At 48.6% G+C, this 72,089-nt stretch overlaps 3 protein-coding genes across 3 annotated transcripts in view; 1 reads left to right on the top strand and 2 right to left on the bottom strand.

The window, feature by feature from the left end:
• Nucleotides 1-10,939: 10,939 nt before the first annotated feature.
• On the bottom strand, nucleotides 10,940-17,017 carry LOC122386434. Its single transcript, XM_043375614.1, has 3 exons — nucleotides 16,585-17,017; nucleotides 13,518-14,767; nucleotides 10,940-11,005 (listed from the first exon to the last, which is right to left on the bottom strand). The coding sequence occupies exons 1-3, from the start codon at nucleotides 17,015-17,017 to the stop codon at nucleotides 10,940-10,942; spliced, it is 1,749 nt and encodes a 582-aa protein (XP_043231549.1).
• Nucleotides 17,018-19,476: 2,459 nt separating this feature from the next.
• LOC122386433 lies at nucleotides 19,477-54,063 on the bottom strand. Its single transcript, XM_043375612.1, has 8 exons — nucleotides 53,729-54,063; nucleotides 44,520-44,760; nucleotides 37,591-37,784; nucleotides 36,723-37,066; nucleotides 36,391-36,528; nucleotides 22,112-22,321; nucleotides 19,831-19,923; nucleotides 19,477-19,538 (listed from the first exon to the last, which is right to left on the bottom strand). The coding sequence occupies exons 3-8, from the start codon at nucleotides 37,782-37,784 to the stop codon at nucleotides 19,477-19,479; spliced, it is 1,041 nt and encodes a 346-aa protein (XP_043231547.1). The 5' UTR covers nucleotides 44,520-44,760; nucleotides 53,729-54,063.
• Nucleotides 54,064-61,924: 7,861 nt separating this feature from the next.
• Nucleotides 61,925-72,089, top strand: part of LOC122386445 — a 15,820-nt gene continuing 5,655 nt past the window's right edge. The window contains exon 1 of the transcript XR_006257382.1: nucleotides 61,925-62,332. The gene's annotated coding sequence lies outside the window, so the exon portion shown is untranslated. The remainder of the gene's footprint in view (nucleotides 62,333-72,089) is intronic.

Raw genomic sequence — 72,089 nt, 5'->3', positions numbered from 1 at the left:
CTCCGAAACCTGATAAGCTACGAACGTGAAACTCAAGGTAGCTTCAAATGAATACCTAGGCAATGTTTGAGCAAAATTTGGTGGTTGTAGCACTTAAGATGGCGTCAGAGTGACGTCATAAAATATTGTCGTTTTCCTATACGGACCGTTTCTGATGTCGCTGAGCATGAAACTCAACTGTAAATGAACTAGACAGCACCTGCTGTCATCTTGAAACACCTAAATACACTTCCATCTAGTTCCTGACCAATAATCGGCCCTTTATATACGGTCCCATATATCTGATACATCGTGAGGAAACTGGAGAGTCGCAAATCTATAATTTCACTTATGACGTCACTGTGACGTCATTTCAGATGAAATCGACATTAAATTTGGACACAACCTCGGCTATGTATTCAGGAAGATATGTGCAAAGTTTCGCTTCATTATCTCTTCGCGTTGCGACGATATCGTCGCAGAAGTAAAGGGGGGCAACTATATGCCCCCCCCCCAGCGGCCGGCGGGTGGCGCGGAGGCCCAGCGGCCGCCGGGTACTTTAACCCTCGCCCGTAAACGCTGTTTTGCCACCTTCGCCCATGCAGGGGGGGGGGGTTGGTGCGACCCCCCCCCTGGCGTTTGAAAACGAAGCGTCGTAGAGCTTAGCGGAAAAGACCAACGGATTGCTTTCAACGAGATCTCGCGATTGGTGGTATATTTTTTTGGTCCTAGGTCAATATTTGACCTACTTATGACCGGTCAAAGGTCAAATTTTCGAAAAAATCTAACTTTTTCAGATTTCCGCGCCGATTGCGGCAAAACGTTAAGAGATATCGACTTGAAACCTTCACTATCGTGATCCTTGATCAATTCTCTATCGTTTGGTGTGTATTTCGATGTCATAACTCTAAAAATGATGCGTTGGGAGCATCGGAAGTCTGCAAGGTCATTTTTGCATTGGGTCACGTCAGGCGTGTGACGTCACTGACCTGACCCTGACCCAAAATGAACTACAAGAAACAACCGACGATGCCTGAAATGGATAGCAAATTCGAATTCAGGGCATCAAAATACCCCGAAAAGGCATACAAGTGCAAGAAGTCATTACAGGTCAACCGAGGTCACTGACCTTACCTTGAACTTTAGTGACCTTCAAAATGTCAACGGACATTGTGCCAATGTCAAATCAGCCAGTTGTGATTCTAAAACAATCCATCAGTGCGTCAGGTCAGTCGGCATTTATACCAATGTGAAGCAATCTCCAATTTAGCGTAAATCTGGCCGGAGGTTGTTCCCTTTATGACGTCATAACTCCGTGACCTGACATGACCTTGACAAAAAAATACCAAAAGTTGCGCAAAGGATGCCCCAAAGGGTACTGAAAATTTGAGCAGGCTATCTGAAGCGGTTCGGCGTGTAGCTAAGAAAAACCTCAGGGGGGTTGCACCAACCCCCCCCCCCCTACATGGGCGAGGGTTAAACAAGGATTACACGACACTTTCATATTGTCATCCTCAGTGACCTGACCTCTGTTACCTGACCTGGTATCAGTGACCTCAAATAGCAAAATATGTGTTTCACGCTCAATTTTTGCGCGGGTTAACAAAAAGATCGGTTTTTTATTTTGTTTTACATTTTAGGGGATTATTTCAAAAGTCACTTTTTTAATTTGGGGTTCAAAATCAAAATAAATATATAACAAACAAGATAGCAGTTTTGTAGCGCTGCTCGTTTTATATCTTTTTGTTTTTCAACATTTTTCTTTATCTTTAAAACTTTGCATAGGCGTAGGAACAGGGGGGGCCAGGTGGGCAAGTGCCCACCCACTTTTCGACGTGGGGGGGCCAACCATGTGTTTTGGCCCACCCACTTTTTACTCGAGGCCCCTCTTCTCGATTTGAGAGGACGTCGTCACCTTCCAGAATAAACAAACTCGGTAAAAATAAGTTCCACGAATCCCCACGCACGGACTCCAAGGGGCCGTGATGGATCCAAGGAGGCCCTCTGTTCATACTTGTCAGTCGAAGCCCCTGAGACTGATGGCCTGAGAGGCCCTAGTGGATCTGAGGAGGCCCTAATATCCACGCTGGTCTGGGGAGGCCCCTGACACTGGCGGTCTGGGAGGCCCCTCTATCCACACTAGTCAGAGGTCTGAGACTGTGGTCTGGGAGACCCCTCCATCCACACTAGTCAGAATAAATTTAGGCCCCTGACACTGGCGGTCTAGCCGAGGCCCCCTACCCTCACTAGTCAGAGGAGGCCCCTCTATCCTCAATAGTCATAAGAGGCCCCTGAGACTGATGGTCTGGGAGGCCTATCCATCTACACAGTAGTCAGAGGAGGCCCCTGAGACTGATGACCTGAGAGGCCCTTATAATCACACCAGGCAGAAGAGGCCCATGATACTGATGGACTGAGAGGCCCTTCTATTTATACTGGCCACAGGAGACCCCCAAAACTTTCGGTCTAGGAGGTCCCTCAATCCGGCACCAGTCAGAACAGTCCCCTGAGACTGATGGCCTGGGAAGCCCTTATATTCACACTAGGCAGAGGAGGCCCCTGAGACTGATGGTATGAGAGGCCCTCATATTCACACCAGTCAGAAGAGGCCCCCGAGACTGACGGCTGTGAGGCCCTTCTGTTCATATAACTGGCCACTGGAGGCCCCTGAAACCGGTGGTCTGGGAGGGCCCTCTATCCACACTAGTCAGAAGAGGCCTCTGAGACCGATGGTCTGAGAGGCTCTTATATTCATACTGGCCACAAGAGGCCCCTGAGACTGATAGTCAGAGAGGTCCACTCCTAATGAATCTGAGGGCGCCCTCTATCCACATTTACACTTTTCTAGGGAGGCCCCCGAGACTGATGGTCTGAGAGGCCCTTTTATTTATACTGTCCACAGGAGCCCCCTGAGATTAATGGTCTGAGAGGCTCTTCTATTTATACTAACCAGAGGAGGCCCCTAGGATTGATGGTCTAACAGGCCCTTCTATTTATACTAGCCAGAGGAGGCCCATGAGACTGATGGTCTGAGAGGCCCTTCTATTCAAACTAGGCAGATGAGGCCCCTGAGAATGATAGTCCGAAGAGCCATGCGGCGGCAACTGGCCGTGGCCATATTTCGGCTCGGTAGGGCCCCACAGAGCTCATGAGAGCACCTCAAGGGCTCCTAAGTAGACACGCTTATCCCCACGTGCCACGCCGGCTTCTGAAGGCTCCTTGTAGGCATCTAAGGGCCCTTTCCGGCCTCTAACGGCTCCACCCGCCTGTGATGGCTCAACACCAGTGTTTATGAGCGCCACACAGCGGCGCCTTTGAGGGTCATACTAGTGTCTCTTAGGGCCCTATATCGGTGGCTCTGGGGGCCCCACACCGGCGCCTCTGTGGGCCACCACACCTGTGCATCTCAAGGCTCTATAGGTACATCTGAAGGACCCACACCGACACCTCTGAGGGCCCCAGACCAGTATCTCGGAGCTCGGAAGGCCCCACACCGGTGACTCTGAGGACTCACCGGCTCCTGAGAGCACCATGTTGATGTCTAACGGCTCCACAAGGCCACTGAAGGCACCACACAAGCTCTCACTGAGCTCTTATGTCCATGTACCGGCCTCTGAGGGATTTAAGCCAGCGCATTCATAGCTCCACACCAGCAATTGTAAGGGCTTCACACTGAAGTATCTGAGGGTTCCACACCGGTGTCTCTAAGGGCCACATACCGGCATCTCTGAGGGCCCCATACCGGCGTCTCCGAGGGTCCACATCTGGCGGGCACCCATCAGCGACTGAAGGTCCCACACTGTCGACTCCGAGAGCCCCATCTGTGTCTGGGAGCACCATGCCGTCTCTAAGAACCACAGCGGCTCCTCCGTACGAAAGATGGGCGTCTCCATGCCAAAGGGGAGCGGTTCTGAGACAGTAGGGCACCTACGTGCAATAGAGGGGCGCCTATGAAGCCCATAGGGACGCCTCAATGCGAAAGAGGGGCGCCTCTGAGGCCTACATATATGGGCGTCCACATGCAATAGAGGTCTGCAAATTGCAACTGATCAATGCCATGGGGGTGCATTCATAAGAAACAGGGGCGCCGGCATGGCAAAGAGAGGTAGGTGCCTTCAAGTGTCCATAAAAGAGAGACGCCTATGATAAGCGCACATTGTATGCGACAATGGGGCGACTGTGGGACATATAGTCTCTGATGACTATACATAGGGCACTTATATGCCAAAGAGGGCGCCTATGAAGCTAATGGGGGCACCTGGGAAACGAGGAGGACATTTGTGTAAGGGCTTTCAGGGGTCATGCGCGGTTTGCGGCAAATACATTCTAAAAAAAAAAATCGGAGGGGAATAAGTTTTAAAAATGGTGCGGACTTTCTGCACTGTTCGCTTAAGCGGTTACGCCCCTGGGTATATCTGCCCGATCTCAGAAGCTAGATTTGGAGGTCATACTTGAAAGCAGCCAGCAGGACGAGGCAAAAGTTGGAGGCCCCTGAAAATAGGAGGTCCCCTGGAAAAGGAGGCCCCTTGACAGGGTGGCCCACCCACTTTTCATGACGTTCCTACGCCCATGAAACTTTGGGCTTGACAGCTCCTCCCATCAAACCTCTTTTGGGTCGGAAATGCCTGAACGTGACGTCACTCTGACGTCATTTGCGGCCCACCTATCATAGACTGTGGAAGAAAAGGTAACGAGGTGTAAAACCGATTTACAAGAGGGTTCTGAAATTTTTGCGGCGATCGGCGCATTAATTTGGGAGATAGTGCGAAACGACTGGAACGGGGGGGGGCATAAAACACCCCCAACCAGGGCGCGGGTTAAAAAGTTTCCACTGGGTCCTCTAAAGTCAAGGTAACCTCAGGATTGTGGATACGCCGCTGGATGTTCTCTACGATATTAGACTAAGAACAGTGTAAACACGGGCGACAAAATATGAAAATGAAACAGGAAATTGATTGACATTCACATCGGGTTTGACAGCTTGGAGAATATTTGAAGTGCCTTATATTTACTCCTACAGGGTGGGCAAATCTCGTCACTGCAGGGGCAACTGGCAGCCACTGCGGGACATTTGCCCCCTCCCCCAGTAGCGCGGAACACCTTCAATTAACCTTGCAGGCGGGGGGAGGGCAGTTTTTGCCCCAACCCCCTTTAGATTTTTCGATATATCTTCAGAACCGCTGCGCCCATTATCACCAAACTTTTAATACCCTCCCGTGAATAGCTATTGCACATTGTGACCAATTTTTTTTCCAAAGGCTATGATAGGTCGGCCGCAAATGACGTCAGAGTGACGTCATTTCTGCCATTTTCGGCCCAAAAAAGGTTTCACGGGAAGAACTCTCAGGCCTACAGCTTTAGAGATACAGAAAAAAATGTTTCAGACATGAAAGGTGTAGAATCAAGAGAGCTACAAAACTGTTATTCCTAATGTTTGAATTTTTTGGATTTTGACCCCCAAAAATAAAAAAATAGATTTTTTGATTATAATAGCCGAAAAATTCAAAACGTTTTTTGAATTTCGAAAAAAACGGAAAATATGTAACAGTCCCTACCGCCTTCTATCTACATACCAAATTTGAGATAGATACCTTTTTTTGGCCAAGTTATAGCGAAAAACTGTTCAAAATAGATGATGTCAAATTTTCAAACTCAATCTTTAGCAATTCTAGACCTCATAGCGCAAAACAAAGACCACCATTAGACTCCCCGTGACGAGCTGCATCGAATCAATACCCATTTTATGCAAAACTAAGAACTTTGAAATTTGACCTTTTTTACCTGACCTTGACCTGACCTTGACCTGACCTTGACCTGACCTTGACCTGACCTTGACCTGACCTTGACCTGACCTTGACCTGACCTTGACCTGACCTTGACCTGACCTTGACCTGACCCCCACCAGAAAAAGACCTAAACCGTACCTGATGGTGTTATAACCAACACCATTGAGTTGGAAATAAAAAATGGCCATAAAACATGCATCGCACAACCTTAGTAAAGTTGGGTTCATGTGGTGACCCTTGGTGACCTGACCTGTCACCTGACCTTTTATGACCAGTGACCTACTAGACAACTGACGCCCTATCGCTGATTTTCTACAAAGTGGGTTTTACTCGTCGTTATGTATAGCGCTTTCCGTAGAAGACCCGTGAACGGTGAAGCATTTTATCTTTGACCTGACCTGTATGTATGTATGTATGTATGTATGTATTGACACCAAAAGCCTTCCACATATGGCGTGGCGATTACGGCTTTGACGTCATCGGTGACCCTGGGGTCAACGAAATTTGTTTTTTGTCTACAAATTTGACAGGGCTACCGAACGCCGTTTGAATTTTGCAGATCCGTTCAGTAGTTTCGGAGATGCGGGGGGAAATGCCCCCCACCCGCGCGGAAAGTGGCCGGGAGGCCCACCGCCTGCCGCGTAAAGGGGGGGGGGGATTTCCGACCTTTGGTTCCATTCTTTCCATGGAACGCCCATAAGGCTTATATTAAAATGCCGAAATCAAAGGGACAGGTTCCCCGGTGCCCCCCTCCCCCGTTCCGCCCCTTATGCCCTCCCCTTAGTTAATGCATGTTAGCCGAGGCCAGACAAGCCTACATACAGTATACAGGCAAATGAAGCGCAGACATCCAAACACTCAGACGGGTACCTAGCGCACAGAGAAGACACACAAAGACTCACAGAATCACATACACACCGTTACATAAACACCTATAGTCTGACTATAGACACAGACGCACAAAACACACTCAACAACAGACACAGGGACACACAGACCCCCTCCCCCCACACACACACACAGGTCGGCCCGGCTCACCTGATATTCGCCGCCTCCGCCGTGGTCGGCTCCGGTGGACAGAGCTCAGTACCGTCCACACACTGTTTGACCACCCGCTCTGTCCACTGACCCGGCCGGTGGACGCAGTGCAGCTCGTGCCGCTCCGGCTCCTCCGTCGGCCTTTGTCCCTGTCAGGAACTGCGCCGGACATCAACACCGCGAGTCGGTGTGTCGGCAGAATCGATCGTGTTCAGTGAGTCGGCGGCGCGGCGTTCCAGACTGATGACGTCAGTGGGGGTCACCAGGGTTACAGGGACAACACGGACCGCCGGTCGATGTGCAGTCCCCCCCACCCCTTCCCTCCCCTCCCCTTCCCTTCCCCAATCCCCGGGACAACTCATGCAACTCGGCAAAACAAAACATAGTGACGAGCAGACATGTGCAGGGATGGAAGAGGCGGGTCTATGATCTCAGTGGATATCTCGACAAAATGGAGGGTTCGGACCTACATCTCATCCCTCGCCCGGTCAGGGGTTGGGGAGGGGGAGATTGATTAACCCTCGCCCACACATGGGGGGGAGATTGATTAACCCTCGCCCGCACATGGGGGGGTGGTGGTAACCACCTCCCCCCCCCCCAGGTAGTCTTTCTGCTCTGCACTCAACATTGTTAGAGCTAGAAGTCTGATTTTTCGTATAGCTGCTCCTCTATCCTTTCTTGAAGTTTCTGTGGTTTTTGGTTTCGGAGATATGACCTTGTTTTTCAGGTCATGTCAGGTCAATTCTCAACATCTTGCGTTGGCTATGGGCCTTGTGAGCTTTTGACACCTTGCTTTCGGCCTTTTTTTGCCAGTCTTACCTCCCACCTATCATGGAACATGTTGTTCGACGATGTACTGATGTCAAGGTCAGGGTCAAGGTCAGCCTAGGCCATCTAAAATAATTGCGTTTTAGGCAGGCTGAATTTACTTTTCGTGAAGTTTTTTGACTGCATTTTTGGTAAAAGCTTCTCAGATCATGATTTCATGTAATATGGACACATAAACAATCGGTGCACACATCAGTGTACACACAGACACACACAGACATACAAACACATATAATTGACCTTGACCTAGCTTGACCTGAAATGACCTCAGCAGCAAAAATCTGGTCCGGTAGTGTGACAAAGAGGTTCTAGCTGGTTTAGCACCAGAAAACGGCATCGTTATCGGTATATGATTTGTAGCGCACTTGATATGCAACGGTGACCCAACGCACACTGGTCGGAAACGCTCCAGCGAGAGGCCAGCGGCCTTTCCGCAAAAGTTTTTTGCTTGTTATTCCACAACTAGTGAAGCAAACTTCATAAAACTTTGCATACCTTCTCTGTCATATGTAAGCTATCATTTGGATGTCAAGCACTAAATATATGACGTGAATCTGTTAAGTTATGACGTCATAATTGAGTATAATACAGGATCTAGCACCACTTTAAGTCAACAAGGGAAATTGGGAGCTGCTATTCGGGTACCGGGAATGGTTTCATGCACTCCTTGCAAGGTCCAGTGCTTCACTTTAGCATTGTTGACAGCGTGACGTCATTCATGACGTCACTAAGGCCATATAAGTTTTTCGTCAATAAATCCTGATCAGATGGAGCTAGAGAGTCGGGAAAGCCACCATTGGACTCAGGAAGACCTGCCGTATCGAATGATATGCGATATGACCTCCTTCAACCATTTTCGTGACCCGAGGGGCTCCGACCTGACCTTGACCTGAGGTTAACACCTTAAGTTGACTTCACCCGAACACCAAGTATAGCATTCAACGCGCCTGAGCTAGACAAACACGATGATGCCAAAATCGCGGCAGTGCGACCATTTTTGGTAAAGTAATTAACCTAAAACTGAGCCCGTCCCTTGTGGCACTTACCTGACCTAAGAGGCCACTGGCTGACCTAAGACCTTAAAATCGGGTAGTACCTAATTGTTGCGTCTTATAACGGCACACAAGCTCGTTTTTTCCGCGAGGCTCTAGCTCAATTAGAGGCGAAACGGCGAGGAAGTTGTACCAACCCTCCCCGGTCAATATAGAAAACCAATCGGTCCGGCCAGGGTTAAATACCGGAATTGTGATCTAATGTAAAAAGACGGCCCAAGGTAACCCGACGTCAGTGACAGGTGTCCTATATTTGCAGCGTCTTATATTCACGAAGGTTTCAATTTCCACTTTCTTCAGCCGAGTGATGGCTGTCAATAGCAAGGCTCTTTAAATGCAAACCGAAATCGCCACGCAATATGTGGAAGGCTTTTGATGTCCAATGTCCATGCATACATAAATGCATACATAAAACGCGCTTTTCACAAAATTCATAAACTCAAGCGCATCTGTTTTTAATGACCAGTCAACTACGCATGGATGCGTGCAGGCCACACAGGTCAGCGTAAGCCGGGCGCGGCGGCCGAGCCGAAACTGGGGCGGGGCGGGCGGTACTTGGGTAGGAAGAGCGGCTCCTGCAAATTTTGCGCAAATATGCGCAGTTAGCTTTTATGTTGCCCTGGTGTAAATTTAAATCCTGCTTCATCTCACAAAAAATCAGAGTGGAACTAGATGGGACTACCTGTTGTTTCCTTACCTAAACTTTGCAGTTATATTCCAAAATCACTGTAGGAGAGCCTTCATAAAAAGCTACAGTAAATCTTAGTTAAGGAAAAGTATACCAAAAATTTTGCACTGACCAGTCGGCAACTTCATAACGAACATTTTGATGCATAATATGTGGGATTTCAATTTGGTGTCTATCAGCAATAAGACTCTGAATATCCGGCTCAAGAAACCTCTTGCTCCGCGTCAGTTTCCGAGTTCTGGAATACCCCATCTTCGGGGGCTGATTGCAGTTATTTTTGGTCACCCGGATTAGTTTTTTTGGCCTAAGTATAATAATTTGATCAATTTCAAATCGATCTATATAAAAAATAATCCGAAACTCCGGAATCGCCCGTGGCCTCTCGTGAGGGCGTTTCCGACCAGTGTGCAACGGTGACAACGGTGACGAGCGTTAAGGGGGATGGGGGGGGAATGAAAAGCTTTTATACATAAATAAGTAAAAGTCTATTCTTGAATGAAATGGAAACGGTTAAAATGCACAAAATACGGGCGTCACAAATGCGGTTCACTGAATCGTTCTCGTAGGGCCACGTCGGCCGAGTCGTACGTAAGGCCACGTCGGCCACGTCGTGCACCGGGCCGTCGCGCACCGGTGGAGTCCCGTCGAAGACTGTCGGGCCCCCGTCCCGTCTCAGCCCTCGTGGTAGCACAACACGTGGGCCTGAGAACCAGGACAGGGGCCAGATGACACATATGTGCCCGGCGCGGCGGGGCGGACCGACCGCCGCGCTTCAAGCGCCGGCCGTCTTTGCGAAAATACCTAAAAATACCAACGTATTTGCTCGCTAACACCTAGGTTTACCAATGTTTATTATCTCATCCATGCCAATGTTGTACAGGAGGGACATTTTTATTGGTCCACCTATTAACTACCTACCCTTTAAATATCGTGTTTCTAGATGCCATATAAGTCATTCGCCAGGGGGTCATACACCCGCCTCCTGGCCGCTCGCATTAGAAAAAAACGCAAGCTGACACACCTACAGCGTTATGTCGGACTTACAGCGAAGTGATACTGTGTATTGCAGGACCATGACATTTTACACCCAATCATGTCATCTTGCATATCAAAACAATGTATTTCCAAACGAACAAAGAAGTAGCTGTTCAAACTACCTATGCATCAATGGGGATGTACCGGCTGAGGACAGCTGGGGACGTACCGGCTGGGACGTCAGATTTCCCGGGTGTTTCGGAGACCATCTCGTCCACGACATGTCAGATCACATCCCGGCCCCACCCCGTGCCGTGCTGCCACCACACCACCGAACGCCTCTGACCAGCCCTAAGGTGTCGGCGGGTGTGCCTCTTTTCTACGGCCATTTTCCAGCGGCCGGCCGGAGCCAGTCGCAGGCGGCGCTACTGATTGGTCTGTTCGTAACGCGCGGGCCGCAGAAGCGTCTGCTGATTGGTCTGTGCGTAACGCGCGAGCCGCAGAGACGTCTGCTGATGGTCTGTGCGTAACGCGCGAGCCGCAGAGGCGTCGGCTGATTGGTCTGTGCGTGGCACGCGTGCCACCGGCGCCGTCTACTGATTGGCCAGCTGCCTGGGCTGCGCCGTCTTCTGGCCGCCTTGGCCGGGACGCTCCACCTCCTGGTCAGTGGACGTGGCGCCGGCCGAGCGTAGCCGCAGGACCAGTGGCGGCTTCTGGTCCTATCTGTCCGTATAGTTTTGAGACACCAATCCGTGTTTTGGTAGAAAATCACACCTCTTTGTTTGTAAGAATTACTGTTTACTACAGCAATAAAGAGTAATTTTCGCATCATTCATTTTCGCTGATGATAGGTAGTCGGGGAGAAAAGTTCATGGATTTATTCTTTTCTATTTATATTCTCATAGCTATGCTCTTTGCGAGGGCGCTAAGAAGAATACCTAACTAATAAATTGGCGTTCATGAAATGCATACGGCTGTTCAGTATTGACATAGTACCTACTAATAAAAATGTATGCACCATCTAGGTGGAGAATTGTCATAATACTAGGGGGTGCTTTTCCAGCACCTGGCGAGTGGCAGCATCAAATTAACTTGCGCAGTAAAGCACATATAAGGACGCTTTCCAACAACATCACTATTCTCGCGACTAACGCAAATCAGCTTGTGTCTCAGATGAAATGCAATCAACCATTGGAGCATTATTACGTGGTAACTTTTGAATTTCAGGGGCGTGCTCGAGCACCCCCAAAACCCCTAATTTTCCACCCAGTGATATGCACAGATATGCCATTTATTCATGACTCTTCTAAGGAAAGGCGTATCTTTAGAGGCTGCATTTTATTGTTCTTGGGACCCATCCATATAACAACAAATCGAGTATTATATAAGCATAGACGTGCTTCAAATTGCAGTATAATACCATAACTGCGATGTATTTCGTTATGCCACAGGCGATACAGTGGGGATGTCAACTACGATCAGACGTAGCCCGTGAGTCCATCTCCCGCTCGCTAAGCCTGTTGTATGTGAGTGAGTGGTCAGTACGGGGAGGCCGATGGCACGCCGCCGCCGGCCCGGCCTGACCAGTGGAGCGTCTGGCTATCGTCCAGCCGTGCACGGTGTGTTCCGTTTCCGGCGGGCTGAGTCCCTCGGCCGGGCCGGGCCGGCCGTGGCGCGTCTCGCTGTGGCCGTCTGTCCGATCGGCCGCGTCCCCCTCACCGACCCCTCCGGCCGAGACGGGTCCGTCTGGCGAGACGTTCCGAGCGGTGTGTCCATGTGGAGTGAATGCACTGCTAGCCACTGCAGCTATTTGGTGTCCGGCTGCCGGAATAGAGTGTCGGAGTGGCGGCAGAGGAGTGACGGCAGCTGTTTGTGGTGGATTCTGACGGAGCTGACCACCGGCACAATAAGACTGCAGCGGCACCAGCCACGGGGAGGGGGCTGCAGCTGGGAGTGTCACCGGACCGCTCTCCGTGCCGGCAGCTGACACTGACCGGGGGCCGGTCTGACACTGTCAGGGGCTGCAGTGTCAGTGTGTCAGTTCAGCTGACAGTCGGAGCACCAGCAGCTGGACACAGCTGACACTGTATATATATATATATATATATAGACCACTGTCACTCGGACACTGACACGGACTGGGACGGCACGACGGTGTGACGTCACACTGGTCTCCAACACGGCCTCCAACAGCTGCACCCGGCTGTGGGCACGGACACACCGGCTGCAGCCAGTAACGCTCGCCGCTGTGCTGGAGCCGCCCGCTGGCCACAGCAGCGACGGGGGCCGACAATCGTCCCGCACGGCAACGGAAAGGCCACACGACGGCAACGGCGGTGACTGCTGTGGTGGGATTTTCCGATAAATACGGGAATGGTTGTGAGCTCGGCATTATTTTGTGTGTATTTGACGAGAGGTGACCGGTTTGATTTAGTGAGTGCGTTGGTTGACAGGCGAGGGTATGGTTGTGTAGTAAACTCCTTACGTCCACATTGCCGTTGTATTGCCAGCTGCCTCCGTCGCGCGCCGGCCCAGACTGGCCGGGGGTCGTACGTGACCCACCTTTTATTCAACAGGCTACGAAACGTCTAGAACACGCCCAAAGCGAGTGCGAACTTGCACAGCAGCGACGAGGTGACGGAAGGCGCCAGCTTGGCGGCCTACGTGCCTTAAATGACATATCTTAAATTTACAATTGCGCTGCGCGTGCCGCCGGCCGTCTCCTCCCGGGCCCGCCCCGCACAATGCCATATAACTCATCCCGAGCCTGGACGGGGCGGCGGCGGCGCCGCAGTGGCACGGCGGCCACAAGATTCTAATACACTCCCCCCTGATCTACAAATCATCGTACTGGGTCAGAACGGCAGGGCGTCTCTCCCGCATGCCGCGGCGTAGAACTTCAGCGTACGTCACAGGGGGCACATTTTCCCCGTGGCTTTCGTGCGCACACTCTCGCAAGATAATTGGGCCAGAGTCGTCATTGTCATTGTTCGGCGGCTCAGTCTGGCCACTCTCCGGACTGGGAACGAAAGCCAGTCTCAGATCTCTCACGTGACGGGGGACATTGTCTACTTCCACACACTGCGCCGACACTTGTCGGGTGACTGTTCCTATGGAACTTGGCACATCACACCGGCGACTAGGGTCTCTGATCCATACGTTATCGCCTACATTGAACATAGCACACTCACTCTCTTCGCACTTTTCCTCACTCTCCACGTCCGGCACTCTCAGTTTGTAGTTGAACAGTACGTTGGCAGGACTGGAGTTCAGGTCATCACTGCGCGGCATCACATTATAGCGGTAGACTGCTTCCGCCACTGAGCAGCCTTTGCGCGCTACGATTGTTTTGACCGACCTATGGTTTCTCTCAGAGACACCATTGCCGAACGGCGCATGGGCAGCTCGGTACCGGACGCTGATACCCCACCGGCTGACGAACTCGTGGAATACGGCACTGCGGAATGAGGTGAAGTTGTTCGTCAGCAGCTCCCTCGGAGCGCCGCGCTCCAGGAATACCGACTCCAGAGCGGTGATGATGCTGTCGGTGTCCTGTCGCTTTATCCGCCGCCAGATCGCGTACCGAGACGGACCGCAGTCAATCAGAGTCAGGTACAGCTGATCGCTTACGTGACAGACGTCCATGCTGATCCTGTCCCAGCATTTAGTCACGCTCAGCGAACCATGTGTCCACCGCTGGGGCGCTGGATCGATGGACTGGCACCTTTCGCACTGGCTAACGACACTGCGCACCTGGTGCCTGCTCACAGCCGGGTCGTGCTCCCTACACAGGCGCAGCGTTCTCCCGATGCCTGGGTGTCCGCTTGTTTCATGGATCCTGACCACATCCGGCGCCGAGAAGGCAGCGCCGCAGACCTCCGGATCGCTTTGTTGGTTGAGCCACTTCTTCGGCACTCTCGTCAGTGCGTCAGCCCTGTTGTCCACTGACGGAACGCACTTCACGGTCAGCTGGAGGCCGTACTCATCTCTCAGACTCTTCACGGTCTCCAGGCGCCTTCTAATCAGCATTTCACTCGCCGCCTTCGTCTTTATCCGAGCTCTGCCGGAGAGCGCATCTGTTAGCCAGTGATAGACCGTTTTCGAGTCCGTCACGACAGTCACTTTCTTCAGGTTCCATGCCAGGGACAGATTGATGCCACGCACAACGGAGTCCAGTTCTGCAAGGTTCACGTGTGTCTCGGGATTTTTCCGAAGCCAGCAGGCGTCCTCAACGATGGTGCCTTCCATCTCCAGCACGGCTCCTATGGCGAGGGAGCTGGCATCCACCCACACGACTCCCTCATCGCCGGTGACATCCCAGCGACCTCGTGCGGGATCGGCCGTTTTCACGCGCTGCAGCGTTTCCATGACCATTTTCTTGAGTTCTGGGTCGGTGATCTCGTCATCCCAGCCGTCTGTCGCTGCAGTGGCGCGTCTTTTCAGGTAGGATGCGGAGACACGCAGCCAGCCACACACCGGGACCTGACTTGTCAGACGTCCGCACAGCGAGAAGACCTCTCTCCTCGTCAGCTTTGGCGGCGGCTGTAGATCCTGGTTGTCCCGCTTCCAGAACAGTCCTTGCCGCTCCCCCCAGACTCGAATGCCCAGGACACGAGCACCTTCTGACACCTTCTCCGGGGATTTGCAGGTCAGACCGAGCGCCTCTAGATGACCCTTCACCTCCAATGCAGTAGCGATGTTTTCATTTACGAGTATATCGTCCACGTAAGGTGATGTAGCGGTGTGCACCCTCGGGTCACGTTTCAGGGCCATTTCCAGCACCTTTCTCATCACCATCGGTGCGAGACTGAGCCCAAAGCCAAGTCTGCTCAGACACCACCGTCTGCCCTGGAACACTACAGTCTGATACGGCCACAGCGATGCGTGCACGTGGATCTGCAGGCAAGCGTCTCGCAGATCTAGGAGAGACACGTTTCGTCCACACCGACGCCACTCACGGATTTTTTCACTGCAAACATCCGCGTCAGCTGTATGCGGGTCCAGGTGCGTATTTAACTCCCTGAAATCCATGACGGGACGCACTTTGTCCTTCTTCGGTTGGATGACCGCCATGAGCGGGATCGTGCCTTTGACCCTTCCGTGCACGCTCTCATCATAAGGGACGAGCCATTGATTCGCCACCCACTTGGAGAGTTCTCGCTCGTATTCGTGTCGGGCTTCTGTTGGAATCGCGTACTCCTCTGCTGTATTGTGCAGCTGCTCGGGCTCCTTTCCTCCACACCATTTCCACTCCACCAACCACTTCTTTTCTGTCTCGTCAAAGCTCACCACAAAGTCCTTCTCGTCGGCTCGATTAGCCGGTGCGGCGGCCGCCGCCGCACCCAACACCGGATCCCCCCTACTGCTGTCAGCTCGATTCACTGCTGCAGCTGCCGCCGCTGCACCTGACGCTGGGGCCGCCTCACTGCTCGCCTGATCATGACTCACCCGTGCAGTCGCTGCCACTGCACGCGACACCCCAGTCCTCTCACCATCACAGCTGACCCGGTCACCGGGTGAGGCCACTGACGCCGCTATATGAGACACCGCTGCCTCAACTCCGAATCTGACTCGGTCATCCGAACTCACTGTTGCGCCACCCAGTGCTCTGATACCATTCATCCCAAGGATGAACTCAAACCCCAGTGGCTTACGTGCTACGACGAGCACATCTACGGACACTGATTCACCGGACCGCAGCTGCACGCGTGCCACGCCTGACCCCTCACACCAATAACGCCCTCCACTCACTGTCATCACGCTCACCGGGCGTCGGTTCCACCTCCGACAAACTGACACGTGAGCTACACACTGGCTGCATCCTGTATCAACCAGCGCTTCGCAGCTCGCTCCGTCCACCGACAGCTGCGCGACTGGCAGCGCCCCGTTTACTGGTCGACAGGAGAGGAGGCTGGCGCTGATCTCTCCCCTCCCGCGTCGTTTTCCGGACACGCAGAGGCGATGTGCCCCTGCCGGTTGCAGTTGTAGCACCTCACGAGGCTCCGTCCACCACTGGGGCCTCCACGGCCCCGCTGTCCGCGGCCTGCCGTGCAGTCGCGGGCGATATGGTTCGGTTGCCCGCACGAGTAGCATTTCATTGTGGCCGGGAGTGCTCCAGTCCTTGTGCCAGCGGCGGCGGCCGCGGTGTTTGTTTCCTCGTCGGCCAGCACGGCCCGAGCGCGACCGATTAGCTGGCTAAACGGCATGTCCTCCATCCGTGATCCAGCCCGGAGCGCACGGCGTGCTGAATCTGGCAGTTTGGCCACGAAGGCACAGGCCAGGCTGTCGTCCGGCATACCTCCGAACAAGCCAGCCAGCCGGCGCAGCTCAGAGACGAACACGTCCACCGTCTCACCTGGACGCAGCCTTCTACGTTCAAATTGGTCGTAGGCTTCAAACCGATCCGAAGCAAACGCCGATGTCAGGGCCCTTTTGATGTCCTCGTACTTCTTCTTCTCATCTTCTCCGAGCTGTTGATATACCGCGAACGCACCACCAGTGAGTCTCAGCGGGACGACGACGTGCAGTCCCTTGATGCCGCGCAGCTGACACACAAGTTCGACCTTGTCCAGCCACTCGCACACGGGCTGCGACACACCGTCAAACTCCGGGATTAAGCGGAGATCAGCCGCAGCGTCCGAACCATCACAGGTCTCCTTCTCGTTCCCCATCACGGCAGTCTTCCAAGGCCGAAATAGCTTGTAGTTAACTCCTTACGTCCACATTGCCGTTGTATTGCCAGCTGCCTCCGTCGCGCGCCGGCCCAGACTGGCCGGGGGTCGTACGTGACCCACCTTTTATTCAACAGGCTACGAAACGTCTAGAACACGCCCAAAGCGAGTGCGAACTTGCACAGCAGCGACGAGGTGACGGAAGGCGCCAGCTTGGCGGCCTACGTGCCTTAAATGACATATCTTAAATTTACAATTGCGCTGCGCGTGCCGCCGGCCGTCTCCTCCCGGGCCCGCCCCGCACAATGCCATATAACTCATCCCGAGCCTGGACGGGGCGGCGGCGGCGCCGCAGTGGCACGGCGGCCACAAGATTCTAATACAGGTTGATTTTGTGAGTGCGTTGATGGACAGGCGAGGGTGATTAGTTGGTTTTGTGAGTGCGTTGATGGACAGGCGAGGGTGATTAGTTGATTTTGTGATTGCGTTGATGGACAGGTGAAGGTGATTAGTTGATTTTGACAGTTCGTTGATGGACAGGCGAGGGTGATAAGTTGATTTTGTGAGTGCGTTGATGGACAGGCGGGGGCACGTGGTTGACAGCGAGACAAGCCCGCTGCTGGATGTGCTGTGACAGTGTGTCGGTGCTTGTTGTCGGTGTCTGGTGGTGCAGCTGGCGGCGGCCCGCTGCCATACGGGAGCGGTCGGTCGGCAGGCCGCTCGGCGGCTCGTCCAGCCGGTAGTTGGTGTCAGATCTCTGAGGCCGGTGTGTCAGAGCCGGTGAGCCCGGTCAGGGCACGGCCGGAGCACGGCCACGGCCCCGGCGGCGGCACGGCGTGCTTGTCAGTGGGCCGGCCGTGACCTGGCGGTGACCGGTCGGTCTGTCTGCCGACCGGCCAAACTGTACTCAGGTCACCAGGACATTAGCACAAATGATGAGGTAAGCTCCGAAGGTAACGGTTTTCCAGGACAAAGACTGAACATGTGTAAAATGTATTAGTCAAAGCGCAGCCGATTATCAGTAGCGTGGCCAAAGTGATAACTAAAATCTAAAAAGCCGTTGCGGGGTCGGAGTCAAGGCAGCTTGATCGACACGGACTCCCACTCCGACTCCCAATCGGTCGGTAGTCCCAATTACCCCCCTGTACGAAGCAGAGGACACAAAACATGGCGGCGCACACCCGGGCCGTGACGGCGTGCTTCCGTGAACCGAGTCGGACAGACGCGAGGACACTCGTTATGACCGGTGCCGTCAGAGCTCTACACAATTCAGTAGCATCCAGCTGACTATATCCGACCGTTGAATAGCCGGCTATATCATACCCAGGGTTACATTATACACAATACCCGACCGGTAATTACCCACTACATCGCATCACTTCATCCAATTACCCACAATACCAGCACCGGTAACTAATTGCCCCAGGCTACAGATGGTACAGCTGAAGCGTCTCCTCTCGTGTATTTAATAGACATCTGACTGACCAATCTGACTGACAAATCAGCTGACTGACCAATCAGCTGACGGACCAATCAGCTGAAGGACCAATGGTCAGCTGACTGACCAATGGTCAGCTGACGGACCAATCAGCTGACGGACCAATGGTCAGCTGACTGACCAATGGTCAGCTGACTGACCAATCAGCTGACTGACCAGTGGTCAGCTGACTGACCAATGGTCAGCTGACGGACCGGTCCCCGCCCCGGGCCGGGTGACGGCCGCCGGCCGGGACCGGAGCGGGCGGGCGCGGCGCGGCCGGCCGCCGTCTGAACTGGCACCGCGTGTATACTGCCAGCTCGGACGGCAGCTAGCCAGTAGTCGAGTAGAGCTGTCCGTGTGGGACGTGTCACAACACGCTCAGCACGGCGCTCAGCACCGCCGAGCCGAGGTGCAGCCAGACCCGGGGGGAGCGGTCACGTGACCGAGCCGTCCGACTCCACCGGGGGACGGTCACGTGACCGAGGCCGGCCGTGCCGCCGGGACCAGGCGCGGTGAACCGAGTCGGACGATCAGAGACGTGTGTTCAACATACAGAATAGCGTAATGCCACGATCGGTAGTCTCTCCAGCACATCACTTTTCACTGTCCAATTACCCAAAATACCCACCCGCTAATTACCCACTACATCACATCCCTCCAGCCAATTACTGACAATACCTACCCGCCTGGTAATTACCAACTAGATCACATATCCCGTCCAATTGCCCACCATACCCGCCCGGTAATTACCCACTACATCACATATCCGTGTGCTACTACTACATCTACACTACTACTACTACAACTACATGGCTACACTAGAGCGGACACGGGGGCCGTGTGCCGGCTGACCGGCGCCGCTCTCAGTGCCGGCTGGTGCAGCACACACGGCAGCAGTCAGCTGACGGCCCCGGCCGACTGGCTCGGCCTCTCTGCAGTCAGCTCATCACTGCACGGTCGGTAGTGCAGCGCATCAATACTACCACGGCCACAGTATGACCCCATCGCCTTCCCGTCTCCCCAGCTGACGGTACAGCTCCTCTGTGGACAGAGCAGAGACACGTCTGAGGTGGACACGTCACACACAGACAGACACACAGACAGCGGTACAGCCATGACCACACACCGCCGGCCAGTGACGTCACACACAGGACAGACGGCTGACGTGACGTCACCGTCGGCCGTGGTGGCCGTGACGCGTCACGTCACCGTCCGTGACGTGGCCTGCGGCGGTGGTCGAGTGTGTGTGTCTGAGAGGCCGGTGGCGCCGTGCAGCGTCTGTTGTGAGGGACTGACTGGTCAGAGGCGCGGCGCGCGGCGCCCTCTCACCTACTGGGGACAAGGAGACAGATGGTACGGGGCTCGCCGTCACTGTCCCGGCCCAGGTCCGCCTCCTTCAGGGCGGTCAGCACGGCCCGGCCGGTGTCTGCCGTGCAGTGAAGGAACAGATGGTACAGCTCCCGACACGACTTCACCAGTCTGTAACAGATCAGAGCAGCAGAGCCGTCACACACAAACACAGCGGCACCAGCCGGCCGGACGTACGAGTCAGTGTTAATGTCAGCATTTCAGTGTCGGTGTGTTGGTGTCAGTGACAATGCGTCAGTGTCAGTGTGTCAGTGTCAATGTGTCAGTGTCAATATGTCAGTGTCAGTGTGATAGTATCAATGTGTCAACGTCAGTATCAGTGTGTCAGTGTCAGTGTTAGTGTGCCAGTGTCAGTGTCAGTGTCATTGTGTCAGTGTCAGTATGTCAGTGTCGGTGTGATGGTGTCAGTGTGTCAGTGCCAATATGTCAGTGTCAGTGAATCAGTGTCAGTGAGTTGGAGTTGGTATGTTGGTGTCAGTGTCAGTGTGTCAGTGTCAGTGTGTCAGTGTCAGTGTGTCAGTGTCAGTGTGTCAGTGTCAGTGTGTCAGTGTCAGTGTGTCAGTGTCAGTGTGTCAGTGTCAGTGTGTCAGTGTCAATGTGTCAGTGTCAGTGTGTCATTGTCAGTGTGTCACTGTGTCAGTGCCACTGTGTCATAGTGTCAGTGTCACTGTGTCAGTGTCAGTGTCTGACAGGACACCCCTCGCCAGTGTCTGCTGACTGACCTGGTGACCGCTGCTGCTGTGAAGGCCGTCTCTGCCGGCCGCTGGCGGTCCCCCAGTGTAAGTCTGTCCAGCCCGGGCCAGCCGCTGAGACTGTCCAGCACGGAGTCAGGGACGCCGCCGGACAGGGTGAGACTCTCCAGCTTAGGGCACCTGGTGAGGGGCTCCAGGCTCACGGAGTCAGGGACGCCGCCGGACAGGGTGAGACCCCGCAGCTCAGGGCACCTGGTGAGGGGCTCCAGACTGCCGGCCGTGAGATCACGACAGTCTGGAAAATACACAGACACACATACAGACAAGATCAGTCGGCAGAAATATATGTAAATTATGTAAATATATGAAAAAAACGAAACAGCTATGAATTCGCATGGTTTTATGGACACAGACGATGATATAACAATGGTAATATATGATATGCAATCAGTTCAACCAATGCATTGAGCTGCATTGAACATTGCATTACAATCATTATGTGTACGTTCAACTTAGTCTAAACGAATATGTCACCGATTCCCTTCCCTCACTGATTCACACCATGTTGGAGCTCAATTAGCTTCATTATTTCACAAATCACATTGGCTATGCATCCAGAGGCGGATCCAGCTCAGAGTTTGGGGGGGGGGGGGGGGCAAACCATAACAATTTATCGATTCTTTCCATGCATCGTCCTTAGGCGTAATGTTAAAAGTATGCCGTTGGGGGGGGGGGCAAATGGCCATTTTGCCCCCCCCCCTGGATCCGCCACTGTATGCATCACACCTGTCTCCATGAGGTTCGACAACGGCACACCGTTACTCGGTGTCCGCCATTCCCTGAGCTCGTATATCAGCAGCCTGTCCGTGCTGCCGCTGCTCACCGTATATATACAGTACTGTGACCGTCCGTCCCAGGTCAGCCAGGTGACTGATGGTGTCGGCAGCCACCCCCTGGAGCGACACTGACAGACCCCAGTACCATTCCGGCCACCTCGGCTCCGTCACCTCCGGCCCTGTCGGACAGAGCTGTGTCAGCTGACTGCAGTCGGACAGAGCTGCCGCCAGCTCCCCGGTGCACCACTGACACCAGAGTGTCAGACACTGACACAGCCAGCACTAGCACAGCAGAGCGGCTGCACAGCGATATTTTTACCAACAGCATACATACATAAATATTCAAATATGTGCAACATAAGTATTACGATTTTTGCAAGGCACATTGGCTTAGGCACTGGGCAGCCAGTCATGGTATAGTAACGGATCAGGTTGGTAGCCTACATAAATATATGGTTCGCAGTGGTTGCAATGAAACCATTTCAAATTACAATAATTGCTACAATAATATTTCATACATGCACTTGATGCTCACACTATATGCAAATGCATGCATTGCAATTTGCATCACTCTAACAATACCATATAACACAAACAAGGCTGTAAGATGTTGGCTGAATTTGATCGGTTCGTCCATTTGCCGTCTCCCTGTCCATCTGTATATCTATATGCATTGTCCATTATACCGGCATTACATGTATGATCCGTGGAATCTTACCTCTGACATTGAGGCGCTCGAGGCCCTCCGGCAGCTGCTCCCTCAGTCGCGGGAGGTCGGCGGCGGAGACTGACAGCCGCTTCACAGTCTTCCGTGAGCTCCGCAGCTCCGTCAGCTCGCTGTCACCGACTCCGGCCGGAAGGATGATAGTGTTTGGGCCCACCCTGATGATGGCACCACGAAGCTGACTTGGGATAGCAGTCATTTGTGCTGGAAAGGTGATTGAGCCAATGTCAGGCATTTGCAGGGGCGTCGCCACGGGTCCCCAACTTGTACGGACATATTCTGTCAGCCGTAATACTCGTCAGATGCGTTAACCCACGCGGACCCAGGGAAGGTGTTTTTCGTCCTCCCCCCCCCCCCCACATACCGTACACCTCGGACGAATAGTTGCGATAGCCCCCGAATGCCTAGTGGTTTTGGGGGAAAAATAGAAACACATTTTACATGCATTGTTTGCTTTTTCATATTTCGTCTCTTTTTGTCCTTATCCTACCTAACCATTGTCAGCCCTGGGTACTCAGCGGACGTCACTAGCCATGCTATCTGTCTGCTGGGTCCCCAGGGGTAACCTTTTTACTAATACCTGTGGTGGCGGGCTGTCCATAGCTAAAAAAAGAGCGGGGAGTGATGTGACCTAATGTGCTTGAATTCCCCTCGTTGAATGAAGTTCTATGGTATTTAACGTAGCCAGGTCACATGGGCATGGAAGGGCACTCCTGCATACCTGTTCCACTATGTTTCACATGGTGGACAATTCAATAGGTATGGGACAAAAAAAAAATTGATACCAACCTACATTAGGTCAAAGGGTTAGCGACATTAGGTCAAAGGTTAGGTTAGCGACCCCGAGCTGCGGCTTTTTTTGCAGATTTCTTCACCAAAAAAGGTCCTAGACCTAAAGCAGTGGTACCAACGCATTGGTCATGTCAAGATACGTCGAATGACATATAGGTTGTTTGAAAAGGTCAAGTTTTATGTTGACCTCATATGACCTCGAATGGCCTTTGGTTGACGTTTACACATGATCAGTCTCATTTGCTGTATTTGAAGTCACTGGCTACGATTTTGTCATTCCTTTTGATCTAAGCATTCATTTAGAGCCTCAGGATGACAAAAGTGACATAATTAGGGTAATATGACTGACGTATCAGTAAAATAGCCTATAGAAGGATACGGGGTGTAACAAAATTATCCGGTCACCTTTCTTCCCGCTGTGATTAAGAAACAAGACAGCCCGAGGTTTTCCTTTTGATGAAGATATCGCCAGCTTTCATAAGATTTAGAAATGCCTGTAACATTCCAGCTACTGGGTTTTCAAGAAGTGGGTTTGATGTGGAAAGACGCCGTATAAGCATGTATGTGCTCACATACAGTTGGGCGGTCCTGGTGCCAGGTGTCCCCTTATTCACTTCCCGCTGGACAAAAATCCTTAAGATCTCTATGAAATCAGGATGACAACTATTTCCAAGTCGGCGCCCGTTAGTCCAGAAGGATAAGAGCTTCTCCTGATGTCACTTCTGATTCTCCTACGGACTTAAATGTAGCGCTCCAGCCTGCACGAAGGCAGCGTGGCTTGAATCAAAATCAATGCGTTTTTAGAAATCGAGCCCTCCCGTGCCGTCCGGTTGAGCGGCTCCAATTATTTGTTTGCCAGGATGCTGCTTCGGTAATACTCGTCACAGAAGGTGGTCTGTGACACAATGCACAGCTGGAGCATCGCACATAAGCTGAACATGTCCGAGATCTGGATCTTGGCCGGATGTTTGACGCCGGTGACGGCCGGCACGTTTGAGTAATGAGTTACTGGCCAAGGCCATCTATAGAAGGTAGTCACTCCCCCGCCGACCAATCAGAGACAGATCCTGAGTGACGTCACCCCTGATGCTCGCAAGGGGTACTCCATTCCTTTACAACGTAAAAATGACTAACTTCATTTGATGATTGTTGGTGACACTCTACACATATCGCTCAATTGTTGATGTCATTGGAAAGTTCAGCTAATTTTCTAGCGATAAAAAAGAGCAGCAATATGCTAAGAAATGGCCGGTTTTGAAGATATAGACGATTTAAAAATCCTCTACAGTTGCAGGAAAGCAACGCAAAAACGCATCGAGCTTATATTTTTACTATGAATAAATCATTTTTCAGTAAGTTTCTAGATATGGTATCGATTTATTCAACAATTTTATTACAATATTTTTATTACTTGGAACTTTATTTCAAAATAATATTTTCAAAAATGGCAACTGTTGGCAAGTAGCTTTGAAGCGATTGTGGCGCACCGCACCATTATTGTCCTGAGGCCCCCTTATGATGTCATCAAAAGTGGAGTGACATGGGCCTGTTACTGGCAGCCAACACAAGCCGCTTTGACGGTTCAAAGGACAACACAGCGCGAATAGCTGCCCACTCCACCAAACGCTCATGTCTTCCCTCGACCAGTGCAGTGGATGTGTCTTGGCGTGAGGCCAAAGGTGGTGCACTAGCTATTTTCCCGTCCATTGCGTTGTCTTTTTCAGTTTGATAGGCAGAAGAACCAAGTTAACCCATTTACGCCCTTCGTTGCGTTTTCGCAACGCAAGCAAGCGTCGACGTGATCGAAGCTTGAGAAGTGTGTAAAAGAGACTAACCGATGAGACAAGTTTCAGCGTGTGTAGCATGGTTGTGCGCATGATACTACGCAGTTACAAGTCTGTGCGGCCGGTAAGTTACTGCCTAGAGCTCCCAGAGGGAAGTCGAAGGTTTTGTGAGTGATGACGTCACGAAAACCAAGATAAGTAGGCTAAGTGCTTAATAATATCGTAATGAAAATTGTGTAAACATATTCTGCAGAGTCCCTACAATAGCGTAGATATGCATTTTGTTAAGAAATAATGCTACAAAATGGGTATGTGACTATTTTCAAATATGACTACGGTCGCGTTGCGGGAACGCAACGAAGGGCACATCGGAAAGACAGCGGTGTTGCGAAAACGCAACGATGGGCACATTGGCAGGGTAGCGGAAGTATGAATATCAACAGTAGACTTCACTCGTGATACGCTGTGGGTTCTCTCTTTCTCTCCCCCATCTTCCTCCCTCTCCTCCTCGTTCCCCAACTCTCTCCCCTCTCTCTCTCTCTCTCTCTCTCTCTCTCTCTCTCTCTCTCTCTCTCTCTCTCTCTCTCATTTTGTAGCCATGAGGCTGTAGCGGCGGAACATCTTCAATTAAGGGGGGGGGAGGAGCACTGCTGACTTTTGGTCTCATTCTTTCCATTTCCATTTCCATGCAACGCCTATCGGGATAATGTTAAAATGGCAAAATCAAGGGGGCACGGTGCCCCGGTCCCCCCTCCCCCCGCTCCGCCGCCTATGCCATGAGGGACGTATATAGGATGTTTAGTGCAAGGTGCGTTCGCACGTAAAATGTTGCGAAACATTTCATATTTGCTGGCTCAAACAGCCACAAACACTCCTTTCTTTTTCTCTCGCAGATTTTCGGCCTCGGGCTGTTCGTTCACTAAGCAATGTGTTCCCATGCATCTGAAAATCGCATGGTAGGAAAAGGACCCACGCATCAAACGGTCGGCGATGCTAACGGAGCTGAGAGATAATTAGGTCCTTTGGAAATTGGATCTACTATGTACATTGTGCATACATAATGAATAACGGGGATGTATTCTGGTATCAGGCGACAGATAGGCATCGCCATTCTCTGGATAGAATCTGCTGACTACCAGCATTTACGTTAGAAAAGATAACTGAGGGTCGGCAAATAGTGGGATAGGCCCCCTCTGAGGGTAGCTGAACCCTTCGGCAGGGGTAATGAGGGCGGACCCATGGGAAAATAATAATTTTTAGGATTCATAACTCGCATAGATTCATAAGCTGCTTGATGTGGAGTATACGCCTGTTTTCTTACTTTGATAGGCTTTTTATCTAATCAGACCATTTTTAGAGCTAGCAGGATTATTGGAATTAGGGGAGACATTTGTCTGACCGGACACGGTCAATCGTAGACTGGAGACTGAGCCCAGCCAGTGGGCAGCCGCCACCCATGACCCACCCCCTTCCCCCCCCTCCCAAGCACTCACTGCACCCGGCTACAGGCGCGCTCCTATGTGAGCTGCCCGATTGCGATATACGTTACCGGTCCAACCCGGAACAGGGGGATGAGGCGTGGAGGAGGATTCAACTATCCTGAAGATGGAAAGGACGGATTGACATCGAATCACCATTCTGTCCTGGCATTGTCTCGAGAAAGAGGTTACACGTGAAGGTCGCTGAGAGTGGGGCCATGAAAATTTTGGATTAGGTGTAAACATGATAAACTGGGAGTCGATTTGTTGTGATGCGCTACGCCTTACGCAGGTAATTTGTTAGAGCCGCATCGGTCCTTTTTTTCTTTTTGCTGAGAGTGGGTACGACTAACCTGCAATGGAATTTAACTTTACTCCTAGGAGGGTGGTTAAACATGATTGCGGATATACGCGCATACGAGAGGCACTGGTTTACTCCCAATCCTCCGTTTAATTGTATTAAGTGTGCACTGTGCAGGGTCTGATAGGTGGAGGCAATGGATCTGTCTAGCTTCCAAAAAGAAAGCATCACCCTGGATACGTGTCGCTGTCGACCACAACTTTAAATGAACAGCAATGGACAACGTAAATGGTTGATAATGACCGTGTTGCCATCTCCCCGTTCGCGAATCATGAAGTTATGCTTCCTCACCAGCGTTACCGCTGGCGTCTCGCTGGTTTCCCCAGATTCTCACAAAAAGTTCCCTATTTTGAAAATCATTTCCCTAGATGCGGTTATTTTCCTGGAATTTGACGTACTTTCCTTATTTTAACCATTCGTGTTATAGTCGATGCGTCGTAAACAGCAATTAACTACATTCGTTACGTTAACGTAAGAGAGTCTAATGAAATTGCTGGCATATAGCAAATTACTGTATGTGGTAATGGTATAATATAAGTGCGTGGTATATCGTAAATTGTGGTGTGTTGCGGGACGCGGGAACCTATACCGTATAGGTATAGTGCTGGCGATAAGAGACGAGCCGATGCATTATTTCGCATGCCGTCAGTTTGACCGTAAAGAAGTGAAATGCGCTAGAAATTGTAAAAATCGCGCCAAAACAAAACGTTGATGTAAAAATTAGCCGCACCCGATATGGACAATACAAAGCATGGAAGCAGTTTGTTTTGAAATAATAGCAATTAGCAGGAATCATATATGCATGCATACATATGTAATTAACCCCCTATGTATTTAAAACGAGAGTATCAAACCTGATTTGGTGAAAATTGTTCTCATATTTATTTCATATGACATGCGGAAGAAAAATTCATGACAACAATGATTTCGATTGTTGAAAAAACAACAATTTTTCGGGTTTGTGGTATTTCCCTAGATTTCGTGTGAAATCCATATATCCCTAGATCTTCGCTGATTTCCATAGAAAAAGGAAATTTCCCTAGCAGCGGTAACCCTGTTCCTCACTGAGGCTCTTAGGCGGGTTATAGAGCATGACGGATGTGGGTTCCGCATTTTCAAGCAATAGTTGTCAACAGTTGATTGATGTTTTGTCAAAATATATTAGCATATACGGCAGTTCAGTGTACTTTATGTCCGTCTGATGTGCCCGTCGTTGCGTTTTCGCAACGCTGATGGCGCCCGGTGTGCCCTTCGTTGCGATTTCGCAACGCATGTTTTTTACGTTTTTCTCGAGAAACTTTTGCTGCAGGCAAAAATTATTTTCGATTCCATACAAGGCCCTGGTAGGAGCATAACATATTTTGATTTCATCGATTTTCATGATGGTCAATATTCCTGGGCATAAATGGGTTAAGGGGTGGATAGTGTTGGGCTGGTGGGTCATGATGTGGGCCTTCTAGTTCTTATTATCTGCCTTGCCAAGAATACAAGTCAATCTGCAGATTGATTGTTGTCGTATGCTTGTCGTTATCTTGACAACTCTCCTATAACCACTTGGCAAAGCGCGGCTTTAGCGGTCGCGGCCGGGCTGAGTTCTAATAAATAAGAAATAGATGTCCGAATAACTTCGTTACACTCTATATACCTACTCTTGCGTGACATTGACTTTGGGGCGGCCTTGGATCGTAACTTTAACCACAAATAGGGGCCTGATAAACTTTAACCTGCTTCAAACATGTGCGAAGACTGCATTTGCGGTCGACGAAACTTGTACGGACATTTCGTACAAGTTTCCGGGCCTTCCAAAACTTGTACGGACACTGTCCGTAGTGTCCGTAGTGGTGGCGACGCCCATGGGCATTTGTCTAGGTCAAACATAGTACACTTACCTACAGGTGTAGAAAACACTGAGTGAAAACTGTTTGTGGCTACAATGCTGTGATAATTCCGTGTCTGAGTAAATATGTACTTTATCAAAACCAAGGCTATAGAACTCCAGGTAAGGACATCAGCCGTTTGACCTTGAACGCCGCCGGCTGGCCGATGACGTCATTGGAGGCAAGCCGGCTCGGCGGACGCATCGGGCGAGCGTATAACGGACGAGCGTTGGGACGTTGCGGGAGCCGGGGAGAGATTTTAAAGCGTTTGCATACCACCATTGTCATGTTGATTGATCTAGACAGCATTCTTATAAAGCTCGACGCATCTTAGGCCTGGATGGTGCGTACATTCGTAGAACGGTCCGACGTCCTTGGTCGAAGCTGTCTACTCTATATGTACCAAAAGACGCCAAGACCGGTGCAATAACGGCGACCCGATCCCGTCTCTGGCGATTCTAGGACTCGTTAAGACCCAGGCCGAGTCTGACCCGTCTATTTTTAGGGAAACGGGGTGGGTGAATTGACAACCGAATACCGATGGTTAGAGTTGATCCCGTCGTCGAGCGATGGTTGATTGACAGACAACACATGTTGTATTGGGAGGATAAGCATCAGGGATAATGCCCGAACGTAGGTAAGCATAATTGGTCTGCCATATTGTTTAGGAATATAAAATCGTAACGGAGGTCTTTGAGGATATTATCTCTACATTACGAGGATTCACCGCCAGTGAAATTACTACTGTTAAACCCTCGGTCTCAGGCAACTCCGGGGAGCTGCAGTATCCGGCGGCCACCTCGTCGACTCGCAGGTCCTGTGGGCTTCCGTGATGCTTCAGTGCTTCACCCACAGAGGCACGGGTAGAGCAGTAGGATGTGAGGTGAGGTGTCTGTATGCCTCTTCATTGTAGGTACGACGTATAGGTACAGCGCCCAGTCCCGCCGAAGCTCGATAATCGACCGTGACATATTGGCGGATCCAGGAAGCGATCTTGAACACATCGGGGGCCTATACCCTAAAAAGGTTTCTGTGAAAAACATCGGATTTCGGTTCCTTGCGCACTACTGTGCAGTTCGATCAATAAACTTTTCCTCAGAAAAGTTGTGAAGTTTTCGTTTTATTCTCGAAAAACGATTTCGGACGCTGCCCCAGATATCGGCCTGTGGGGGATAACATTTGTCCCAAATGGATCCGCCAGCGGGCTGCCCCACCCTGAGCTTAACTAAAAACGTCTTAAAATCCCACCAGAGAGCCGATGGTAAGGTCAATTCAAATCCGATAACTCATCTCTGTCTGCCCGCCTAAATTACTACGCACCATACGGCGCCCAGCCCCGTCGGAGCTCTGAACCGAGCGTGATATTTTTGGTTTTCCCCATCTCAAGCTCCATTAGAAACGTTCTCTCTCCCCATCCAATTGCTCATGATGTCATTTCAAATTCAATACCTACCTCATCTCTGTCTGCCCGCCCATTCATTGCACACCTTACGGCGCCCGGTCCCGCCAGAACGATCCTAGCGCGCTGAGTGGTTGCCTCCAGCCGCGTCATCGCGAGGCCCCGCGAGGCCCATAAATGAATACATTGCGTGAATAGCCGTGTCGCCCCCTGGATCAAAACCATGTAAATTTCATAAATTACGGCGACTTTCCGTAACAGCGTACTCAACAAACAAAATGATAATGGGTCTTTGACATATAAAACAAAAATCACAATTACTTAGTACATTAGGGGAAAGTGGGGTAAGACGGGCACCTTAACATTGGAGTCATTTTTCGGCCGGTTAGAAACATCGTAGAAACGGGAAACTGTGTGAAAACCTCTTTTAGACATTTTACTTCCATTTGCCAGAAGATGAGACTTAGAGCTGATTCAACAAATGAACTACAGCTATTTTTGCAAAACCTTGCAAAAACCCGTCTTACCCCACCCCATGGGGTAAGACGGTCATATGGGTAAGGCAAGACGGCCAGCTTCTTTCACCGACCAGCGCAGCTCGCAACAAATGCCCGAGATAAGCCGCATTGATACAGTCGCTCGTTGGTCTGAAGTGCTTCGGAAATGGCAGTATACGAGATTCGTGCAGAAGGCGTATGCTCGTATATAGACCCTAGTTCCTAGTTATATAGACTCTAGTTCAGAAGCCATGTAGAACCGTTTTTCACATTCATTATTCGAGGATAAACTGTACCGAAGGAATATTGCTAACATGTCTGTGAGTATCGGAATCGAGCATATTCTTGTAAGAAATGTTTCTTTTTTTCCTACAGCAACAAAAATATTTTCACCATTTACAGACCCATCGGATTCATAGTTGCCCGTCTTACCCCAAACTCAATGTCAGAAGTTTAGCACGATTTTGCTCTGTGGACAATTTGATGCAGACAAAGCAAATCCGCGGTAAATGAACACCGGTGGCATATGAGTGTACCACAAGTGATTCCAAGTTTTAACCCTCGCCGGCCGAGGGGGGGGGCGGGTGCCGCCCCCCCCCCCCCCCCATAGGGGTTTTTCGCGATAGCTCCGAACACGCTGGAGATAGAGAGCTGAAACTTGGCATACCTGACCTTTGATCCAAGCCGCATCTTTTGACACCAACCGCATTTTTGGGTCAGGTCAGGTCACTGACCTATGACGTCATAAGTGAACCTCTGCACGGTCTTCAGATGTCGCAACTTCGCAACGCTCTCACTGCCAGAGGAGATGTCACAGGGAAATGAAACTTGCAGGATCTAGTATCCATTATCCCGCGCCCTGGTGGGGTCTGTTTATAACGCGACCTGGTGGGGGGGGGGGCTATTTTTTGCCCCCCCCCCCTCGTATCTCCGAAACTACTGAACGGATCCGCAAAATTCAAACGGCGTTCGATAGCCCTGTCAAATTTGTCGAGGGAAACCAAATTTTATTGACCTCGGGGTCACCGATGACGTCACAGGTCAGGTCAAAGATAAAATGTTTCACCGTTCACGGGGCTTCTAGGGAAAGCGCTATAACACCGAGTAAAACGCATTTTGTCGAAAATCAGCGATAAGACGTCAGTTGTCTAGTACATATGTTGCTATTAGAGGTCACTGGTCATACCAGGTCAGGTCACAGGTCAGGTCACCAAAGGTCACCAAGGGTCACCACATGAACCCAACTTTACTAAGGTTGTGCGATGCATGTTTTATGGCCAGTTTTTCATTTCCAACCCAATGGTGTTGGTTATAAGACCATCAGGTACGGTTTAGGTCACTTTCTGGTGGAGGTCAGGTCAAGGTCAGGTCAAAAAAGGTCAAATTTCAAAGTTGATATTTTTGCATAAAAAGGGTATCGATTCGATGCAGCTCGTCACGAGGAGTCTAATGGTGGTCTTTGTTTTGCACTACGAGGTCTAGAATTGCTAAAAATTGAGTTTGAAAATTTGACGTCATCAATTTTGAACAGTTTTTTCGCTATAACTTCGCCAAAAAAAGAGGTATCAATCTAAAATCTGGTTTGTGGATGGAAGGCGGTAAGGACTATCACATATATTCTGGTTTTTGCGAAATTCAAAAAACTTTTTGGATTTTTTGACTATTATATCCCAAAAATCTATTTTTTGATTTTTGGGGGTCAAAATAAAAAATTAAGAATCCGAGATAGCAGTTTTGTAGCCCTTTTAATTCTACAGCTTTTATGTCCTAAACATTTTTCTGTATTTGCAAAGCTATAGGCCTGACAGCTCTTCCCGCGAAACCCTTTTTTGGGTCGAAAACGGCAGAACATGACGTCACTCTGACGTCATTTCCGGCCAACCTATCATAGCTTTCGGAAAAATTTTTGGTCACAATGTGTAAAATTGATGTCCGGGAGGGTACTGAAAGTTTGGTGACGATCGGCGCAGCGGTTCTGGAGATATATCGAAAAGTCTGGAGGGGGGGGGGCAAAAAATAGCCCCCCCACCAGGTCGCGGGTTATGAGTCCCACAACTTGTATATCTCGGATTTTTCCTAAAGGTCATATGAGGTCAGGTCATTTTCGTGACCTCACCATTATAAGTCAATGGGGAAAAATGAAAACTGCTATTCTGGCGCCGGGAGCGATCTCCAACTATCTCAAGCACACAGAATCGTGATTTTATGCACTCCTTGCAAGGTTAGATGCGTCACTTTTTCAATGTTGACCTTGCGTGACGTCATTTATGACGTCATCAAGGTCATATTAGTTTTTCGTCAATAACTCTTGATCAAATTGAGCTAGCGAGTCGGGAAAGCCACCAATGGACTCAGGAAGACCTGCCGAATCTATTGATATGCGACATGACCTCTTTCGACCAACTTTGTGACCTGGGGGTGCTGACCTGACCTTGACCTGAGGTCAACACCCCAAGTTGACCTGACCCGGACAAAAATTATATCATTCGACGCGCCTGAGCGAGACGAACACGATGCTGCCAAAATCGGCGCTCTGCGGCCGTTTTTTGCGAAGTTATTCACCAAAAACTGAACCGTACCTTGGGGCACTTGACCTGACCTCAGAGGTCACCGGTTGACCTAGGACCTTAAAATCGGGTACTAATCTCTGCGTCTCGTAACGGCGCACACGCTCGTTTTTTCCGCGACGCGCTAGCTCCACCAGGGGCGAAACGGCGAGGGGGGGGGGGGTCGTACCCGCCCCCCCCCCCCCTCGGCCGGCGCGTATGTAGAAAACCAATAGGTCCGGCGAGGGTTAACTCTATAGTGCTGCGCACAAAAGCTTCAACAATACATCATGGATGTTTTCAATGAAATGAGTGTTTTAATTTACCCTCGCCCCGTTGGGGGGGGGGGGGGCATTTTGGCCCCCCTGTGGTTTGTCCTGAATAGCAAGAAAACGGCGGCACACAGCGCCGCTAAATTTTTCAGTACCTTCCCGGGCATCAATTTGACACCTTCACACCAAATTTTAACCCGCGCGGGGCTGGGGGGGTAAATTTTACAACCCCTCGCGAATTTTTGCAATATCTCAAAAACGGCGGCGCCCAGCGCCGCCAAACTTTCAGTACCTTTTCTTACATCAATTTGACACGTTCCCTGAAAATTTGAGCGAAATCCGTCGGAAAATTGTTGAGAAATTGACGTTTTAGTGACGTCATGTTCGCCATTTTCGCCTCAAAAACGGCAAAAGTTCAAACGCCGCTAACATCTTCATTTTTAAAGGAATCAAGACGTAACAAAAAAGGATATACGTAATTTTACTTTGTCTATCAAATGGCTATCTCGGTTTTTTGAAAATTTTGGATTTTGGCCCAAATTTTTTTATTCAAAAAACTGACTTTTTTGGGAAAATAGCTATAAAATCCAAAATTTTGAGTGTATCGAAAAAACGAAGTGGTCTATGTAAACCTACATACCAAGTTTTAGAAGAATCGGTTCAAACATGTGGGAGTTATTCAAAATTGTATGACGTCACGACACACAAAATTTTGAAAAATGACTTTTTTTTGGAAATTCTAGACCTCGTACGGAAACAAAAATAGCACCATTCGATTCGCCGTGAAAAACTGCATCAGATAGACACCTTTTTAGGCCTTAACAACCAACTTCAAAATTTGACCTCACTTGACCTGACCTTGACCTGACCTCGACCTGAAATTCATCCAGAGGTGGTCCATATCACTTATTGAGTGTGCCTATTGAATTCTATGAGTAAAATGACCCATAAAACATGTGTCGCACATGCCCTTTTCTATATTTTGTTTTTGGTGACCTGACCTGACCTGACCTGACCTTGACCTTGACCTCTGAATGATATTGTATGCAACGAATATTGTCTTGGTAGCCTAAGAACACGTTTTGGGCGATCAGTCTCAGTCCATGACTCCATTCTTCGGCAACTACGGTGCAAGGCCGATACTGTAGGAACTTGCAATTTGTACCCTTGACCTGACCTTGACCTTGACCTCAAACTTAAAATTAAGTACATGTTTTTAGTTGTTCGTGATTATATCTTTCGATTGGCGTTTGAATTTTCCAAATCAGACCATTAGTTCGCGAGATAACAGGGGGGGGGGTAAAATTTACCCCCCCAGCCCCGCGCGTTCGGCTGGAGACCCCAGCCCCGCGCGGGTTAAGTCTTAGGTCACCTTAGGTCAGGAGTTATTGAGGTCAAACTGAGGTCATGTTCGAGCAAAAATGAGCAAAAAACATGCAATCTTGAAACGCTCACCAAATCTACAGTTAACAAGCAATTTCAACGTTCTTTATATCGTCTAGTAGAAAAAAGCGGCGCTACAAAACTGCGATCTTGGATTTTTAAAATTTAGGGTTTTTGACCAAAAAAAAATCAAAAAATTGATTTTTTTTCAAAAACTAAAAAAACTTCCGAATTTCGAAAAAAAAAAAACGGAATATATGTGATAGTCCCTGCACTCTTCTATATACATACCAAATTTCAGATCGATATCTCGTTTTTTGGCCAAGTTATAGAGAAAAAACTGTTCAAAAATGATTACGTCAAATTTTCGAACTCAATTTTTAGCGATTCTAGGCCACGTACGGCAAAACAAAGACCACCATTGAACTCCCCGTGACGAGTGGCATCGGTTCAAAACCCATTTTACGCAAAAATATCAACTTTGAAATTTGACCTAATTTGACCTGACCTTGACCTGACCTTGACCTGACTTTGACCAAAACGTGACCTAAGCTGGCCCCAAAGGCTGCCTGACCCACATAATCGCATTTGTCATGTAAAATGGACCATAAAACATGTATCACACGACACTTTCATATTGTGACCCCCCAGTGACCTGACCTCTGTGACCTGACCTGGTATCAGTGACCTCAGATAGCAAAATATGTGTTTGAAGAACATTTCCTCATCGATGATTTTGAATGAAATGCATTTTACTCGATTTTACAACGCAATTCTTGAAATGTCTGTACACGGTGAAAATTCGACCTTTGACCTGACCTGTGACGTCATCGGTTTGACCTAGGTCAATAAAATTGGGTCACAAGGTAGTTCCCTGATAGGGCTATCCAACACCGTTTGCCGCTTGTCGCTAGGTTGCGTGGTTCTTGAGATCTTGGGGGGGGGGCAAAATGTCCCCCCAACAGGGCGCGTTGCTCGGCAGAGCCCAACGGTGCGCGGGTTAAAAAAATCAAAATAAAAGATTATCGACTGAACACAAATTCACCAGACTTCAATGGTGGTGTGTAGTGGGAAAGGCAATTCTGGTCCTAATTTTTCTCGCTCGTAGCGCTATTGGTTTGTTCTGCAGAAGGGGTGCCCGTCTTACCTACCCTGACTGTCTTACCCCACTTTCCCCTATATTCCGAACTAGGCATATTTTATTGATGTCAATTGATCAATCTGACAGCTTTTGAAAACTTTTCACATAAGTATTTTTTTCAGCTCTTATGTGTAGCTAATTATTTCAATTTTGTATCCTTATAAATTTTGTAACGTAAATATCATGTCCAATACAGGCCCAAACCATTGACCAGCACCATTCACCACACGACTTGTCATCCTACGGCTTACCATGGCTTATGGCTTCCGTCTTACCTTAGGATGAGGCAGCATTACCTGCAGTACATGTAATATGTGTTGTATCCAGTTATTCTTGGTTTGATTTAGGCTTCAGATTTTCAGAGATAAACTGCTTCTCCACGTTATTTATGAACATTTGCAAAAAAAAAACAGTTCCTTAGAGCAAAAATAACAAGCAAGTGCCTGTGCCGCCGGCCTGTTTTCTTGTTTTTCGTGTCTTCGTATAGCCCCCCTGCCCGTTCAGGAGCGCCCGGCAGCGCCACCTGCACCTGACCAGTCCGGCAGCGTTTGGGGTCGCCGCGCACCGCCGGCAATCAGCTGACGCGCCCGGCAGCGCGTCTCAAGGTCACTGGAGGTCAGCCGGGCCGCGGCCCGCCGGGGTGGCCGTGACGTCACAGCCAGCGAACGTTGAGCGCCGGAACAGCTACTGTTGTTTATCCCTTCCTAGCCATTCATATATGAGTAACTTCAACCGCTGCTCACCATCCGTGACTAGTAGCGTAATCCGAGACCCCAGCTCCGTGGCCAGGTGGCTGATGGTGTCGGCAGCCACCCCCTGGAGAGATACCGACAGACCACTCCCGTACCGTCCCGGCCACCTCGGCTTCGTCACCTCCGGCCCTGTCGGACAGAGCTGTGTCAGCTGACAGCTGTCGGACGGAGCTGCTGCCGGGTCGGGAGGCGGCTGACACTGTGGTGTCAAACCCTGACACAGACGACACTGACAAAGCCAGGGTCGATCGGCACTGTTGGACAGTAATTGAACATTGTGCACAATGCATGCACTATAATGCGTTTCCTCAACATATTCTTACCGGCAACGTATAGCGTCCTCAGTGACGTCGGCAGCAGCCGCAGCCACCGCCCCGTTCCGAAGGACGGGACCCTGACGGTCAGCTCCTCCAAGCGAGGAAGACTCTGCAGAAGCGCCGTCAGCTGGTCCTCGCCAAGGGCTGACGGAGCGTCGAACGTCGTCACGGTCCTTAGCGCCTCTCTCAGCACTGTGGTATCACTGTCTGCCGGTGGCTGGGGCTCCGTCTGTACCGTGACGTCACTGACTGCCGATGGCTGGGGCTCCGTCTGTACTATGACGTCACTGACTGCCGATGGCTGGGGCTCCGTCTGTACTGTGACGTCATTCGCCTGTTTTCTAGCCCTACTGAAAAGAAAAAAAAAATAAAGTCTATTAATCCACTGATCAGGCATTGCAATTCCGCATTTATTGTCGGCTCATTTGATATTTCGATATACATCTCCATATCATCTTCGTCAGTAATGGTATCGTCGAATCTACTCGGTTGTATAAAAAAATCAGAGTTGATTTGATACGACTCTGAACGATTTGATACGACCGATTAGATTTTGTGACACGATTGCTGATGAAAACATGTAAATACGTGCGAGATATGATGTCCCGAACTGGCCAACTTTATGCAGGACGTCTGTCGAAAACTTGAACAATACGATCGAGACTAAACGGTTAACTTGCAAAAGATGGTACGAATTCAAGGCATGTTTCTTTGATTGGGCGGAAATTACAATTACAAGTTACTCGACCTTCAATGACCTAGTGGAGTTTTATTTCTTACACTTTCTACCTACAAAGAAAGTTTACTTTTCACCATGACAGCCCTCCGAAATCTCTCAGCCCCCACAGCCACCTCTGCTGCCTCCCAGTCTCACCCCTGGGGACGGCCGGATGGCGCCGCTCGCCGGCGGACCTCCTGCCGCAGATCCTCCACCACGGTCTGGCGAGTGGTCCGCTCCTCGATAACTGCCTGCTCCAGGCGGACCACCGCACCGGCCACCACTTTGCTCAGTGAGGCCATCTCCCGGCGAAGGGCGGCCAGGTCTTCACGCACATCTGTCATCTCCATCTGGAACGCAGAATTATAGATTTTGTTACGTTTCTACTCATCATAAATCAGTGGCCTAGTACGTAGTGTTTCGTCGTACGCATTACGACATGTCTTGCAGCTTTGTGTCTTATCACGTCACAAAACGACGTGTTATATCGTATTATGACATGTTTTGTCATGCAAACCGTATTGTTGCATACCAGGCAGGCAAGCTTGGCAGTCAGGCAGACAGGTCTTATGTAGGTAACCAATATAGAAATTGACTATCGTTACTAGTTTTTCGCAAAAAAAGAGATAATAAAAAACGTTATCACTTCGAAAGTCTACCCCTGGCCAGGCCTTTTTCATAACGCGGACGGTGAGGGGCCGGTTCGCGAGTTTCCTAAGTGTGGAACTATTCATACCGTCGCCCGTTCGAGTGACGTCATCAGTTGGCGCTGGCGGCTAGGTGCATGGATTGGCGGGTCCTTAAGTTGGCGAAGAGGCGGAGCCAGTTTCCTGCGTAAATATTTAGCCAGTCTTAATTTTAGCGAGTTCCCTAGTTAGGGAAAAAGCAACTTGTTCTACGTGAATATATAACCGGTGTTATTTCAGTTGTCGTTCGTGCATTCGCCCACCTTGGAAGCATATCTCCTACGAGGTGCTTGAGTTTTGACGGTGGGGTTTGTGCACTGCGTTTCGCTTCAGCATTGAGTAAATGTCTTCAGTAGGTATTACCAGTGGCGGATCCAGGGGGAGCAAAATGGGCATTTGCCCCCCCCCCCCCAAACGGCATGATTTTAACATTACGCCTATGGACGATGCATGGAAAGAATCGATAAATTGTTATGGTTTGCCCCCCCCCCCCCCAAAAAAAAAACTCTGAGCTGGATCCGCCTCTGAGTATTAGGGGAAGGTGGGGTAAGACGGACCAGCTAAGGTTTGAGGCCGCATATCTTTCTACACTGCTGTCGTAACTCATATTGTTTATAGTCTTCTGAATGCTCAATCCTTCCTCTTTTGATATGTGCAAAGACTGAATTTCAAAATAAAGACATCTAGGTGGTGGATGGTCTTAAAGGGGGACATGACGAAAACTCAGACAAGAAAAAACGCGGGGTAAGACGGACCACCCAGCAGTGCCTGCTATCCATTCATGCTTGGTACAGTTCTAATCTGTACTCGAGTAAGTAGAGTGGTAAAATAACAAAATAAACCTTTATTCTATACTCATATGTTATGGAAGTGCAACTAAAAGCTGGGAACATGTGTGTTGATTGTCGTTTGGCATGAATGCACGCTAGCTGAGCATTTGCAATGGTCCATGTGCAACAAAGACTCCTTCCTGAAGAATTGGCTTACTTAAACTTGTGTCACTGCTTTAGAAAATAATTTTCCATATGATGGGTACAATGGACCACCGCAGGGTAAGATGGACCACAGTGGTCCGTCTTGCCCCAAATCTAAATTCTGTCATTATCATGACGTGTACCTATGTCAAATAGCCCAACATTGCGAAACCTTGCCTGTTCTTAAGTGTGACTATAACCAAGTTTATAACTTTGTTCTTCACCGTAAAGTGCAAAATAGAAGCAAATCATGCAATAAAGGCGCCGAAATTGAATCACCCGTAGACCTTTTATATTAGATCGGTTTGACGAAAAACAACACTTTTCTCAATAACTCAAACGCTATGCATCCTAGCCTCATGAGCTCAAGGTGGCCATTGTTACGAAGGGAAACAAAGGTAGTGAGTGCATAAAGCAGTAGATAACAGCAGCGGTTCAGCCGGGAGGGCTGGTGGTCCGTCTTGCCCCGCTGGGCCGTCTTACCCCACCTTCCCCTACGGCTGGTGATACTGCCTGTCGGCGTTGAATGATGTTTGACACCAAAAGGACACAGATTAGCAGGTAGTGCGGATTTATTATTAGCAGATTTATTAGCGAGATTATTAGCGGATTTATTATTTATTATTTTATTAGCAGGTAGTGCGGATCTATAGTGCGGATAGTGAGTGACGCCATCTGGACCGATGCTGGAGATGGTAGCGCCACCTGCCGCCACTTAACTGCTCGCTACTTGTAACAGTGCCTGGCTGGTGCTGTGTGCTGATTGTTTGAAGCGTAGTACCTCATGACGCACATATATATAAGGTCACTTTGCAAAATTTGAGGAGCATGGACGAATTAATTTGTGAGACATTGACGCCTTAGTAATACGTAATTGTTCCCAACACAAGCTACGTACCTATTAGATTTCAATGTATTGCTCAACTTCCCATAATAACACCAGGGGCGCTAGTGCCGCGCGCCGCTAGCCTATAATCGTGCAGCGATTGGTCGGCCGACTGTGAGCCATGACGTCACAGCCTGTAACGTCATCTTGGCGAAGCTTACGCCAATCAGAGACCTTAGGTATGGGCAGTTCCACACTTAGGAAACTCGCGGCCGGTTCGACCTTTGGCGATTAGCTCCTGACCTGATGCACTTAGAAACACCAGATGTATAGGGTAGGTGAACTCAGACGACATCTCGCCCCTGTTCAAATTTAGTGACTGACACGTCACACAGACAGTCACACAGACAGTCACACAGACAGTCACACAGACAGTCACACAGACAGTCACGCAGACAGTCACACAGCAGGACTGACACAGTCACACAGTCACACAGACAGTCACACAGACAGTCACACAGACAGTCACACAGACAGAGTCACACACACACTCACACATACAGTCACACAGACAGTCACACAGACAGTCACACAGATCGTCACACATACCGTCACACAGACAGTCACACATACCGTCACACAGACAGTCACACAGTCAGTCACACAGACAGTCACACAGACAGTCACACAGACAGTCACACAGACAGTCACACAGACAGTCACACAAGACAGTCACACATACAGTCGCACAGACAGTCACACAGACAGTCACCAGACATTCACACAGACAGTAACACAGACAGTCACACAGACAGTCACACAGACAGTCACACAGACAGTCATACAGACAGTCACACAGACAGTCACACAGACAGTCACACACACAGTCACACAGACAGTCACACAGACAGTCACACAGACAGTCACACAGACAGTCACACAGACAGTCACACAGCAGGACCTCGGCTAAGGAATTTCGACTGGACAGATGGGGACAAACCCGACTCCACAATGTCATATACCACCTAATATACACCGTATAAGCGGACCTTTACACCACACCTAACATACATACCAATACCGTAGGTAAAGGTATACCAAAATCCTGCCTAATCAGAGCATCCGTAAACATGTCTACACAAACTTCTACCAAAGGTTTCGAGGCCAGCCTAGGGCCCTCAGAAGCCGAAGTCGAGCCGTCGGAGGCTAGTGGTCATTAAGAGTCCGCTTTGGGACCTTCGTGGGGCCCAAAGAATCCAGTGCGTAGCCCTTTTAGACCAGCGTGGGGTAATATAAGGGCAGCGTGGCTTCCTCTAAGACCAGCGGCGTGGGGTCTTCTGAGGCCAGATTGGGGCCCAATGCTCGGGGTTACATGAGCAGAGTTAATACGCATTACAAACGGACTACAATGGTGAGCGAATAGGAAAATCCGTTCCTGATACGCATTTACTTGCTCATGTAACCCCGGAATGAGAACAGCTCAGCTTGGGGCTATCTAAGGACAATGTAGGCCCTCTTAGGTTAACGTGGGGCCCCCTGTCCTCTGAAGTTTAAGGTTGGAGCTGGGACCTCAGAGGCTGGCGTTGGGCCATCAGAGGCCACCTCGAGGGCCTCGACGGTCAGACTGTAGCCCTTATGCATGTTTAACCCACGAGCCGCTGGGGGGGGGGGGGCATAAAGTTGCCCCCTTACGTCTTGCGGAATATCTCCGTAACCTGATAAGCTACGAACGTGAAACTCAAGGTAGCATCAAATGAATACCTAGGCAATATTTGAGCAAAATTTGGTGGCTGTAGCACTTAAGATGACGTCACAGTGACGTCATAAAATATTGTCGTTTTTTGATACGGACCGTTTCTGATGTCGCTGAGCATGAAACTCAACTGTAAATGAACTAGACAGCACCTGCTGTCATCCTGAAACACCTAAATGCACACTCATCTAGTTCCTGACCAATAATCGGCCCTTTATATACGGTCCCATATATCTGATATATCGTGAGGAAACTGAGAGTCGCAAATCTATAATTTTACCTGAGATCGACACCAAATTTGGACACAACCTCGGCTAGGTATTCAGGAAGATATGTGCTTCTCTATCTCGTCGCGTTGTAATGATATCGTCGCAGAAGTAAAGGGGGACAACTATATGCCCCCCCCCCCACCGGCCGGCGGGTGACGCGGAGGCCCAGTGGCCGCCGGGTTCTTTAAACATGGATTACACGACACTTTCATATTGTGGTCCTCAGTGACCTGACCTCTGTTACCTGACCTGGTATCAGTGACCTCAAATAGCAAAATATGTGTTCCACGAGCAATTCTTGCGCCCCTTCGGGGCGCGGGTTAAAAAAAATCAGTTTTTTATTTTGTTTTACATTTTAGGGGATTATTTCAAAAGTCACTTATTTAATTTGGGGTTCAAAATCAAAACAAATATATAACAAACAAGATAGCAGTTTTGTAGCGCTGCTCGTTTTATATCTTTTTGTTTTTCAACATTTTCCTTTATCTAAAACTTTGGTCTTGACAGCTCCTCCCATCAAACCTCTTTTGGGTCGGAAATGCCTGAACGTGACGTCACTCTGACGTCATTTGCGGCCAACCTATCATAGACTGTGGAAGAAAAGGTAACGAGGTGTACATAAAACCGATTTACAAGAGGGTTCTGAAATTTTCGCGGCGATCGGCGCATTAATTTGGGAGATAGTGCGAAACGACTGGAACGGGGGGTGGCATAAAACACCCCCAAACAGGGCGCGGGTTAAAAAAATTCCACTGGGTCCTCTAAAGTAAAGGTAACCTCAGGATTGTGGATACGCCGCTGGATGTTCTCTACGATATTAGACTAAGAGCAGTGTAAACACGGGCGACAAAATATGAAAAGGAATTAGGATCGATTGACTTTCACATTGGGTTTGACAGCTTGGAGAATATTTATTTGAAGCGCATTATATTCACTCCGACAGGATGGGCAAAATCTCGTCACTGCCGGGGCAACTGGCAGCCACTGCGGGACATTTGCCCCCTCCCCAGTAGCGGGGAACACCTTCAATTAAGGTGGGGGGGGGGGGGCATTGCCGACTTTTGGTCCCATTCTTTCCATGCAACGCCCATAGGGCTTATGTTAACCCGCGCCGTGCTGGGGGGGGGCGTTTTTACGCCCCCCCTCAGGTTTTTCGCGAATATCTCAAAAACGGCGGCGCGCAGCGCCGCCGTTTTTGGTACACGTGTTCCTACATCATTTCCGCACATGTTGTGAAAATTTCAGACCTAGGCCGTTCAAGGTCAGGTCACCAGGTCACGTCAAGTGACCTTACCTCAGAAAAAGTTCAAAGGCTCGCTATAGCTACACCGACTGAACGATCACTTTGAAACTTTCAGCGATTGATATGAGTAACAGTATGTATAAAATGTATATCTCGGATTTTTGATATCTGTGACCTAAGGTCAGGTCAATTTTGCGACCTCTCCATTATAAGTCAATGGGAGAAAATTGAAATGCGCCTCTTTTGGACGAATATCGTTCAAAACGCTCTCAAACATCGGTTCATAGGTAAACATGACACACTGAATAGGAAAAATGCACCTGTGACCCCTCTGTGTGCCCCTGAGGTCATCTCAGGTCATGAACGGTCGCCAGCAGTTTTTTGGCTTTAACTTTTGATAGAGACGTGCTAGAGCGGTGAAAACACGTCAGATGTGTTCAGCTCGACGATACGGATCGACTGATATGCAACATGACCCTTTTCGGTCAGGTCATGACCTTGACCTGAGGTCAAATTTTCAAAATGACCTTTCAAGGTCAACAAATAGTTCATTCGACGCGTCTCGACGAGAGGAACACGATGCTGGCAAAAGTAATGTCATGGCGCTTATGAGTCAAAAGTTATTGACGAAAAAACGTTTTTCGTAAAAACGGCTATTTTTGGAGTTTTTGCCCTCTGGAGGCTAAACCGTTGACCTGAGGTCAAATCTGAGAACATTACTCAGAAAGGTCTGTAAAAGGGCTATCGAATGCGCTTTTCCGCGGCGCTGTAGCTCTATCGGTTCCCGAGATAGCCGTTGGCAGTTTCCAAAATGTTGAAATAGTCAACATTTTACCTTTGGTGACCTCTGGTGACCTGACCTTTGACCTGACCCAAAAAATGACCGAAGTGTTTTCGTCCTTATTTTTGACGCTCTTTCGATTGCCGCTTACCGCGTGTCGCTACGTGGCCCAGGAGCCGAGTTAGACGGGGGGGCGTGAAAACGCCCCCCCCCCCCCCCAGCACTCGGCGGAAAGTTCAGGCCACCAGCACGGCGCGGGTTAAAATGCCGAAATCGAGGGGACACGGTTCCCCGGTGCACCCCCCCCCCGTTCCGCCACCTATGCCCTCTTCCCCGTTAATTCATGTAAGCACAGACATCCAAACACCCAGACGGGTACCTAGCACACAGAGAAGACACACAAAGACTCACAGAATCACATACACACCGTTACACAAACACATGTAGTCTGACTATAGACACAGACGCACAAAACACACTCAGACAACAGACACAGGGACACACAGACCCCCCCCCCCCCCCACACACACACACACAGGTCGGTCCTGCTCACCTGATATTCGCCGCCTCCGCCGTGGTCGGCTCCGGTGGACAGAGCTCAGTACCGTCCACACACAGTTGGACCACCCGCTCTGTCGACTGAACCGGCCGGTGGACGCAGTGCAGCTCGTGCCCCTCCGGCTCCTCCGTCGGCCCTTTGTCCCCGTCTGGAAGTGCGCCGGACATCAACACCGCCAGTCGGTGTGTCGGCAGAATCGATCGTGTTCAGTGAGTCGGCGGCGCGGTGTCCTGGCCTGATGACGTCAGTGGGGGGTCACCAGGGTTACAGGGACAACACGGGCCGCCGGTCGATGTGCAGCAGTCCTCCCCCCACCCCTCCCCTTCCCTTCCCCAATCCCCGGGACAACTCTGCAACTCGGCAAAACAAAACATAGTGACGAGCAGACATGTGCACTGTGCAGGGATGGAATCTATGATTCCATCCCCGGAATCTAGGATCTATGATTTCATTGGATATCTCGACAAATTGAGGGGTTCGGACCTACATCTCATCCCTCGCCCGGTCAGGGGTTGGGGAGGGGGAGATTGATCAAACCCTCGCCCACACATGGGGGGGGGGTGGTTGCCACCCCCGCCCTCCCAGGTATTCTTTCTGCTCTGCACTCAACATTGTTTGAGCTAGAAGTCTGATTTTTCGTATAGTTGCTCCTCTATACTTTCTTGATATCCACTATAAATTTAACCCGCGCCCTGGTGTGGGTCTGAGCCACCTTCGCCCTGGTGGGGGGGGGGGGCCAAAATGACCCCCCCGTCTAACTCGAAAACGAAGAGGGCTAGGAAGACGCGGAAAAAAGCAAACGAAAGCCCATAACAAGTACGTTCGAAAGTATTTCGGTCATTTTTTCGCTAAGGTCAATATTGAGGTCGCTAGAGGTCATCATAGGTCAAATTTCAGTGTTTTCGGTGTTGCCGGACATATTCCGCTGTAGCTCGGAAACTAGAAGAGCTAGAGAGCCGCGGAAAAAAGCAATCGATAGCTCTTTTCAAGCTCTTTCGCCAAGGTTCGTCAGATTTGACCTCAGCTCAACGGTTTGGCCTACAGAGGTCATGCAAGGTCAACTTGGCAAATTTCGTTGAAAATGTTTTTAACTATAGCATGCATTCACGAGAAAATAGAGAAACGATTCATGCACCATCGTGCTTGGCTCGTCGAGACGCGTCGAATGATATATAGTTTGACCTCGAAAGGTCATTTTGAAAATTTGACCTCAGGTCAAGGTCATGACCTTACCGAAATAGGTCATGCTGCATATCATTCGATCCGCATTGACGAGACAAACACGATAAACGTCGAACGGAGTCTCTATCTCTATTCAATAACAAGTAAGTGCAGAAAAACCGCTGGTGACCTCTGGTGACCAGGGAGATGACCTAGCGTGACCTCAGCGAGGTCACAAGCAAATGGTTTCACATGGGCTGTGATTTGCTGACCCAAGACACTTCAATAACGAAATATAGGAACAATCACGCCCGATTTAGCTGAAAAACAACTACTTTTCGATTCTCCCATTGACTTATAATGGGGAGCAGCGATGACCTGACCTGACCTTAGGTCACATTTATAAAAAATCCGAGATAGCCATTTTGTAGAGCTGGGCGACATCTTCAAGTACTGTAAATTTTACATCGATCGGATAAAAGCTGTGCCTTTGAGAGAGCTTTGAACTTTTTTAGAGGTGGTGTCAGTTTTGGTGACCTTGTGACCTGACCTGACCTGACCCGAACCCCCCAAAAAAGGACATGATGTAAAAATGTTGAATAAACAGCTATACAAAGTTTCAGGGCGCTAACTCAAGTGGTTTCTGAGTTATCGCTGAAAAACCACAGGGGGGGGGGGCAAAATGGCCCCCCCCCACCAGGGCGAAGGTTAAAGTTTCTGTGGTTTTTGGTTTCGGAGATATAAACTTGTTTTTTTCAGGCCTCGTCAATCGTCATGACCCAAATGACCAATGCTCAACATCTTGCGTTGGCTATGGGCCTTGTGAGCATTTGACACCTTGCTTTCGGCCTTTTTTGCCAGTCTTACCTGCCACCTATCATGGAACATGTTGTTCGACGATGTACAGATGTCAAGGTCAGGATCAAGGTCAACCTAGGTCATCTAAAATAATTGCGTTTTAGGCAAGTTGAATTTACTTTTCGTGAAGTTTTTTTACTGCATTTTTGGTAAAAGCTTCTCAGATCATGATTTTATGTAATATGGACACAAAAACACTCGGTGCACACATCAGTATGCACACAGACACACACAGACATACAAACACATATCATTGAGCTTGACCAAACTTGACCTGAAACGACCTCAGCAGCAAAAATCTGGTAGGGTAGTGTGACAAAGAGGTTCTAGCTGGCTTGGCACCAGAAAACGGCATCATCATCGGTATATGATAAGCACCGCACTTGATGTCCAACGGTGACCCAAAACAGCAACATTTTTTAGTGTGACCTGACCTGGATTGTCAATGGCTGACCTGAGAAGGTAAAACTGGGTATCATTGGATTCGTCTCTTTCCAAAGAATCTTTTTGGTGCTTACCGCGAAGCTCTATCTCCAACAGGAACGAAATGGCGCGGGGGTGGCAGCCCCCCCCCCCCATGCGTGTTCTAGGATGGGAAAATGGCATGTGCGGGCGTGGGTTAAACCAAGATCACTTTACTTATAAGGTTAGTTCACTAAAGAATTTTTGCCGCCCAGGTGACGTCACATAATATGGTAGCGATTTGGTAGCCGTTTGCAAATACATAAATGACTTGCGTGAGACATTTATAATGCAAGGTATTGTTCAAGGCCGTATAGGCCGTATATAGGGTATTGTTTGTGGATTTTGCCTTAAAATAGGTAGTGATAATGGGCAAATTTGCGATTTTAGATCGGACTATTGAGGATTCAGACGACTCTAGCTTTATTTATCAGATCGCTTATAATATCACCAGGTTTTCTGTCATTATTCTCCCTTATAGTGTCTGTTCATCAGAGGTTGGTTTGTATCGCACAATGAAATTGAAATGCTGATGAGTGATAAAATTTTTATTCAGCTATGAATATTTTTAAATTTTGGGTTGAGCATGGCCATCAGATATGCAATAATTAGCCCTCATAACAATGCTGCATTGGCTATATTGACAAAGTGATGGTCTGAGCAATGTACACCAATTGCCTCTTTAACAGTTTTTGACATGTTTCAAATTGTAAAATCTAGTAAAATCATGCATTAGAAAAAAATGTGGTAGTCGTTAAGCAAGCCCCACACTTGTTTTTCCAACCAGGAAGAGGCGCTCTACCCAGAGATGCCTGCTAATCAAGTCAAACCAAACCAAACCTAACCAAACCTGGCCTAACCTTACCTACAACCTACAATCTTAACCCTCGCCGGCCGAGGGGGGGGGCGGGTGCCGCCCCCCCATAGGGTTTTTTCGCGATAGCTCCGAACACGCTGGCGATAGAGAGCTGAAACTTGGCATACCTGACCTTTGATCCAAGCCGGATCTTTTGACACCAACCGCATTTTTGGGTCAGGTCAGGTCACTGACCTATGACGTCATAAGTGAACCTCTGCACGGTCTTCAGATGTCGCAACTTCGCAACGCCCTCACTGCCAGAGGAGATGTCACAGGGAAATGAAACTTGCAGGATCTAGTATCCATTATGAGTCCCACAACTTGTATATCTCGGATTTTTCCTAAAGGTCATATGAGGTCAGGTCATTTTCGTGACCTCACCATTATAAGTCAATGGGGAAAAATGAAAACTGCTATTCTGGCGCCGGGAACGATCTCCAACTATCTCAAGCACACAGAATCGTGATTTGGTGCACTCCTTGCAAGGTTAGATGCGTCACTTTTGCAATGTTGACCTTGCGTGACGTCATTTATGACGTCATCAAGGTCATATTAGTTTGTCGTCAATAACTCTTGATCAAATTGAGCTAGCGAGTCGGGAAAGCCACCAATAGACTCAGGAAGACCTGCCGAATCGAATGATATGCGACATGACCTCTTTCGACCAACTTCGTGACCTGGGGGTGCTGACATGACCTTGACCTGAGGTCAACACCCCAAGTTGACCTGACCCGGACAAAAAGTATATCATTCGACGCGCCTGAGCGAGACGAACACGATGCTGCCAAAATCGGCGCTCTGCGGCCGTTTTTTGCGAAGTTATTCACCAAAAACTGAACCGTACCTTGGGGCACTTGACCTGACCTCAGAGGTCACCGGTTGACCTAGGACCTTAAAATCGGGTACCAATCTCTGCGTCTCGTAACGGCGCACACGCTCGTTTTTTTCCGCGACGCGCTAGCTCCACCAGGGGCGAAACGGCGAGGGGGGGTCGTACCCGCCCCCCCCCCCTCGGCCGGCGCGTATGTAGAAAACCAATAGGTCCGGCGAGGGTTAAACCTACAACCTAAAACCTACCACCTTAACCTACCCACCACACTAAATCCGCACTGCACCAAGCCATTAGCCAAATCCGCTCCGCACCATGCCAAATCCGCACCAGCCGAATAAGCCCACACCAACAAGAGCTCGTCAAAGTTACCATATTTGCAGATTGGCTTCTCCAGTACACATTCATTATTCATGGTTTCCATATGACGTTCAATATATCTTTTGCTGGATTATATGAAATTGAAATAGCTGTGCAAAATGTGCCAGACCATGTTTCTAAGTGACTTCAATGATTTAGAAGTTAGAACTTCATCACTCACTGGTCTTCTTATGTAAGGAACTGTGGGCAGCATGGGCACAGTCTAACGTAGCTAATGAACCTGCAGTTCAGCTGCAGCCTTACATTAAGGTTTCCTGAGTGTGCAATATGCATTCAAAAATAGATGTGTTTGGAGTGGACGAAGAAGGTGATGGTTCTTTGTGCTGAAAATGTTTAGTGTTGTATTCATATTTCAGCATAGTTCTTCAACTCAATTACTTGACCCATCCCGGTCACCCATTATCTTAAGAGCACTGCTCAACAAAATGAAAATGATTTTTATGGGTGCTATTAAAGTACGAACATTAAATATCATCAGCTCACAAATATTCTTATGAATCATGTGATGTTTTGTATCTCTAAATGATTTCCATTTCATAAAAGAACATACTCCACCCTTGTAACATTTATTGTACATGCCACCTTGGAAATACATTCATAATGATTCATGTCACTGTAGCACTTGTGCTTGCTCATTTGCGCCTTGCGGCAGCACGACAGTTGCTCACAATGGTCTATGTTAAGGTATTAACCACAAATTATAATAGTAAACAATACTCTACTCAATTAACTAGGTACTTATTGGATGAGAGAAATGTAAAAAATTGACTCAACAAGACCAGTCAACCAGGTCCCTTGCTTTGGTGATCTGTTGATTGTTCTCGTATCAAGTGAACTTCAACATTTTATGATTTAACACATTATTAATATTCACTAGAAATAAATATTTGTGCTAAAAAGACCAATACTGGCATGTTTTGTTCTCTTGAAAGGCATAACACAGCCTTTTTCACACTTCAGCCCATTATCTTGTATTCAAAGTGGCTCAGATACGAGTCTTCAGTTCAAGTTCCTTTGGTAGTGCAGTATGAGGCATACCAAGTTCCAGTGGTATTTTTGAAGCATACTATAGATCACTCGCCAAAACAATGCACCTCATAGAAGTCTTGCTATTGTTAAGTGAATGTTTGCCATTCGATTTGGCCAAAATCATAATAAACTTGCATATTATTGATAGAAAATGGCGTTAGTATCTAACTTTTGCAAAAGCGGCGCAAGACGCATTTGGTAGCACTATTTTTTCCTTCACGAGAAAAAACTTCATCGAAATTTGCAGGCCTCATCTAAAAGGCAAAATTAATGCTTGGTTCATTCGAATTCGACCTATTGAGGCCCGGTTTTGGAAAAATCAAGCCTTACTGAGTCAAATGGTATGCTTTTTATAATACTTCAGCCCTCAACTTGGGCGTCAGCCCAGCTCAAAACTCGGCCTCATTTGTATGGATCGTTATGGGGTGAAGGGATTTTTGCCGCCCACGTGACGTCACGGTAAAGGAATTCTGAGGCTCGTGAACGGGGGCTGGGTTAAACCCCCGATCTGTTTTCGCAGATAGAGTGCGCCGCAAGATTCTCCATACCGTCTGGTGCATCCTTTTGACATATTCTCTGAACATTTCGCGTCCTATCACTTTAGGTCAGGTCAAAAGGTAAACACCTGGAACAATGCCAGGGTAAAATTATACTACTTTTGTTACAGCGAAACACAGTTGTGCTCGACTAAAAAGAAATTGCCGACTCGACTATCATTCAACTTCAGAAAGCCCTGACTCAACTCTGACTCAAACAAGGAACTGATTTTTCCCTTGACTAGACTCATGACTCAAGCGGCTCAATGAAAATATGAGTCGACTCAAACTTGACTCAATTTTTTTTTTGTTGAGTCAAGTGAGTTGACTCAAAATTGACTCAGATAAAAAAGTTGTTGACCGGGGGGGGGGAATAAAAAGCTGTTATGCATAACCCGCGACCTGGTGGGGGGGCTATTTTTTGCCCCCCCCCTTCCAGACTTTTCGATATATCTCCAGAACCGCTGCGCCGATCGTCACTAAACTTTCAGTACCATCCCGGACATCAATTTTACACATTGTGACAAAACATTTTCCCAAAGGCTATGATAGGTTGGCCGGTAATGACGTCAGAGTGACGTCATGTTCTGCCGTTTTCGACCCAAAAAAGGGTTTCGCGGGAAGAGCTGTCAGGCCTATAGCTTTGCAAATACAGAAAAATGATAGACATTAAAGCTGTAGAATCGACAGGGCTACTGCATTAAAAAAAAATGCATTTGCATTTGAGCCTGCAGTGAAGTATGGAAAAGTCAAATAAATATGTGACGCCTCAATCAAAAATGAATTTATCGGTGCTTTTGATAAAGCTATTTTAGATTTACACCGAAAGAGTAGTACCTTGCTTGAAATAATCGTGCTTCTACCTCATGCTGCTTGTCACGGAAAATTTATTTTCTACCGTGGATCTGGTAAAGCACTAATGGCTCTGTCAACCACCACCGGTAAGCCACCAAGGCTTGTGGTAGGTTATCATCACTGTAAGACATCATGGACTGCCACCGATCAGGGTGCAGTCACATTGATCTGTAAAGAGCTGCTGACGGGCCCCGGTAGCTCTGTTTGCCATACACTTCGTCAGGCGTGTGACACATTCATGGCAGCTGGGACCTGACCGATATACTGTGGCAAACGGTGGCGTGCAGATTTTTACCGTGAAACCCACCAAACCCACTCTTTCTCTGGATATGCAGACATTAAAAATCCGACAAATAGTTGCGAAAAGGAAATCGAAAGTCAGGAGCAATTCAATGCATAACGCCTTAATTCCGCTGCATGTTGCTCCCCTACCACCACACGGCAGTTTGTTGGTAGCTCAGTTCTCCGCCCGTCTGTGCCCACTGCACGTGTAGCTGACCACGTGTGCTGCGCCCCCCCACCCGGTGCGGCAGGCGGCCCCTTTGTGCGCCCGCCGGTGTGACGGCCTCCCTCCGGCCCGGAGCAGGCCGGTCAGCTCTGGCGTCACGGCCTGTGACGACCGTCACCGCGGCGGCAGGGGAGCGTCACGGCCCGGCGCCGCGGCCGGTGAATTGGGCCACCCGGCGCCGCCAGACGGGCGGGAGCGCGGGGCAATTACCCACTGCCCACCGCCGCGGGCCCACGATACAGGCCAGTGATAGAGTCGCTGCACCAGTCACACCGGGAGCCATCATTGCCATCAAAACCATCAACACCAGCTGCATGGTCAACCCTGGCCGTCAGCCGGCAACAGCCCGACGTTGTTTGACGAAGACCGGCTCAATTCGGTGCCGTAAAACACGGCGGGGTCAATTAGTCAGCGACAGCGTTGTCAGATTTCTGAATAAGATTTCAATACTCCGATTATCTCATGACTGATGACATGCTGTGAACCGAGACGCATGTAAGCCACCGCGAGGAAAAATAGGACACACCACGGCAAGGAAACGCTCTAAGCACTGTATACCACACGCAACTCAAGTTGGGCGCCAGTAGTTCGGTCCAGGTCTCTGTTACACCCCGAGGGCCGGACTGGGAACAGAGCCGGGCGCGGGACCCTCAGGGATCGCTCGGCCGGGGGCGTCGGGCGCGGCCAGTAGGACAGACAGCCGGCCGGCCGGCGCCCCCCCCCCCCCCCCACACACACAGCCCATGTCACACCGCTGATGGAGTGACTACCGACTCAGCCGCCGCCGCCGCCGCCCCGGGCGCGGCCAGCAGGACAGTCAGCCGGCCGTCCGGCGCCCCACACACCCAGCCCATGTCACACCGCTGATGGAGCGACTACCGACTCAGCCGCCGCCGCCGCCGCCCCGGGCGCGCTCATTACTGTTCATTAATAAAGCCTAATTAATGTCCTCCTCGTCTGCCTATTGTTGGGCAGCTGCGGAATTTAGTATCGGCCTTCTGTTCTCTGTAATTACGGTGACGATAAACAGCGAACGATGGGGAGAGAGCAGGGGCTCCGATAAACTCGTATATCGCCTCCGAGAGGACCGTTCCACCCCCGCCCGATCCACGCCGGCCCTCACCCATTCGACCGGTCGTAACCCACTCCAAAGCACCTTCCCAGTCCTTGAAACACCCCTCCCCGTGCTGAAGGAGCCCCGTCGCTGAGCGGCAGGGGGACGCCGCTAAGGTCATCCATCAAGACCACAGCCAGGTGGGTATATCGGCCGGGCCGGGACGAGGGTCCGACTGACGTCTTTTTGTTGGCGGGCGGGCCGGCGCGGTCGGCCCCAGTGAAAGCAGGGCCGGACGGGTCGGGGTGACTTGGTGCAGTTGACGTCATGTAGAGTGGTTCACCTCGTCAATCAGAGCCGCGAGTGGAGAAGCGCCGACTTGGAGTGCTCGGAAACCGGCGGAGTTTGTGAGGGATTTTGGATCTGAATCTGAAGGAAGGAGAGTGAATGTCCGGTGCCTTATTGGTTGTGGAGGGTTCGGAGCATGCTACGGCATTTGTTGGAATGGAGTCAGGAATAAATAGCATTGTTAGCTAAAGTGTGAGTGCAAACAGAACACCAAAAGAGACAAGACATGGCGACGTCATTTCGAAAATTTTCTTGACCTGAACTTCGAAACAGCAACAGCACAACACAAGCAACAGCCACATTTGGCTATCGATTCTACTCACTCGTGGCAGGACGTTGAAGACGAAGCTTCTAGGGTACCCTCGTCTGAAAGGTAGTGGACGGCCCTCCTCGTTCAGCCGACACCTCGGCCCAGAGACGGCGGTCTGAGGAAACGTCCTCACCCGAGCACCGTGACCACTGGAAGCGCTCGTCGCCGACGCCAGTCCCACTATCTCCTCCAGTTCCGGACCCTCGGACAGTAGAGGCGATGGCACAGCGCGTTAGGCGGCAAAATCGCCCCTAGGCGCAACTCCGCAACAAGAGGACACTGACGCACTAGTCGGCCGCTGCGCGGGGACCACATCCTGGGCGGCTATCTGCAGCGGAGGGGCTGAAAACATGTCAGCCCGGACGGACGGACGGCGCCTCGGCCCCGCACCAGTGTCTCCCGGGCAGACACACTGAAAACATTTTGAACATCGTTAACTGGGTAAGTGGTTATTCTGCATACCGGAGTTTTTATATACCCAATAATGGGTGTTCAGGGAGCGTTTGACACCTTTAACCGTGTATGACAGTCTTCATGACACTGTAATAAGTGTCACAGTATACATTTAAAAGTGTCTGACACTCATCATACACTGCAAAAACACCCCACCCCGTTTTTAAATTTTCTCAGTGCAATATACGATAATACTAAACAATGTTTCATGGCTGCGACAACTGAGCTACATGCAAAACAGCTATCGCAACGCGACCCAAATCGTAGCCACATGAGACTCAAGAAAGGCACGAAAACTCGCCAATTAGGACCTCAAATGCTTTCATTTGACCGCCTATATCACAGAACGGATATTACACACAGGACGGCCGGAACAGCCAAATGTGGTGAGGGAAACGACTAAGGAAACCGCCGTCTCCGGGATGCACTCACATAGATCTCTAACGATTTGAATGAAATCGTTCCTTTCAAAGACTGAGTCAAGCTTTGAAGTTACACTGAAAAATAATAATGCCTGTGGGGAATTTTTGGGGTATCGGACACCGTTATGACACCCGTGAGGGTGTACGTTCTGCTAACATATATCTCACAGATCTTTATATAACTCCTAATAAGCATTCTTAGGGTATATTTGGAGTGTCAGATACCCCAAAAACACCCATGCAAAGTGTCAACTTCATTACAACAACCCGCGCCCTGCTGGGGGGTGTTTGAACACCCCCCCTTGTGGTTTTTCGCGAATATCTCAAAAACGGCGGCGCGGAGCGCCGCCGTTTTTGGTACACCTTATTATACATCAATTCTACACATGTTGTGAAAATTTCAGACCAAGGTCATTCAAGGTCAGGTCACCAGGTCACTTGAAGTGACCTCACCTCATAAAAAGTTTCAATGTCTGTCATAGCTACACCGAGTGACCGATCGCTTTGAAACTTTCAGCGATTGCTAAGAGCAATAGCATGTACAAAATGTATATCTCAGAATTTTTATATCGATGACCTAAGGTCAGGTCAATTTTGCGATCTCCCCATTATAAGTCAATGGGAGAAAATTGAAATGCGCCTCTTTTGGACGAAAGACATTTTAAACACTCCCAAACACCGAATTACAAGTAGTTTAGACAAACTGAACATGAAAATGGTGTCCGTGACCCTTGTTTATGCCCTGAGGTCATCTTAGGTCACGAATGGTATCTAACAGTTTTTCGCAAATAACTTTTGATAGAGGCATGCTAGAGCGATGAAAACGCCTTAGATGTGTTCAGCTCGACGATACGGATCGACTGATATGCAACATGACCCTTTCCGGTCAGGTCATGACCTTGACCTGAGGTCAAATTTTCAAGTTGACCTTTCAAAGTCAAGTTATAGTTCATTCGATGCGTCTTGACGAGAGGAACACGATGCCGGTAAAAGTAAGCTCGTACAGGGCTTGAGTCAAAAGTTATTGCAGAAAAACTGTTTCCGAAAAAATCGGCTATTTTTGCAGTTTTTGCCCCCTGCAGGCAAAACCGTTGACGTTAGGTCAAATCTGAGAGAATCACTCAGAAAGGGCGTTAATAGGGCTATCGAATGCGCTTTTCTGCGGCGCTGTAGCCAGGGTTGTGCTCGACTCAAAAAAATTTGCCGACTCGACTCATCATTCAACTTCAGAATGCCCTGACTCAACTCTGACTCAAACAAGGAGCTGATTTGTTCCCTTGACTCGACTCATGACTCAAGCGGTTCAATGAAAATATGAGTTGACTCAAACTTGACTCAATTTTTTTGCTGAGTCAAGTGTGTTGACTCAAAATTGACTCAGATAAAAAAGTTGTTGAGCGGGGGGGGGGGTGTGAAAACATCCGGCAGCCGGGCCAGGCCTAAGTTGTTAAGCGGGGGGAGAATGAAAAACTTATACTATATATTGTTTCTAGAAAGTTGAGTCAGCTGACTCATGTTCCTAAATGTTTTTGACTCAACTCAATGTCAAAAGTTATTTTACTGACTCAACTCTGACTCAACTCAACACCTTAATATTTTTATCCGACTCAACTCTGACTCAACTCAACAGCTCAACATTTTATCCGACTCAACTCAAATCTGACTCATTTGAGTCAGAGTTGAGTCAAATTTCTGACTCGACTCATGAGTCAAGCACAACCCTGGCTGTAGCTCTATTGGTTCCCGAGTTATGCGTTGGCTTCTTGGAAATTTTCGACATTCGACCTGGAAATCGGCGAAATTTTACCTTCAATGACCTCTGGTGACCTGACCTTTGACCTGACCAAAAAATTGACTGAAGTGATTTCGTCATTATTTTTGACGCTCTTTCGAACGCCGCCTGCCACGTATCGCTACGTGGCCCAGGAGCCGAGTTACGAGGGGGGGTGTTCAAACACCCCCCCCCCCAGCAGGACGTGGAAATCCAGGACCCCCAGCCGGGCGCGGGTTAAAGGGAGTTTGTGAGGTGTACAAAACTAAGCCAACACCTTTAAGAGTGTCAGTTTGATATTTGACACCTACATAATGCCAGCATTACTCCCCACAATAATTTTACATGTATCTGGAAGGTGTAGAAAAATCCCATTTGCAGATTTCAACAGTGTTTTAGGGGTGATAAACACCGTTCATATTACCATCGTACTCCCTTGACGACTTTTTGAGGAATATCCCTCGCCCTGGCAGGGCATTTTTCATAACACGGCCTGACAGGGGGGGGTCGATGAGACCCCCCCTCGCGATTGGCTCCTATGGCATCTAGAAACACCAAATTTGGTATTTAGGTGGGCCCCCTAGAGTTCTCGCCCCTGTGCAAATTTGGTTGCTCTAGGTCAATATTTAGGGGGTTTGGGAGTATAAATGTCAAAATTTCGCTAAAACAGGTCAAAAGTTTTTCGCCTATAACTTTTGATCTAATTAAGATAAAGCAAAAAAAGCACCAGTGAACTCAGCACGTCAAGGCGCGTCAAATGATGTAATTTTAAGCTTGCTTAATTGTACTTAAAGTTTTTCTTAATTTTTAAGTAAACTTTAATTAATCAATTAAGTTAATGTTAACCAAATTGCATCATATCGCATACCATTCGATTTGGCTGATCAGCAGGAACACAATGACACCATTTTTTAAGCTCTAGCGTCATTATGTGCCAAGTTATTGGCAAAAACGTCATTTGACCTCAGTTGACCTCATTTGACCTGACCCATGGATAAGTACACCAAAGAAGCATCAAGTGACCTGCTGTTAAGTACTGTGGTTTTAAAGCACAAAAGTGATAGAACGAAGCGGATATCTCCAGTATTTTCCGAATTTAGTATTTTCCCATAGGCTTAACATTACGACGTAATGACCTCTAACTGACCTCAGGTCAGTGACCTAAAAAAAAGAGCTATATGTTATACAACTCGGTGAACTTAGCACATCCTGAAAGTTTGAAGGAAATCAGTCAAAAACTGTGAGTTGGACAGCTGCAAAAAGAAAATTGAAATTTGACCATAACCTTGTACCGGTTTTTCTGACCTGGTGACCTGACCCAAGGTCACCCGGACCTGAAATTTTCAGGTGATATGTAAAAAGGCTGCCCCATAGGCTGTGCCAAATTTGGCGGCGCTGCGCGCCGCCGTTTTTACGCTATCTTCGAAAAACCTTAGGGGGTCGCATCGACCCCCTGCCAGGGCGAGGAATATGCTAGGTGTAAATCGCTTGATAACCAGACTTGTAAGCGATTCAACTCTGATTGAATCGATTCTTATGAATCGCTTGAAAATGCCGACTCACTGTGATTGAGTCGGTTGAATCACCGCTTGTCACCATATGAGTTGTGATTGAATCGGTCACACATGGCAACTACAAGTGATTGAGTCGGCAACTCATGTATTCAAGTTGATTGAATCAACAAAATGATTCAATCAGCATGTACTGAAAATTGAAGCTATGACCATATTTAGTGCTACATTATGTAGAAATATATGTGGCATTTGCATCATAGACACACACAATGCACTGCAACATTTTGAGGTATTTTGTCAGTATTATAAATGCGCACCGCTATCATAATTGAAAAAAAAAACATAAAAATTTTGTTTAACCCGCGCACCGACGGGGGGGGGCGGATATCCGCCCCCCTGAGGTTTTTCGCGAATAGCGGGAAAACCGCGGCGCGTAGCGCCGCGAAATTTGGTATGACTATTTCCTTATCAATTTTACACATGGTGTGCAAGTTTGAACCTCCTAACTTTCAAGGTCAGGTCACCAGGTCACTTTGAATGACCCAACCTCAAGTCACTTTTTTGCAACTTTGTCACCGTGCCAGAGCTACAGTAGATGTCGGAGGCCTTTGAAAGTCGCAGGATGTTATTAGGTCATTAGTAGCTACAATTTGTATATCTCGGAATTTTGATATCGGTGACCTAAGGTCAGGTCAATTTCGCGACCTCCCCATTATAAGTCAATGGGGGAAAAATCAACTCCCTGTTTTTACCACTAAAACGGGTCGGAATGGCCCCATATACCATACATGACTTCATATACGATCAACCTTCAGTACCTTGAGGTCTGTTTTGCTGTTGGGCAGCTGTGAGGTCATGTGACGTCATCAAAGGTCACCAAAGGTTTTTGGCCAATAACTCCGTACAGGAACAAGATACAGACGCGTGGATGGTCTCATTGTGTTCAGCTCGTCAAGACGCATCGAATGATTTACATGATGACCTCGAGGTCACGTGACCTGAGGTCAACCTTTGACCTTGACCTTTCGAGGTCAACATATATATCATTCGATGCGGATTGACGAGAGGATCACGATGATGCCCTTAGTTTGTTCCTATCTTGACTAATTCGAAAGTTATTTGAGAAAAACTCTCTCCATATTTAGCGCCGCCATTTTGACTTTTTCGACTCCTGTGACGTCATCTTTGACCTGACCTGAAAATGACCTTAGTAAAAATTGTAGATCTTGACCGTGCGTATCCGATGCCGTTTACCGCTTGTCGCTATCTTGCTTCGTTCTCGAGATCTCAGGGGGGGCGGTCATCCGCCCCCCCCCCGTCGGTACTAAGTTGGCGCAGACCCCCGTCGGTGCGCGGGTTAAAGTTTTTAATCAAACTGTAAACACAAAATTATACATATATGTCAATGCATGAAGATGAAAAAATGCATGTTTTTTCCATTGCCCTAAAATCAGTATAGTAATCAAGTTAACAATAGCAGTAAGCAGGCGCACATTGCTCAACACACATGTTTAAGATATCATGTTAATCTTTATATTTTCAATACCCTGTTTCATCAGGACATTTGTGAGCAGGCAAAGCATATTGATGAATACACAATGCATGTTCACATTATAATTTGGTAACCCTAGTTACTGATTTGATTTTGGGCTAAGGGTCACAAATTGCTTGATCTAACCCATGGTCTTCTAACTCACCTTACATTTCCCAGCAGAATTAGCGTTTACCTATCAACATAAATAATTGGAGTACCTTGGCTTACGGGCATTAACCCGCGCCCCGCTGGGGGGGGGGGGCAGAATCTGCCCCCCCTCCCGTTTTTCGCCAATAACTTCTAAACGCGTTACGCCAGCGACGTCAAACTTTCAGTACCTTATCACACATCAATTTGACACGTTCCCTGAAAATTTGAGCGAAATCCGTCGGAAATTTTTTGAGAAATTGACGTTTTAGTGACGTCATGTTCGCCATTTTCGCCTAAAAAACGGCAAAATTTCAAACGCCGCTAACTTCTTCATTTTTAAAGGAATCAGGACGTAACAAAAAAGGTTATACGTGATTCTACTTTGTCTATCAAATGGCTATCTCGGTTTTTTGAAAATTTTGGATTTTGGCCAAAATTTTTCCAAAAAACTGACTTTTTTGGGAAAATATTTCTAAAATCCAAAATTTTGAGTTTATCGAAAAAACCGGAATATATGTCAAAGAAGTGGTCTATGTGCACCTACATACCAATTTTTAGAAGAATCGGTTCAAAAATGTGGGAGTTATTCAAAATTTTATGACGTCACGACACACAAAAATTTTGAAAATGATTTTTTTGGAAGTTCTAGACCTCGTACGGAAATAAAAATAGCAACATTCGATTCGCCGTGAAAAACTGCATCGGATAGACACCTTTTTAGGCCTTAACAACCAACTTCAAAATTTGACCCCTCTTGACCTGACCTTGACCTGACCTCGACCTGAAATTCATCCAGAGGTGGTCCATATCACTTATTGAGTGTGCCTATTGAATTCCATGAGTAAAATGACCCATAAAACATGTGTCGCACATGCCCTTTTCTATATTTTGTTTTTGGTGACCTGACCTGACCTGACCTGACCTTGACCTTGACCTTTGAATGACATTGTGTGCAACGAATATTGTCTTGGTAGTCTAAGAACACGTTTTGGGCAATCAGTCTCCGTCCATTCTTCGGCAACTACGGTGCAAGGCCGATACTGTAGAAACTTGCATTTTGTACCCTTGACCTGACCTTGACCTGACCTCTGACCTACTTAAGCAAAAAAATTTGGGCTCTTAAGATCCGCCTTGTTGAGAGCTTTCGATTGCCGTTTTCCCCGTCTTTCTACGACCATCGGTTCGGAAGTTAGACAGGGGGGGCAGAATCTGCCCCCCCCCCCCCCCCCAGCAGGGCGCGTATGGCTGAATAGCCCAGCGGGGCGCGGGTTAATGGATCTGCCACATACTGCCGTGGCTCTCAATTACACAAAAGTACAGATACAATGGCGAAAAGTAGATACATACCCTACTAGGTATTAAAACCTCAACCACCTTCACTTCACCTCCACTATCACCCAAAAACTATTGTTTTCATAGCTGAACAAACAATCTTGATCCGTTTGATGTTCTTCGCCTTCTAATTTTGAGGACCGCTAACAGTTTTGCATTCGATGCTAAATTTGGATTTGAGATTTGCCAGACTGCTCGCAATATTTGCCACATGCAAACCACGCAGAATATGCTTTTATGTCGCAGCTGCGTCAATATACGCTGCAACTACCTAGTACTGGGTTCGATAATTTTTTCTTTAATAGATTGGACAGAATAAAAAACTGTTTTACACTTACACGCATACATAAATATGCTTAATTGAATCTAAAAATATAAACTATGCATTTTATATAGGTCTGCTGCTGAATAAAAGATGGCTGCCCACTTAGCGCATGCGTATAAAGGCCTAGCTACACTATGCGTTTTCTGCGTGTTTTTTTTTGCGAGTTTGCGTGTTTTGCGTATATTATATACAACTTAATAAAGCCTTTATGATAATAAAAAGTTTTTATTAAAGAATATAACAAAAACGTAATATCGTTTCTTTCTAGAACCATATTACGGAAATCATGCAAACTCGCAAAAGCAAAAAACGCACACAAAAAACGCATAGTGTAGCCAGGCCATTACAAAGCTCCGCCTCGTATGAAGTTTGGTGTCGTGGGGGGCTTGGAATTGTTTTTTGTCCTTGAAGATATGGATGGTTGAGGTAGTTTTATCATGAGAGCATTCAAATTTATATTACGTAACTATTGAATAGCTTCGTAAGTGTCCATAATCCGTAGTCTTGATACCTAGTAACGAAAACTTGTAGCGCGCCGAAAATGTCTAGTCCTGTGTAATACTTTACCGGCTTTACCACTGCTTCATAAAGTATCAATCAATATTTTTTGATATGGCTGATCACCAGCTATTTTAGTTTGGGTATCACAGTTGATTTGCAAATTTTGGTCCTTTTCGAAGATGCTGATAATAATATGTTGTAGTGCTTTTGTGAAACGGGTTTAGGCTAACTTTTCGTTAGCCTAAACCCGATTTTCAATTTATTTTAATTTACCCTAACTTTTTGGATAGCATAAATTAAAACTAGTGTATTTTGATAGGAACAGCCCAGATCCGAGTTTATACTAACTTTGGAGCACGTTAGCCTAAACCAGATTTACCCTAACCCGGCCAATTAAACGATTCTGTTAGTTCATATTTTATCCACCAGAGTTTGCTTCATACTCAAAGGCCTTCCTCGTCCAGTAAAAGATCTGGCAGCGATGTGCCACGTCGATTTGGAAGCACGACTGAGCTACAATTTCGGCGCAGCTGTTTGCACGCCGGAATATCTTTGAGCGTTATTGTTGTTGCACGTGCAGTTTCAAGGATGGTGGTCGTTGTGTGTCTACAACAGGTAAGCTAAATATTGTTCTCCCTAATATATGATAGATCAGGTTGAGTAAACAGCCAGAAGAACTCCACCCACCCATATTGTTGTCAGTTGTCTCCTTGTTTTGTTTTGTTTTTCCACCTACCTTCTTGCAAAAACTGCCTGTAGCTAGCTTGTGCCTGCCATGACATGACTAGAGTCCATACCGGTATCCCTTTTTGCTTTATCTTGACGGCTATATAGTTGTGTGAAGATGGCGGATACTAGGCTCATGTGTTGTTAATGGTTACATCACTTTTCATTTTGAAATGAAGGAGCAGGGCATTCTTAGTTCTTACAATTGTAAAACTAACCATACTTTGTTGGAAGCTATTCTGTTAGGTTGTGCATCAGTTGGGTAAAGGACGAGGCTCAAATCCAAATATTGATCGACCAATGAAAGGTTGGAGTGGGCAGGGCCATGACCATGTAACGAAAAAATGGATGTGATTTTGTGCATTCTAGCTTTCAAATGAAAAAATAAGACATTAGCAAGTTGTAATTCACACAAGGCCTGTACTCACTCAGCGCACAATTAGCTGGCGGTCCTAATGAAGTAAGTTGTGACTCAAGGCCAACCGACGTTTGACGGCAATTGCTGATCGACAGAAACGTGCCAGAAAAAGTGAGTAATTGAGAGATGGTAAATAGTTATTATTTGTAGTAATTTGTTTACAATATTGTTAATTATAGCAAAACTAATTATTATTCAATAGTTACTATTTTGTATTTATTGTTTTAAAAATAAATTTCTAAACTTTTTTCATAGTGCCGATCCATTTATGGAATGACCAGCTGATTGTCTGCCAAAGTGGACGCCCAGAACCTGCAAAAAACATCGTCATTTTCGGGTGAATGTGCGTACTTTCGTCAAGTATTACTCGTTAACTATCATTCCTTTGGTAATGGAAGCTTTTTCTCTTCAGTGGGTGTACTCAATACCGCAGGTATTGTCCCGTTACACTGAATGCACCCCATCATAGCGGGGACTGCATTTATGCCCATATATGGTTATAGGTACAAGATCCATTTATTGATCGATCAATGTTTTTATTTCTGCCTCATAGTTTCCCCAATTGGCATGCTTCTTGTAAAACACTGATTGGCAGTGCTGCTAGCAGGTGGCAAAGAAAAATGATGAAGCTAACCACACACAAAAAAATACAGCCAAAATAATGACTGTTTTTTATGCAAAGCATGCTAAAAGACAATCAGGAAATTGATTTTTTTATAGAGGCAATCTGGTGTCAGAATCAAACTATTGATTCCACAAACATTAGTTTGTGTTTTATTTTTGATAGTTTGGCTATTAACAAAATTGCATAGGCGTAGGAACAGGAGGGGCCAGGTGGGCAAGTGCCCACCTACTTTTTGAGGTGGGGGGCCGGGGGCTTCAGGGCCTCCTGTAAGGGATTTTCGCTGGAGGGGGGGGGGGGCAGAGGCTCAAGGAGCCAAACCTAGGGTTCCCTCAAATCCTGTTTTCTCATCGGATTTAGGCCACTTATTTTTAGTCATAGCCCTGACACGATTATCTTTTCTTAACTAAGAAAAATAAAAATAGTAGCCTATCTTATCCATGCTTTGATATTTATTTGTAACCCTTTCACATTGCCCGACCAGGTGGTTACAAAAATGAAATACAAAGGAAATACGAACCTCCCAATTTTAATGCTATCTTGCTCAAAATTTTGCGCTGAACCTGAATCCCCTGTCAGCATTTGGGGCCTGGGGGTAGGTCTGGTCAGGTAAGCTCAGGTCAACCAGTGTCCAGTAGCTAGCCTAGGTGTCATGCCAGGCAGTGTGGCGAAATTCATTTTACGTTAGGGGAGGATGTAGGAAAAAAGGCCTAAAAGGATGTCGTTATTTTAATAAAACTTGACTTCGACCCTTTTTATGTCACCAGAAAATGATGTAGAAATATTAAATGCTGATAAAACTTTGGGCATTCTGATATTCGGGATGTTCAATTGAAGTTTAAGTTGGGTCATATATTTGAACATTTGGGGTATTCGAATGGTTGTCTTGGCATGTTGTAAGAGTTTGCGAGGTTTGTGTTTCTCTTGCTCCTAGATGTTTGGGTTCGAGGTTGTTATTATGAGTCGTGACTGCTGTGTGGATGTTTTTATTTGTATTTTTAGGATGTCATAATACTTTTCATTATGGGCGGATTTCCCCGCATCATTACAATTTTGGACACACTGTGCCAGGTAGCCAAAGTAGGTGTCAATCACCACTGAAAGCCACTTCGTAACATGGGAAGCTTCGTAACATATTTTTTGGCACCAAAACCTCTCTTGAAAATGGATCCTAAATTCGACATCTGCAAAAAGGACACTAATACATGTTGAAACTTGAAAAGGTGAAGCAAGGTCATCTAAGCTCAGTAACCTTGACCACCTGACCCTAATGCGACCCTGACACCTACCATAAGGCATGGTATTACAATCATTCCACAAGTTTGCGCGTTTTTTTTTTAAAGACACAAATAGTCTGAAAACGCGTCGATAATGTGCGCTAACACGCAGAATCGCGATTCTGCCATGCCATGGTCTCTAGAAACACGCCATAGGTCAAGGGTCATGGGGTTCGGGGTCATATAATTGTCATGATGTGTGTAATTTTGATTAGCTCGTGAATGCGAAAAGTTTCGCCGCGATCGGCCACCTTTTACGAGTTTTTTTTTTTAACTGAGGGTCATGGGTGGGTCTATCCGACCTCCCAATAAGCGCGACGTTCAATTTCTCTCAAACACTCAGGGTATATTTTAGCAAACTGACTGCGTCCCATTTGGGGACGCAGCCCCCTGCCTTTGGGACGTAGCCCTCGCGAAATTTGAACCACTGCGTCCCACACTGAAATGACAGGGTGTCAGCGGAAAAGTGCTAGCAAAAATAAGTAACATGCCTCGGTCTTTTACTGTGTAACAGATGTTGCTTTTCGATTGCTTTGTGCCCTGATTTACTATGTACCTAAGCACAAACATACCCTCTCCATTCCTTGTGCCTTGCTCTATCCTGAAGTCGTACACCTTGTTATATCCTCCCCTACTATACCCCTAGGGTATGTGCCCTGCCCAGTGTCCTGTCCTTACGTCTTGTACCTTGCCCTGCCCTTCCTTCAGGCCCTGTGCCCCGCCCTGTCCTGCCCTCAAATCCGATACCTTATGTACTCTGCCTTGAAGTTGTATGCGCTGTCTTCCCATCTTTACGCCCGTGCCCTGTCCTACCCTAGTTTGAGGCCCTGTGCCCTTCTCTGCCCTCAAGCCTCGTACACTTGTCCTGCCATCAGACCCCGTGCCCTGCCTTGCCCTCAGGTGCTGTGCCCTGTCCTGCCATCAGGTCTTGTGCCTTCCCATGCCCTCATGCCCCGGCCCAGCGTCCTTCCTCAAGCCTGATGCCTTGCCCTGCCTCAGGCCCCATGTGCATGCCCTGCCCTCAGACCCTGTCGTATTCTGCCATTAAGCCTTGTGCATTGTCTTGCCCTCAGACACCGCCCTCGCACTAAGCTGCTGTGCTCTGCCCTGTCATCAGGCCTTGTGCTGTCCCATGCCATAAGCCCTGTGTCCTACTCTGCCCTCAAGCCTTGCACACTGCATTTCCCTAAGGTCTCGTGTCCCACTGCTCTCAGGCGCTGTGCCCTGCCCTGCTATCAGGCCTTGTGGTGTCCCCCGTCCTCAGGTCCCGTGCCGTTTCCCGTCCTCATGCCCTTACCTGTCCTCACAACCTGTGCTTTGTTCTGCCCTCATGCCCTGAGCCTTGTCTTGCCCTCAGGCCCTATACCCTGTCTTGTCATACATTCAGGCCTTGTGCCCTACCTGTGTCCTTATATCTTGCTCTGCCCTTAGGTACTGTTTCTTGCCCTGCTCTAAGATCCTGTGTGTGTGTGTTGCCCTGCCATCAGGTGTGGTGTTCATCAGGTGTTCTAAGGCCCTGAATCTTGCACTACTTTCCAGCCCTGTGTAATGACAGCCTCAGACCCGCGCCTTGCCTTGCCCCCGGACCCTGCAACCTACCCAGTCCTCACGTGCCTAATGTGTCTTATCTTAGCCTCATGGCCAGTGCCTGCCCTGTCCTTAAGGCTCAGACTCTGTCCTGCCCTTCCCCGAGGTCCTGTTTAGAGATGTCAAGGTCGAGCCCGCAGGCCCGGCGCGGCCACCGGGCCTAATACCATTACCAAAACGGATTTGCAATGGTCTTTTGATGTTACAAAATATGTGATAGAATGACTAATAGTAGATTGGCAATTCATAGGCGGCGTCAGAGCACCGAAGTTGGGAGGTGAAATCGACTTCCTTTTCTGCTTTCCTGGAACCGCCTATGATCCATCTCTTGTGATCACTTGTGAGCCTCTAATACCCGAAAATAATGTTGATCCACCCACAGAATGAATACCTACAGTTATAGTGCACCAGCATAGTGATCACCCAAATGACTCACTTCGTGAATAGGACCTCCCAATGGACCTTACGATGCCCTGGAACCGCCCCTGATCAGGGTATCAACTTGAAAATTTCAAATGATGTGCCTAGTTTAGTTCTAAGAAAAGTCACAAAATTTCAGCATCCTATCTTTAGCCGTTTCGAAGATATTCTCGAAAACCCTGAGGGATGGATGAAAACAACAACTCCCCTGCCACTAAAAGTGTTAACTGCCTGATCCCCCCCCCGCCCCAGTGACGCGATTTTAGCTCCACTGGGGGCCAGCGGCATCACTTGCAGGGGCCACGGCCCCCAAGTTAACATGCTAGAGGGGGCCCTGGGGGCCAACCATATGTTTTGCCGCCCCCCCCCCCATACACTTTTTACTCGGGACCCTCTCGTCTCGAGTTGAGAGGACGTTGTAACCTTCCAGAATAAACAAACTCAGTAAAAATAAGTTCCACGTATCTCCACGCACGGACTCCAAGGGACCCTTGTTGATCCAAGGAGGCCCTCTATCCATACTCGTCAGCGGAGGCCCCTGAGACTGATGGCCTGAGAGGCGCTAGTGAATCTGAGGAGGCCGGAGGCCCCAATATCCAAACTGGTCTGGGAAGGCCCCTGACACTGGCGGTCTGAGAGGCCCGTCTATCCACACTAGTCAGAGGATGTCCCTGAGACTGGTGGTCTGGGAGGCCTCTCAATTTACATTAGCTAGAATAGGCCCCTGACACTGGCGGTCTGGGAGGCCCTTTACCCTCACTAGTCAGAGAAGGTCCCTCTATCCTCAATAGTCAGAAGAGGCCTCTGAGACTGATGGTCAGAGAGGTCCTAGTGAATCTGGGGAGGCCCCTCTCTACATTGTTCTAGGGAGGCCCCCGAGACTGATGGTCTGAGGGGCCCTTTTATTTATACTGACCACAGGAGCCCCCTAAGATTTTTGGTCTCAGAGGCTCTCCTGTTTATACTCACCAGAGGAGGCCCCTGGGATTGATAGTCCAACAGGCCCTTCTATTTATACTAGCCAGAGGAGGCACCTGAGACTGGTGGTTGGAGAGGTCCTACTATTCGTAATAGGTAGAGGAGGCCCCTGAAATTCAGGGTATCAGAGCCCTTCCTATGCATACTAGCCAAGAGAAGACCCTGAAATTAATTATCTGAGAGGCTGATCTATTCATACTAGTCAGAGAAAGCCCCTGGGATTAACCCTCGCGGCCTCGCCCGCACATGCCATTTTCCCATCCTAGAACGCACATGGGGGGGGGGGGGTTTGCCACCCCCCGCGCCATTTCGTTCCTGTTGGAGATAGAGCTTTGCGGTAAAGACTAAAAAGATTCTTTGGGAAAAGACGAATCCAATGATGCCCAGTTTTACCTTCTCAGGTCAGGCATTGACCTTCCAGGTCAGGTCAAACTAAAAAATGTTACTGTTTTGGGTCACCGTTGGATATCGAGTGCGCTGCTCATCATATACCGATGACGATGCCGTATTGTGGTGCCAAGCCAGCTAGAACCTCTATGTCACACTATCCGACCAGGTTTTTGCTGGTGAGGTCATCTCAGGTCAAGTTAGGTTAAGGTCAATGATATGTGTTTGCATGTCTGTGTGTGTCTGTGTGTATACTGATGTGTGCACCGATTGTTTATGTGTCCATATTACATGAGATCACGAAATGAGAAACTTTTACTAAAAATACAGTCAAAGAAACTTCACAAAAAGTAAATTCCGCTTGCCTAAAACGCAATGTTTCCAGATGACCTAGGTTGACCTTGACCCTAACCTTGACATCTGTATATCGTCGAACAACATGTTCACTGATAGGGGGAGGTATGACTGGGAAAAAAGGCCGAAATCAATGTGTCAAAAGCTCACAAGACCCATGGCCAACGCAAGATATTGGGTATTTGTCATTTGGGTCATGACATGACCTGATGAACAAGGTCATATCTCCGAAACCCAAAATCACAGAGACTTGACATTTTCAGTGGACATCGAGAAAGGATAGAGGAGCAGCTATACGAAAAATCAGGCATCTAGCTCTAAAAATGTTGAGTGCAGAGCAGAAAAAACTACCTGGGGTGGCAACCACCCCCCCCCCCCCATGTGCGGACGAGGGTTAATGATCTGAGAGGCCCTTCTATCTGTACTTGCCAAAGGAGGCCCCTGAGACTGATGGTGGCCAGAAGAGGCCTTCGAGACTGATGGTCTGAGAGGACCTTCTATTCAAACTATGCAGAGGAGGTCCCTGAGAATAAAAGTCCTAAGAGCCCTGCGGCGGCACTGGCCGTTAACCCGCGCACCGACGGGGGTCTGCGCCAACTTCGCACCGACGGGGGGGGCGGATGACCGCCCCCCCCCCTGAGATCTCGAGAACGAAGCAAGATAGCGACAAGCGGTAAACGGCATCGGATACGCACGGCCAAGATCTACAATTTTTACTAAGGTCATTTTCAGGTCAGGTCAAAGATGACGTCACAGGGGTCGAAAAAGTCAAAATGGCGGCGCTAGATATGGAGAGAGTTTTTCTCGAATAACTTTCGAATTAGTCAAGATAGGAACAAACTAAGGGCATCATCGTGATCCTCTCGTCAATCCGCATCGAATGATATATATGTTGACCTCGAAAGGTCAAGGTCACAGGTTGACCTCAGGTCACGTGACCTCGAGGTCATCATGTATATCATTCGATGCGTCTTGACGAGCTAAACACAATGAGACCATCCACGCGTCTGTATCTTGTTCCTGTACGGAGTTATTGGCCAAAAACCTTTGGTGACCTTTGATGACGTCACATGACCTCACAGCTGCCCAACAGCAAAACAGACCTCAAGGTAGTGAAGGTTGATCGTATATGAAGTCATGCATGGTATATGGGGCCATTCCGACCCGTTTTAGTGGTAAAAACAGGGAGTTGATTTTTCCCCCATTGACTTATAATGGGGAGGTCGCGAAATTGACCTGACCTTAGGTCACCGATATCAAAATTCCGAGATATACAAATTGTAGCTACTAATGACCTAATAATATCCTGCGACTTTCAAAGGCCTCCGACATCTACTGTAGCTCTGGCACGGTGACAAAGTTGCAAAAAAGTGACTTGAGGTTGGGTCATTCAAAGTGACCTGGTGACCTGACCTTAAAAGGTAGGAGGTTCAAACTTGCACACCATGTGTAAAATTGATGAGGTTATAGTCATACCAAATTTCGCGGCGCTACGCGCCGCGGTTTTCCCGCTATTCGCGAAAAACCTCAAGGGGGGGCGGATATCCGCCCCCCCCGTCGGTGCGAGGGTTAAAAAAAAAAAAATCTGGCCATATTTCGGCTCGGCAGGGCCCCACAGAGCTCGTGAGAGCACCTCGAGGGCTGCTAAGTAGACACGCTTATCTCCATAAGGGTGCCACACCAGCTTCTGAAGGCTCCTTGTAGGCACCTAAGGGCCCCTTCCGGCCTCTAACGGCTCCACCCGCCTGTAATGGCTCCACACCAGTGTTTATGAGCGCCACACACCGGCGCCTTTGAAGGTCATACCTACCAGTGTCTCTTAAAGGAAATAGTTCACTTTTCACATGTTTTTTTTTTTTTTACTGGAATAGCAGTTGCGTACTTTGTAGCTTGAGCTGAGACTAGCACAAAGATGATTGGCTCTTTGTGGCTTTTACGGCTCAACAATCACCCTAGACGAAGATATTCCATTTCTCATTCCAAAAAGAGTGCCTTTCAGAGGAATGCGCGCTTTGCAGAGGAATGCAGTCACCTCATCGTCAGCCAATCAGCATGGGTAGGTTTGAACTACACAATATGATTGGTCAACGCGTTGTAAGGTTCCGCGATAAACATAATTTTATATAGAATATAGTTCTTCCTAGATTAAAATATGGAAAATAATCCTTCATACAAAAAGGTTTTATTTTATTTTCTGATAATTATGATCATGAAAATCATTAATCTGTAGTAAAATACAAATTTCAGGAAAATGAACAATTTCCTTCAAGGCCCTATATCGGTGGCTCTGAGGGCCCACACCGGCGCCTCTGGGGCCCACACACGTGTGCATCTCAACTCTCAAGGCTCTATAGGTGCATCTGAAGGACCCACACCGACACCTCTGAGGGCCCCACACCAGTATCTCTGAGCTCTAAATGCCCCACACCGGTGACGAGGAGACGACACACCGGCGCCAGAGAACACTAACGGCTCCACAAGGCCACTGAAGGCACCACACAAGCTCTCACTGAGCTCTAATATCCCATACCGGCCTCTGAGGGATACCGGCCTCTGAGGGTCTGAGAGGCCCGTCTATCCACAGTCCACACTAGTCAGAGGAGGTATAGTATCTGAGACTTCGGACTATTATTCTCAGGGGCCTCCCATGCCTACTTTGAATAGAAGGGCCTCTCAGACCATCAGTCTCAAAGGCCATTTCTGGCCACCGTCAGTCTCAGGGGCCTCCTTTGGCAACTATAGATAGAAGGGCCTCTTAGATCATCAATCCCAGGGGCTTTCTCTGGCTGGTATGAATAGAAGGGCCTCGCAGATTATTAATTTCAGCGTCGTCTCTTGGTTAGTATGAATAGGAGGGGCTCTCAGACCCTTAAGTTCATGGGCCTCCTCTGCCTTTTATGAATAGTAGGTCCTCTCAAACCACCAGTCTCAATTGCCTCCTCTGGCCAGTGTGAATAGAAGGGTCTCTCAGACCATCAGTCTCATTGGCCTTCTTCCGGCCAATATAAATATAAGGGCCTGTTAGACCATCAATCCCAGGGGCGCCTTAGGTTAGTATAAATAGAAGAGTCTCTCAGACCATTTATCTCAGGGGGCTCCTGTGCAGCTGTGGCTAGTATAAATAAAAGGGTCTCTCTGACCATCAGTCTCAGAGGCCTCTTCTGACTATTGAGGATAGAGGGACCTCTTCTGACTAGTGAGGGTAGGGGGATCCCAGACCACCAATGTCAGGGGCCAATTCTGACTAGTGTGGATGGAGGGGCCTCCCAGACCACCAGTCTCAGGGACCTCCTCTGACTAGTGTGGATAGACGCCAGACGGGCCTCTCAGACCGCCAGTGTCAGGGGCCTCCCCAGACTAGTGTCGATATTGGGGCCTCCTCAGATCCACTAGCGCCTCTCAGGGCATCAGTTCCAGGGGCCTCCGCTGACGAGTATGGATAGAGGGCCTCCTTGGATCAACAAGGGTCCCTTGGACTCTGTGCGTGGGGATTCGTGGAACTTATTTTTACCGAGTTTGTTTATTCTGGAGGGTGACCACGTCCTAGACGAGAGGGCCTCGAGTAAAAAGTGTGTGTGTGTGGGGGGGGGGGGGGCAAAACAC

The sequence above is a fragment of the Amphibalanus amphitrite genome, unplaced genomic scaffold (genome assembly GCF_019059575.1).
Source record: "Amphibalanus amphitrite isolate SeventyFive unplaced genomic scaffold, NRLGWU_Aamphi_draft 000251F_arrow, whole genome shotgun sequence".
Classification (NCBI taxonomy): domain Eukaryota; kingdom Metazoa; phylum Arthropoda; class Thecostraca; order Balanomorpha; family Balanidae; genus Amphibalanus; species Amphibalanus amphitrite.
Note: the sequence above shows the minus strand (reverse complement) of the source record. Positions and strands in the feature narration are given on the sequence as shown.

Coding starts and splice junctions, on each gene's coding strand:
- LOC122386434 (XM_043375614.1), bottom strand. CDS start 17,017: ATGGGGAACGAGAAGGAGACCTGTGATGGTTCGGACGCTGCGGCTGAT. Junction 14,768..16,584: donor ACTGCCAGATTCAGCACGCC/GTGCGCTCCGGG, acceptor GCGCCACTGCAG/CGACAGACGGCTGGGATGAC. Junction 11,006..13,517: donor GTGAGTGTGCTATGTTCAAT/GTAGGCGATAAC, acceptor TCCACTGACCAG/GAGGTGGAGCGTCCCGGCCA.
- LOC122386433 (XM_043375612.1), bottom strand. CDS start 37,784: ATGGAGATGACAGATGTGCGTGAAGACCTGGCCGCCCTTCGCCGGGAG. Junction 36,529..36,722: donor GAGGACGCTATACGTTGCCG/GTAAGAATATGT, acceptor TCTGTCCGACAG/GGCCGGAGGTGACGAAGCCG. Junction 22,322..36,390: donor TACGCTACTAGTCACGGATG/GTGAGCAGCGGT, acceptor TCACCTTTCCAG/CACAAATGACTGCTATCCCA.